Source organism: Mus caroli, unplaced genomic scaffold, assembly GCF_978045245.1.
Source record: "Mus caroli unplaced genomic scaffold, Mus_caroli_1 scaffold_16, whole genome shotgun sequence".
Taxonomy (NCBI): domain Eukaryota; kingdom Metazoa; phylum Chordata; class Mammalia; order Rodentia; family Muridae; genus Mus; species Mus caroli.
In genome coordinates this window covers 59,505,770-59,567,772 of record NW_028227271.1, presented here as the reverse complement: position 1 = coordinate 59,567,772, position 62,003 = coordinate 59,505,770, and the positions used below count along the sequence as shown (strand labels likewise).

Here is a 62,003-nt window from a genome sequence, read left to right as displayed (position 1 = left end):
TCTGACTTCTGGATTTATGGCTCTGTTGGAATTTAGTGACCAAGATGAGTCTGATGCAGAACAGCAGATGAATTTAAAGTCGTTATCTAGGTGGGGATATAGTGCCAGCATGCTTAATGAGGCACCAGGTTTAATCCTAAGTGAAAATTTTCCATTAATTAATTAATTTGGAAACTCTTTAAAGGAAGAAGACTTAAGCCTGTTATTTTCCTTCTGCTAAGTTTCCCAGTTTCCTTTCCTCACCATTGTCATTTTATAGATATTTCACATACCACTGAGCATCTTTTCCCAAAGAATCAGAGCTTTGTAGCTCAGAATCCATAGACTTTCAATAAAGGGATTTTAAAAAAATCATCTGGAGATTACATGGAGCTTCAGAGGGGTCAATCCATGGTTGCTTTGTCCCTGGTGCTTGGGGAGAACATCATGGTGGAGGCAGTTTGTGCCATCTCCCTGTGGATGTGAAGCCATAGCATGATTTTCGAAAGAAGGCAGACTATTTAATGCATGAAAAATTATCATCAGACAAAGCTTCTGCTTCTAACGTCATGGAGGATGCCCTTCTATAAGCAGACTGCGCCCTACCTTTCTTTTTCTATAGAATGTAAGAAGGCATTTTTATATTGATGAGTAAAATGAAGTCAGTACAAAAACCTGCCAGCTACTCAGTGACTTAACTCATATTTCATTCCAGATACCTCTGGCTGTGAATCTGTCATAAACAGGTCTCAGTCACATATTGGGACCCTTGATATCTCTATGGATATCAGGGACAGACAAGAGGTCAACTTGTGGAGAACAGAAAACAACTTCTCTCTTATCCTATCATATTGTTTTATCTTTAATCTACTCTGTTGCATGGTATGTCGAATTATTGGAACCCCAACAGGAGATTTCATCTCTACTTTGAGATGATATTTACTTAAGAAGAAATTGCTTTATGTGTGAAGACACTGGGTTGTCTTCACAAGGAAAATTTTATGTTTTGGTTGGAATAAGTTTGAAGGTAAGTTATGTTCAGTTATAGTAAGTTATAGTAGCTGCAGTTAGATAGATATTATATATATGCTTTAGTGTGTAAATCTCTGCCTTATTACAATATATATTTCATAGGAACAGTGAAACTACATTATGGTTCAGTCATATATTGTGCCCAATACGTTCTATTGTGAATTTAAGCCTTATATTTTTACTTGCTTTTTCTGTATCTCTGCTGGATTTTTCTCAGTAGAAATTAATGTATAATAAACCCACATATCTATATAGAAAGACAAAGCAAACATTATTCTCAAGGAATTAGCTCATAGATGATGAATATGAAATATATAGGTCTTGGTTAGAAGCTGTTGCTTCATTCTTGAGGCAGAATTCCTTTTTATCTCAGATATACAATTATTCTGTATTTGATGCCTTTATACTGATTGCCTTTATACTTGATGCCTTTAAACTGATTGAAGCCCACTTTATCTGCTGACATAATAATCTCTTTTATGTAATATTATCTGCTCATAAACATTAGCCATATAAAATATCTTCACAACAAATTTAATATTCAGTTAATATTTTTTAGCATGACCGCAGCCAGTTCTGAGGCTGAGGCAGATTTAATTTTTCCTAATCTGCTTTTATACCATCTTAATTACATGCAAGTGTTAAGGGGGGTAGTACAATGAGGAACAAGCAAGACAATAAACACAAATAGTCAAGGAACAAGGAAGAGAATGAACAAAGTCGCATAATCTCTCCTGTGATCACCATTTCTAAGGGCTTATCAGAATGATCAAGATATATGAGCCTACTTCCCTGTCCTAGCCCAAAGTCATATTCATGCCTGAAGCCTACTTTTTTTGTTCCACCCTAAGATTAAGATTCCTGCCTGAGCCCATTTCCTTGTCCTTGGCCAATGTCAGATTCCTGCCAAGCAGCCCTCAACGGCTCTCCACATCTCCCCCATTTTTATTTCATAAGCAAGACTGTGCCTGTCTTAGGGGTTCTGACAAGAATGCCCTCCTTACTTGTCATTGAATATGCATTATCAAAAGCAATGCACTTCTGTCTTAGGTTGGTAAGGCTCTGTACAGAATCTTACCTGTCCTTGGCTGCCAGCCTGTTAAATTAATATCTTCGTCTGGGGTTTCATTTTTAGTTTCAAGCCATGTTGTATTCTGGCCACCAACATGTTGATGTTGTCAAAGGCAAATTTTAACATGATGGCTAGGAATAAAAGTATTCCCAGGACAAGAAGTGATAGTATAATCAAGCCATATGTGCCATCCTTGAAGCTTGACCAAGATGAAAATACTAACCTTAGATCATGAATAATTTTATCAGCAATATCTGCAGTATCAAAGCTCAGCAGCACAGCATTCTTTAGTTTAATAATTTCACTATGCAAAATTAAATTATCCAGAGAGGTGTTAGAATTATGCCAAATACCCTGCAAGTGTCTTTGAATTTTTTCCCAATGATAGTGACTATCATTGTAAATTTTAGAAGTAACACAAATCCATTGGTATTTAGCATGACACTTGAGATGGCGTCCTGTTTTTAAACTCTGAGCCTCCTCTTCAATAATTTGAATACTATCATAAAGAGCGCCAGTCCGTTGTTCCAAATGCCTATCTAAATCCTCCTGAATACTCAGAACATTAGTAACATTTTTTTTGCTAAATAATTAACAAAAGTAGATGTCTTAACTTCTTGTGTCAACGTAATTTCAGAGGTAGGGTGCTAGCTATCAATGTAATTAAAGCTGTTATACCAGCAATAATCAAGCTCACTACCCTCTTGTTTCTGCTTAAAGCCTCCAGTACCTGCAAGCCTTTTTCATGATACCAATGTCTTCTAATACTTGCAGGCAATAAAACAAAAACTGGTTGATAAACCACCATGACATGTCAAATTTCAATGCATTAACACAATTAGAAAGTGTACAATCAAATAACTTACATTGAATACTGTAGAAGAAAAGTAATTTTAACACGACCAATTAATAAAAGATTGGGAGCCTTAACACATGCACTAACATTTGTTTAAAGTCCAGGTCCTGTCCCAATTTTATCTATTGCTAACATATCTTCATAAAAAACTGCAGCTAACTTCCAAATATGTCTCTAAAAATGTCCAGAACCAGCCTTCCAAATGAAGACTGTTATTTCCAATATCGGATTGATTTCCAGACCAATCCATGATTGAGTCAGAATAACTAGTCACATTAAAGGAAATAGAAGAATCATTATAACTTCTCTTTTTGTCTAAGTTTTTGAAGGCCATCTCCAGTCTCCATGCTCTCTGTCCCAGAAGGTCTAAAAGCTTGAAGCAAGGCAGCTTTTTAAATCTGGGATATAGGTAAGCAAAGGTTGGTCAGGAACATATTTCCAAAACAGCTTCCCAGTCACTATTTTCAGGGGCACTCTAAAAGCTCATGTCAGCATCATTCTTTGTCCCAGCATCAGCATGTCTCACCAATCACTCTGGGAGCTAGCATGCTCCTTCAACATCCTGCAGAAAAAACCACAAACATGCCCTCTTCCCTATATTAAATATCTGATCAGGACCATGACATGTGCTAGTATGTGGATCCTTCCATTTCACTTAGGCATAAGTATGCCTGGTTTTAGGGTGCCATAGATACTCAGAGAGTTCATTGGCATCCAAATTTTAAAATAAATAGAACATGATTTAAATAAATTTGTGTTGTATGGTGATATAACTCCCCCTTTTTTATTTTATAAAGATAATTGTTTTAAAGTTCCACAATACCTGTTTCTCAATACTTTGTGCGGATTATAAGGAATCACAGTAATACAGGTAACATTAAATTGTTAACAAGACATCTCAAATGCTTGACTGTAATAGCCAGTTCCATTATCTATTTTAATCTGATTTGGAACAACCAGCATAGAACAAGAATGTAGGCAATGGCTAATTACATTTTTTAGTTGCTTTTCCTGTTAAGGAAGTTGCAACTAAAAAGCCTGAAAAGATGTCAATAGTCACATGTACATGTTTTAATTTTCCAAAATCAAAAATAAGAGTAACACCCATTTGCCATAATTGATTAGGTATAAATCCTTGACGATTAATACCATTATGTGGTACACATAGAAATTGGGGACATTCAGGAAAAGTCTTTACAATTTGACATGAATATTCTCTAGAAATACTAAATTATTGTCTCAAGCTATTACTATTTTGATGATATAAAAAATGAGATTGTTTGGCTAATTTTTCCTATGTAAGGCCTATAACATTCCTGGTGTACAAATTTGTTGTGGCATTGCCCTAAGTTGTCCAGGCAATCCAGTATGAGCTCTTAAATGTCATATAAAATAAGGAACTGTACATTCTCTTAAATTAGCTGTATTTGCATAAATAATTGCAAAATGTGAGGATTAGCAGTAACTGAAAAGGGAACAGTTTCAAGTAATTGTAAACCATGAGCTGTATATTGGCTATCAGTATAGTATATAGCTTAATTATTTGTGCTGAAGCAGGGAGAAACTCAAGAGAATGAGCATGTGATCCAAACACATATGCTGCCTCCTATTAGATGAGCCATCTGTAAATACAGTAAGCACATTTTCTGCGGGATTCATGCGTAAATTTACAGGGAATACAAAAGCATGAATAGAGGCAAATTGTAACAACTTGTCTTTTGGATGATGATTATCAATTTTGCCTAAAAAATTTGCACATGGAATAGGCAATAACCACCTTAGATGTTGTTTGGAATAAGGAATATGTAGTTCATCAGGTTCTTTCCCAAAATATTTCTATGATTCTATCCTACAATTCTGTATTAACAAAGCAACAGCTTCATAATAATGTGTTAAAACTTTATTTGGAGACAAAGAAAGATGAATCCACATCAATGGTCCCTTTTGCCAAAGGGCTGCTTTGGGCACATGCGTTGTAGCAATGATGCAAGCAGCCAACAATTGTTCATAGTTTATATAATGTACCTGTTGTTGGCTAATAGCTTCCTCCAGTTTCTGCAAAGCTATTCATCCCATATCAGTTAATTGTCAAGAGGAATTAGGATTTGCATCCCTGTTGAGGGTATCAAGCAGAGGTTTAAGTTTTCTTGTAGTAAGCTTAAGATGAGGTTTTAGCCAATTAATACCTCTTAACAACCTTCGAAAATCATTTAAAGTAAGTAAATTATCCTTTCTTACTTGAAATTTTCTGGGCTGAAATTTGTTTAGGATATAACGTATATTCTAAATATTATAAAAGATATTGCTTGTGAATTTTTTTCTGGAACAACAACCACTCCCCAAAATTTTAAAGCTCATTGATTCAGAGCAATGGTTTGTAGTAAAATGCCTTCAGAGGTATCAGCTAATAAAATACCCTCCATATATGGATAATATACACTGAAGGATTCAAACTTCTTGTATTGAAGCAGCAACACATTTTTTTTATATAATGAAGGGCTATCAGCCATTCCCTGTGGCCAAAATTTCCAATAATATCGCTTCATGGACTCCTTAAAACTACAAGCTGACTAAAAGCAAACCCTGTACAATTATCAGGATGTAAAGGAATAAAAAACAATACTCCAAACCTATAATAATTCTACATGGAGTAGGGAGGCCAGATTGTAATCCTTCTACAAGTTCTATAGCCTCATTAATCTTTCATAAGTCTTAAGTTTGTACTTTGTTTTGAACAATACTTTGATCTGTAATAATGCTGTTTTGGCCTAAAAATCTGAAAAAAATGCTGTTTTTCCCAGGTGTCCCCCCCCCCCCCCGACCCCAGGCAATGTGAGGGCCCAAAAATTTCCCTAGGCAGGGTTTGCAAAACAAAAGCAGTGCCACACAAACCTCTGAGCTTTGCATTAACTCAAAGGTAAATATTTCTTAATCTGAGCCTATTGCCTGAGGCCTGTCCCAGTAACTAACCCTCCTGCAAGGACGAAAGATTTTAGAGGAGTGATTCTACTTTCTGTCTGTGCCTCTAATTTTTGGACAGTCTTTTCTAAAATGATTTATGCCTACCATACTTAAAACATTCCTTATCATCTCAGAGCTGTGAAAGCATTGCTTGTACTGTAGTTCTCTGCAAGGCAGTAGTCCCTAGCCAGACCCTGACTCTATGAGGGTCCAATTTCTGCACAAAGAAGAATGTATCCAGATAAGTCTGTCTTTGCTTTATATGGCCAGATGGCCCCATGGCAGATTAGCATTCTCATTAAGACAATTGTGTAACAAAAGGAATTCCTGCCTGAGGTTCTTCAAAAATTCTACTGGCTGCTTTTAGCAGCCTATCCACAAATTCCTGAAAAAGTTCATCAGGAGCTTGTTTGATACCAGATAAATTCCCACTGAAATTTCTTTTCCAGTCATGGGGGTTGGGCGAGCATTAAATTTGCTTCTACCACTATATCCAATAAAGCTTGTATAAAAGAAAAGGGGCAGCATTCCCATACTGGCCACAGCTGTTTTTAACTTTTATTACTCTAATAATCATATTAATTACAAATATGGGTGAGTTAAAAATCTTGTGCCTGTGACCAAACTGCAAACTGCAGCCAATGGAACACTGGCAGTTTAACCATAATTTTTAAGTTTCTTTTACAACACCAGAGCACAACTACAACTTTGGAAAGCAAAACTCAACCTCCAACAATCAATCCAGTCTCTGCAAAGACACCAAGTGAGTCACCTCCATGCTACAAAGTTTGGCTGCCCATTCCTGCACATGAACGCAAGACAGTGCAGCATCCAATACCTCAAAGAGACACTGCCCTAAATCCTATCTTTTATAAGTCTGGTTTCTAGGATAAGAGTTATGTGGACTATTTTCCCAATTTAGAAGTATCTTTAGAGACCTGTTTCCCTGTGTTGGCTTATGCCTCATGTATTTCTGAATTACTCCAACCATGAGTTACCAATTTTAACCCAAATTTCTGTTACCAATGTTAAAATTTTTTAATCATACCCAATAATTTATAAGCCAATAATCTATAACCAAGACATGAAGAACATATTTTTACTTTTAAAACCAGTCAGAGACAAAAATGAAGTGGCTGCTTACATTTACTTAGTTAAATCAGAAAAAATTCTTAATTTTTCTAGCTGTAATTTCAAGAAAGGGACACTTTGTCATCTGCTGAACCCAATAATCACAGTCTCAGAGATTTTTATAGGAAGCACAGCCATCAGTTCCCTTAACATAGAGAAGCTGCTGGTTCCTTTAAGAGCAGCTTTTGCAGACAATCATCTCCTGGCAGGTTTTCTCCAGCTGTGCTAGACTCTTAACTATAGGTGCAGGGCTCCAAAAGCCAATTGAGACTGTTTTTTACTTACTTATTTCTTTTCTCTTATTTTTTGAAATGAGTTAAAACTAAATCAAGGGCTGAGCAACCAGCAGATAAGGTTTTAACTATTTTTTTCTTTTGAATATGAATCAGAACAACAATCAGTCAAACCATAAAACAAAAACCACAGATGTAAAACAGTCAGTTTTGATGGACCTGCACAGATTGGCATCCCAAGAACAGACAACAGAGAGAGAGGGAAGAGAATCAGACATCCCAAAGGGACCTAGATATCCTATCTAAGAGACCCAGAACCAAGCATTCCTCCAGTAGTAGCCAGAGAGGAGGCAGGATGTCTTCCAACCTCCTCCTCCTGTCCTAGGAACACTCTGAAACAGCTTACATTCATTTTCCTTCTCCTTCACCAAAGCATCCCCAGATAGTTGGGAAGTACTGCTTTTCTCAAATCCACTCTCCCATGTCTTGAGTGTAAACTATCAGGGTCCAAAGACTAAAAGCACCTATGAGAATTACCTTTGCTTCTCTAGATTTTACCATAGCTCTAAACAACATACACAAAACACATTTTACCATTACCTTGTCTTTTTACAAGGTTTATTCAGTGTTGGCCCAAATATTCTTTACATTCCTTTGCACGTGTTTCCAAATCCTGTGGAGTATTTCACTGTACCCTGCTTACTGGTGCCCTGATGTTGAGGTGCCATCTGACCAAGCCTGCTCAGTCAGTCAACAGGTTTTCCAGCGCAGGAGTGAGGATTAAAAAGAAAAAAGACATGCAACATTGTAGCATGACCCCAGCCAGTTCTGAGGCTGAGGCCTATTTTTTTTTTTTAACTGTAGCCCAACTATCTTTAAAAAATTTTTTTTATTAGATATTTTCTTCATTTACATTTCAAATGCTATCCTGAAAGTCCCCTATACTCTCCCCCAACCCTACTCCCCTACCCACCCACTCTCACTTCTTGGCCCTGGCGTTCCCCTGTACTGGGGCATATAAAGTTTGCACGACCAATGGGCCTCTCTTTCCACTGATGGCCGACTAGGCTATCTTCTGGTACATATGCAGCTAGAGACATGAGCTCTGGGGGTACTGGTTAGTTCATATTGTTGTTCTATCTATAGGGTTGCAGACCCCTTCAGCTCCTTGGGTACTTTCTCTAGCTCCTCCATTGTGGAACCTATGTTCCATCCTATAGATGACTGTGAGCATTCACTTTTGTATTTGCCAGGCACTGGCATAGCCTCACAAGAGACAGCTATATCAGGGTCCTTTTAGCATAATCTTGTTGGCATATGCAATAGTGTCTGCGTTTGGTGGCTGATTATGGGATGGATCCCTGGGTAGGGAAGTCTCTGGATGGTCCATCCTTTCGTCTTAGCTCCAAACTTTGTCTCTGTAACTCCTTCCATGGGTATTTTGTTCCCTATTCTAAGGAGGAATGAAGTATCCACACATTGGTCTTCTTTCTTCTTGATTTTCTTGTGTTTTGCAAATTGTATCTTGGGTATTCTAAGTTTCTAGGTAGCCCAACTATCTTAATATTCAAAAGTAAGCATTATACAAAAATATCTGAGTTCGAGGCTAGCCTGGTTTACAGAGTAAGTTCCAGGACAGCCAGGGCTACACAGAAAAACCCTGTCTCGAAAAACCAAAAACAAAACAAAACAAAACAAAACAAAACAAAACAAAACTATCTTGATGTTTGGAGTATATAAGAAAATAATTATAATAACATACAGATGGTTTTAAAAATTTCAGTTCCATATATTATGTGGAAATGGGTTTGTGAAAAAAAAAATCCCAGTTCTCCAAGTATATGCTGATATACTCAAATACACCAAATGCATTGATATAAACAAAGTACTGTAGAATGGAGAGGAGATAGTGTCAATTCCTGTAGTGCAACCTGGAAGGAATATTTTTGTCCAAAGTTCCTCTGAGTGATTCCTTCAGTCCGTTTTCCCTCTAATCCACGTCCTCCTCTGCACAAGTTGACAAATTGCTACATCTGTCCAACTGATCTCTTTGCCTGCCCTCCATCTGGTCTATCTCCATTTTGCTTTCTTCATCATTGTTTCTCTTTTGCTCCTCATTGTTGCCCTTCTCAGTTAACAGGCAAAAATGGCTAGGTGTGAACACACACTACATTCATATTTATTATGTAAACAGTTCAGGGATGGATGGCTGTAGTGAATTTTCTAGCTCTAACCATCATTTATTCTCCTTCTAATATAAACTCTCTTTTCTAGCCATACTCAATAGCTCCACTGATCTATACTCTTATCTACATTTTTTTTTCTTTTTATATCCAAGCATTTTCACTGAACATTGGATCGAGAGACACAGGCTGCAATGTGGGTTTTGGAAAACTAAACCTGGGTTTTCTTTTCTTTTCTTTTTTTTTTTTTTGTTCTGATTATTTTTATTTTTATTTTTTTTAATATATTTTTTATTACGTATTTTCCTCAATTACATTTCCAATGCTATCCCAAAAGTCCCCCATACCCTCCCCCCTACTTCCCTACCCACTCATTCCCATTTTTGGCCCTGGCAGTGCCCTGTACTGGGACATATAAGTTTGCATGTCCAATGGGCCTCTCTTTCTAGTGATGGCCTGCTAGGCCATCTTTTGATACATATGCAGCTAGAGTCAAGAGCTCTGGGGTACTGGCTAGTTCATAATGTTGTTGCATCTAGAGGGTTGCAGATCTCTTTAGCTCCTTGGATACTTTCTCTAGCTCCTCCATTGGGGGCCCTGTGATCCATCCAATAGCTGACTGTGAGCATCCACTTCTGTGTTTGCTAGGCCCCGGCGTAGTCTCACAAGAGACAGCTATATTTGGGTCCTTTCAGCAAACACTTGCTAGTGTATGCAATGGTGTCATCGTTTGGAGACTAATTATGGGATGGATCCCTGGATATGGCAGTCTCTAGATGGTCCATCCTTTTGTCTCAGCTCCAAACTTTGTCTCTGTAACTCCTTCCATGGGTGATTGTTTCCAATTCTGAGAAGGGGCAAAGTGTCCACACTTTGTTCTTTATTCTTCTTCAGTTTCATGTGTTTTACAAATTGTCTCTTATATCTTGGGTATACTAAGTTTCTGGACTAATATCGACTTATAGAGAGTACATATCATTTGAGTTCTTTTGTGATTGTGTTACCTCACTCAGGATGATGCCCTCCAGGTCCAACCATTTGCCTAGGAATTTCATAAATTCATTCTTTTTAATAGCTGAGTAGTACTCCATTGTGTTAATGTACCACATTTTTTATATCCATGCCTCTGTTGAGGGGCATCTGGGTTCTTTCCAGCTTCTGGCTATTATAAATAAGGCTGCTATGAGCATAGTGTAGCATGTGTCCTTCTTACCGGTTGGGACATCTTCTGGATATATGCCCAGGAGAGGTATTGCTGGATCCTCCAGTAGTTCTATGTCCATTTTTCTAAGGAACCGCCAGACTGATTTCCAGAGTGGTTGTACAAGCTTGCAATCCCACCAACAATGGAGGAGTGTTCCTCTTTCTCCACATCCTCGCCAGCAACTGCTGTCACCTGAATTTTTGATCTTAGCCATTCTGACTGGTATGAGATGGAATCTCAGGGTTGTTTTGATTTGCATTTCTCTGATGATTAAGGATGCTGAACATTTTTTCAGGTGTTTCTCAGCCATTCGGTATTCCTCAGGTGAGAATTCTTTGTTTAGTTCTGAGCCCCATTTTTTAATGGGGTTATTTGATTTTCTGGAGTCCACCCTCTTCAGTTCTTTATATATATTAGATATTAGTCCCCTATCTGATTTAAGATAGGTAAAGATCCTTTCCCAATCTGTTGGTGGCTTTTTTGTCTTATTGACAGTGTCTTTTGCCTTGCAGAAACTTTGCAGTTTCATGAGGTCCCATTTGTCAATTCTCAATCTTATAGCACAAGCCATTGCTGTTCTATTCAGGAATTTTTCCCCTGTGCCCATATCTTCGAGGCTTTCCCCCACTTTCTCCTCTATAAGTTTCAGTGTCTCTGGTTTTATGTGAAGTTCCTTGATCCACTTAGATTTGACCTTAGTACAAGGAGATAGGAATGGATCAATTCACTTTCTTCTACATGATAACAACCAGTTGTGCCAGCACCATTTGTAGAAAATGCTGTTTTTCTTCCACTGGATGGTTTTAGCTCCCTTTTCGAAGATCAAGTGACCATAGGTGTGTGGGTTCATTTCTGGGTCTTCAATTCTATTCCATTGGTCTACTTGTCTCTCACTATACCAGTAACATGCAGTTTTTATCACAATTGCTCTGTAGTAACGCTTTAGGTCCCACATGGTGATTCCACCAGAGGTACTTTTATCCTTGAGAAGAGTTTTTGCTATCCTAGGTATTTTGTTATTCCAGATGAATTTGCAGATTGCACTTTCTAATTCGTTGAAGAATTGAGTTGGAGTTTTGATGGAGATTGCATTGAAACTGTCGATTGCTTTTAGCAAGATAGCCATTTTTACAATGTTGATCCTGCCAATCCATGAGCATGGGAGATCTTTCCATCTTCTGAGATCTTCTTTAATTTCTTTCTTCAGAGACTTGAAGTTTTTATCATACAGATCGCTCACTTCCTTAGTTAGATTCACGCCAAGATATTTTATATTATTTGTGACTATTGAGAATGGTGTTGTTTTCCTAATTTCTTTCTCAGCCTGTTTATTCTTTGTGTAGAGAAAGGCCATTGATTTGTTTGAGTTAAATTTATATCCAGCTACTTCACCGAAGCTGTTTATCAGGTTTAGGAGTTCTCTGGTGGAATTTTTAGGGTCACTTATATATAATATCATATCATCTGCAAAAAGTGATATTTTGACTTCATCTTTTCCAATTTGTATCCCTTTGATCTCCTTTTGTTGTCGAATTGCTCTGGCTAGGACTTCAAGTACTATGTTGAATAGGTAGGGAGAAAGTGGGCAGCCTTGTCTAGTCTCTGATTTTAGTGGGATTGCTTCAAGCTTCTCACCCTTTACTTTGATGTTGGCTACTGGTTTGCTGTAGATTGCTTTTATCATGTTTAGGTATGGGCATTGAATTCCTGATCTTTCCAAGACTTTTATCATGTATGGGTGTTGGATCTTGTGGAATGCCTTTTCCGCATCTAATGAGATGTCTTTGAGTTTGTTTATATAATGGATTACATTGATGGATTTCCGTATATTAAACCATCCCTGCATCCCTGGAATAAAACCTACTTGGTCAGGATGGATGATTGCTTTAATGTGTTCTTGGATTCAGTTAGCGAGAATTTTATTGAGTATTTTTGCATCTATATTATAAAGGAAATTGGTCTGAAGTTCTCTATCTTTCTTGGATCTTTCTGTGGTTTAGGTATCAGAGTAATTGTGACTTCATAGAATGAGTTGGATAGAGTTCCCTCTACTTCTATTTTGTGGAATAGTTTGTGAAGAACTGGAATTAGATCTTCTTTGAAGGTCTGGTAGAACTCTGCACTAAACCCATCTGGTCCTGGGTTTTTTTTTGGCTGGGAGACTATTAATGACTGCTTCTATTTCTTTAGGGGACATGGGACTGTTTAGATCGTTAACTCGATCCTGATTTAACTTTGGTACCTGGTATCTGTCTAGAAATTTGTCCATTTTGTCCAGGTTTTCCAGTTTTGTTGAGTATAGCCTTTTATTGAAGGATCTGATTGTGTTTAGGATTTCTTCAGGATCTGTTGTTATGTCTCCCTTTACATTTCTGATTTTGTTAATTAGGATGTTGTCCCTGTGCCCTCTAGTGAGTCTAGCTAAGGGTTTATTTATCTTGTTGATTTTCTTAAAGAACCAACTCTGCTTTTGGTTAATTCTTTGAATAGTTCTTTTTGTTTCCACTTGGTTGATTTCACCCCTGAGTTTGATTATTTCCTGCCTTCTATTCCTCTTGGGTGAATTTGCTTCCTTTGTTTCTAGAGCTTTTAGATGTGTTGTCAAGCTGCTAGTGTTTGCTCTCTCCAGTTTCTTTTTGGAGGCACTCAGAGCTATGAGTTTCTCTCTTAGAAATGCTTTCATTGTGTCCCATAGGTTTGGGTATGTTGTGGCTTCATTTTCATTAAACTCTAAAAAGTCTTTAATTTCTTTCTTATTCCTTCCTTGACCAAGGTATTATTGAGAAGAGTGTTGTTCAGTTTCCACGTGAATGTTGGCTTTCCATTATTTATGTTGTTATTGATGATCAGCATTAGTCCATGCTGTTCTGATAAGATGCATGGGACAATTTAATATTTTTGTATCTGTTGAGGCCTGTTTTGTGACCAATTATATGGTCAATTTTGGAGAAGGTCCCGTGGGTTGCTGAGAAGAAGGTATATCTTTTTGTTTTAGGATAAAATGTTCTGTAGATATCTGTTAAGTCCATTTGTTTCATAACTTCTGTTAGTTTCACTGTGTCCCTGTTTAGTTTCTGTTTCCACGATCTGTCCATTGATGAAAGTGGTTTGTTGAAGTCTCCCACTATTATTGTGTGAGGTGCAATGTGTGCTTTGAGCTTTACTAAAGTGTCTTTAATGAATGTGGCTGCCCTTGCATTTGGAGCATAGATATTCAGATTTGAGAGTTCCTCTTGGAGGATTTTACCTTTGATGAGTATGAAGTGTCCCTCCTTGTCTTTTTTGATAACTTTGGGTTGGAAGTCGATTTTATTCGATATTAGAATGGTTACTCCAGCTTGTTTCTTCATACCATTTGCTTGGAAAATTGTTTTCCAGCCTTTCACTCTGAGATAGTGTCTGTCTTTTTCCCTGAGATGGGTTTCCTGTAAGCAGCAGAATGTTGGGTCCTGTTTGTGTAGCCAGTCTGTTATTCTATGTCTTTTTATTGGGGAATTGAGTCCATTGATATTAAGAGACATTAAGGAAAATTAATTGTTGCTTCCTTTTCTTTTTGTTATTAGAGTTGGCATTCTGTTCTTGTGGCTGTCTTCTTTTTGGTTTGTTGAAGGATTACTTTCTTGCTTTTTCTAGGGCGTGATTTCCGTCCTTGTTTTGTTTTTTTTTTTCTGTTATTATCCTCTGAAGGGCAGGATTCGTGGAAAGATAATGTGTGAATTTGGTTTTGTCGTGGAATACTTTGGTTTCTCCATCTATGGTAATTGAGAGTTTGGCCGGGTATAGTAGCCTGGGATGGCATTTGTGTTCTCTTAGTGTCTGTAGAACATCTGTCCAGGCTCTTCTGGCTTTCATAGTCTCTGGTGAAAAGTCTTGTGTAATTCTGATAGGCCTGCCTTAATATGTTATTTGACCTTTCTCCCTTGCTGCTTTTAATATTCTATCTTTATTTAGTGCATTTGTTGTTCTGATTATTATGTGTTGGGAGGAATTTCTTTTCTGGTCCAGTCTATTTGGAGTTCTGTAGGCTTCGTGTATGTTCATGGTCATGTCTTTCTTTAGTTTTGGGAAGTTTTCTTCTAAAATTTTGTTGAAGATATTTGCTGGCCCTTTAAGTTGAAAATCTTCATTCTCATCAACTCCTGTTATCTGTAGGTTTGGTCTTCTCATTGTGTCCTGGATTTCCTGGATGTTTTGAGTTAGGATCCTTGCGTTCTGTATTTACTTTAATTGTTGTGCTGATGTTCTCTATGGAATATTCTGCACCTGAAATTCTCTCTTCCATCTCTTGTATTCTCTTGTTGATGCTCTCATCTATGGTTCCAGATTTCTTTCCTAGGGTTTCTATATCCAGCGTTGCCTCATTTTGGGTTTTCTTTATGGTGTCTACTTCCCATTTTAGGTCTAGTATGGTTATGTTCATTTCCATCACCTGTTTGGATGTGTTTTCCTGTTTTTCTTTAAGGACTTCTCCCTGTTTGGTTGTGTTTTCCTGTTTTGCTTTAAGGACTTGTAATTCTTTAGCAGTGTTCTCCTGTATTTCTTTTCTTTTTTTTTTCTTTTTTTTAATTTTTAATATTTTTTATTACATATTTTCCTCAATTACATTTCCAATGCTATCCCAAAAGTCCCCCATACTGCCCCCCACTTCCCTACCCACCCATTCCCATTCTTTTGGCCCTGGCATTCCCCTGTATTGGGGCATATAAAGTTTGCAAGTCCAATGGCCCTGTCTTTCCAGTGATGGCCCACTAGGCCATCTTTTGATACATATGCAGCTAGAGACAAGAGCTCCGGGGTACTGGTTATTTCATCATGTTTTTCCAACTATAGGGTTGCAGATCCCTTTAGCTCCTTGGGTACTTTCTCTCATTTCTCCATTGGGAGCCCTGTGATACATCCAATAGCTGACTGTGAGCATCCACTTCTGTGTTTGCTAGGCCCCGGCATAGTTTCACAAGAGACAGCTATATTTGGGTCCTTTCAGCAAACACTTGCTAGTGTATGCAATGTTGTCAGCGTTTGGAAGCTGATTATGGGATGGATCCCTGGATATGGCAGTCTCTAGATGGTCCATCCTTTCATCACAGCTTGAAACTTTGTCTCTGTAACTCCTTCCATGGGTGTTTTGTTCCCAATTCTAAGAAGGGGCATATTGTCCACACTTTGGTCTTCATTCTTCTTGAGTTTCATGCGTTTAGCAAATTGTATCTTATATCTTGGGTATCCTAAGTTTTGGGCTAATATCCACTTATCAGTGAATACATATTGTGTGAGTTCCTTTGTGATTGTGTTACCTCACTCAAGATGATGCCCTCCAGGTCCATCCATTTGGCTAGGAATTTCATAAATTCATTCTTTTTAATAGCTGAGTAGTACTCCATTGTGTAAATGTACTATAATTTCTGTATCCATTCCTCTGTTGAGGGGCATCTGGGTTCTTTCCAGCTTCTGGCTATTATAAACAGGGCTGCTATGAACATAGTGGAGCATGTGTCCTTTTTACCGGTTGGGACATCTTCTGGATATATGCCCAGGAGAGGTATTGCTGGATCCTCCGGTAGTACTATGTCCAATTTTCTGAGGAACCGCCAGACTGATTTCCACAGTGGTTGTACAAGCTTGCAATCCCACCAACAATGGAGGAGTGTTCCTCTTTCTCCACATCCTCGCCAGCATCTGCTGTCACCTGAATTTTTGATCTTAGCCATTCTGACTGGTGTGAGGTGGAATCTCAGGGTTGTTTTGATTTGCATTTCCCTGATGATTAAGGATGCTGAACATTTTTTCAGGTGTTTCTCTGCCATTCGGTATTCCTCAGGTGAGAATTCTTTGTTCATTTCTGAGCCCCATTTTTTAATGGGTTATTTGACTTTCTGGAGTCCACCTTCTTGAGTTCTTTATATATATTGGATATTAGTCCCTTATCTGATTTAGGATAGGTAAAGATCCTTTCCCAATCTGTTGGTGGTTTTTTGTCTTATTGATGGTTTCTTTTGCCTTGTAGAAGCTTTGCAGTTTCATGAGGTCCCACTTGTCAATTCTTGATCTTACAGCACAAGCCATTGCTGTTCTATTCAAGAATTTTCCCCCTGTGCCCATATCTTCAAGGCTTTTCCCCACTTTCTCCTCTATAAGTTTCAGTGTGTCTGGTTTTATGTGAAGTTCCTTGATCCACTTAGACTTGACCTTAGTACAAGGAGATAGGAATGGATCGATTCGCATTCTTCTACATGTTAACAACCAGTTGTGCCAGCACCATTTGTTGAAAACGCTGTCTTTCTTCCACTGGATGTTTTTAGCTTCCTTGTCGAAGATCAAGTGACCGTAGGTGTGTGGGTTCATTTCTGGGTCTTCAATTCTATTCCATTGTTCTATTTGTCTGTCACTATACCTGTACCACACATTTTTTATCACAATTGCTCTGTAGTAATGCTTTAGGTCCGGCATGGTGATTCCACCAGAGGTTCTTTTATCCTTGAGAAGAGTTTTTGCTATCCTAGGTTTTTTGTTATTCCAGATGAATTTGCAGATTGCACTTTCTAATTCGTTGAAGAATTGAGTTGGAATTTTGATGGGGATTGCATTGAATCTGTAGATTGCTTTTGGCAAGATAGCCATTTTTACAATGTTGATCCTGCCAATCCATGAGCATGGGAGATCTTTCCATCTTCTGAGATCTTCTATAATTTCTTTTTTCAGAGACTTGAAGTTTTTATTATACAGATCTTTCACTTCCTTAGTTAGAGTCACGCCAAGATATTTTATATTATTTGTGACTATTGAGAAGGGTGTTGTTTCCCTAATTTCTTTCTCAGCCTGTGTACTGGCTATTTTTGTGTCAACTTGACACAGCTGAGCTATCACAGAGAAAGGAGCTTCAGTTGAGGAAATGCCTCCATGAGATCCTACTGTAAGGCATTTTCTCAATTAGTAATCAAGGGGGAAAGGCCCCTTGTGGGTGGGACCATCCCTGGGCTGGTAGTCTTGGGTTCTATAAGAGAGTAGGCTGAGCAAGCCAGGGGAGGCAAGCCAGTAAAGAACATCCCTCCATGGCCTCTGCATCGGCTCCTGCTTTCTGACCTGCTTGAGTTCCAGTCCTGACTTCCTTTGGTGATGAACAGCAGTATGGAAGTGTAAGCCGAATAAACCCTTTCCTCCCCAACTTGCTTCTTGGTCATGATGTTTGTGCAGGAATAGAAACCCTGACTAAGACAGCCTGTTTATTCTTTGTGTAGAGAAAGGCCATTGATTTGTTTGAGTTAAATTTATATCCAGCTACTTCACCGAAGCTGTTTATCAGGTTTAGGAGTTCTCTGGTGGAACTTTTAGGGTCACTTATATATACTATCATATCATCTGCAAAAAGTGATATTTTGACTTCATCTTTTCCAATTTGTATCCCTTTGATCTCCTTTTGTTGTCGAATTGCTCTGGCTAGGACTTCAAGTACAATGTTGAATAGGTATGGCAAAAGTGGACAGCCTTGTCTAGTCCCTGATTTTAGAGGGATTGCTTCAAGCTTCTCACCATTTACTTTGATGTTGGCTACTGGTTTGCTGTAGATTGCTTTTATCATGTTTAGGTATGGGCCTTGAATTCCTGATCTTTCCAAGACTTTTATCATGAATGGGTGTTGGATCTTGTCAAATGCTTTTTCCGCATCTGATGAGATGACCATATGGTTTTTGTCTTTGAGTTTGTTTATATACTGGATTACGTTGATGGATTTTAAAAATATGGAATGCTTCACGAATTTGCATGTCATCCTTGCGCAGGGGCCATGCTAATCTTCTCTGTATCGTTCCAATTTTAGTATATGTGCTGCCGATTCGAGCACTCTCCTGTATTTCTTTAAGTGAGTTATTAAAGTCCTTCTTGATGTCGTCTACCATCATCATGAGATATGCTTTTAAATCTGGGTCTAGCTTTTCGGTTGTGTTGGGATGCCCATGACTAGGTGCGGTGGGAGTGCTGCATTCTGATGATGGTGAGTGGTCTTGATTTCTTTTAGTAGGATTCTTATATTTGCCTTTTGCCATCTGGTAATCTCTGGAGTTGGTTCTTATAGTTGTGTCTGGTTAGAGCTTGTTCCTCAGATGATTATATTAGCCTCTATCAGCAGACCTGGGAGACTAGCTCTATCCTTAGTTTCAGTGGTCACTGTACTCTCTTCAGGCAAGCTCTCCTCTTGCAGGGAAGGTTCCCAAATATCTGGTGTTCGAACCTGCCTCCTGGGAGAAGTTTTGTTCCACTCACCAGAGGTCTTAAGATCCCGTGGAGGGTCCTGTGAGGAACATGGAGGTGTCCAGAAACTCAGTGCACAAGGAACCCTGGTGCTGGAGTGGACCGGAAGGGACTTGTGCCCCTAATCAGGCCAGGTTATCTGCTTCCGTAGTTAATGCAGACTCATGTCCAGTGCAATTGGATTGGAGCAGATGCTGTGTTGCACTCACCAGAGGTGTTAGGATCTAGTGGGGGATCCTGTGTGGGTCCTTGTGGGTTTTCAGAGACTCCCCGGGCCAGGAACCCCGGTGCTGCAGTGGACCGGAAGGTGGTCGGATGTCTGGAGCCCCAAAAGGGCGCTGCCTCGGAAGCTCTGTGGCTCCCGCCTTTCCCAGAAGCTGTCCGCTTTTGTGTGCACACTCTCACCTGTACAGACTACTTTTCGGTGGAGTCCCAGAACCAAGATGGCTCCCGCCGTTCCTGAGGCAAAAGGCTTCCGGGCTGGGTGGACACCTGTCCTGTGGCCGGGGAGGTGGTCGGATGTCTGGAGTCTGAAAAGTGCGCTGCCTCAGAAGCTCTGTGGCTCCTGCCTGTCCCAGAAGCTATCCGGTTCTGTGTGCACACTCTCACCTGTGCAGACTCAAACCTGGGTTTTCTACAAGAGTAGTCAGTGCTCTTAACACTGAACCATCTCACCAGCCAGTTTGCTGAGTAATCATAATTTAGTTCATCTCCTTTAGATATTATCATCTCCTTTAGATATTATTTCCTCCTTTTATCCTCAGATATTATTTGTTTCAAAGAATAAAGTAATTCAAATATAATAATATTCAAGCTTTAAGAAAGGAATGCAAATATCACTGTTAATTCTGAACCTGCTTCCTACATGTGTGCCTTATGGACCCTTTGTCCAAGGAAGGTATGACTCATTCTATTATGAAATCATATCTATATGATTTTGTGATTTTTTTATTTTCTTTCTGATCTATGAGTAAAAACAAATACTTCTTTGTTCACAGTCTAAAGAAAAATATATATTCCTTTCTTGTTTAATTTGTTGATATTTAAGATATATGAAGAGAAAATATGATAGTCCCAAACAGCTGATAAAGAAATGTTGTTGCACTGAAATAGTGTTGACAAATTCTATAGATCCCATTTCTTTAGATCACATTGTATCTACTTTCAGGAAACAAAGTAAGTGAATACTAGGATTCTTCCCAGTTTCTCTTTTCATTCAGCCAGGGACCACAGCCCAGGAAATAGTATTGCCTGCATTTAGAGTAGCTCTTTCCTTCTCCTTTAATTCAATCTATAAGCTCCTCCACTATTTCCTCCAGAGGATCAGCTCCTAAATAATTCTAGAGATGTAAAGGTAACAATCAAGATTAATTATCACAATGGTGGTTGGCCTTTTCTACTCAGCTTGTCCTTCCATTATTCTCAAAAGTACAAAATAACTAGAACTAGTTATTGATTTCAAACTCACAGAAATTGTACATGTTTGAAGGTGATAAGGGTATTGATTGCCCTGATTCAATCATGTTATAAATTGTGTGTGTACACACACACACACACATATATATACACACACATATATAGCATGTTATTCTCTGTCACATAAATGTGTATTATGTTTTATGTCATACAAACAAGCAGAAATATATAAAGGGATCATAAATATAAAGAGATTTTTTTCCAAATTAAAGTGGAATACCACAGGTAATCCATTTTATTTTTTAACAAAATGAGGCTACATGAGAAGGAATGTACTTATTTGTAAGCAGCTATCTTTGATTCATCTTCATGTTACCCTATTTAAACACTCCCACTCTCTGCTCTCTGAAAACTCAGTGTCAGGAAGGAAAGCTGGCATTGTAGTGGGAACAGATGTGCAGTCACTTCCTTCCCTCTAGCTTGGCTAGGCTGTCGATAAAATTAGCAGTCTATACTAACACTGAGGGTTTGGAACACTGCCTCAAAAAAGCAACATTTAGAATGAGTTTGTGGCTCAAAAATCTTATCTCAAGTGGAACTACCTTCTTGCCTCTGGTTGAGTAGAAGTATTGGGAGAAGACAAACTGTGTGGTTGCATTATAGTAGAATTTCTTTTTATGATGTGAGAGTGCAGGCTTTATTTGCTCATCAATGGTAAATACTGTGTACATATTACTTATTCCGTGTATCTATCCCTCTTTTCATTCTCTTCTCTGCTTTAGAATCTCCAAACTTTGTTGATGCTTTACTGCATACTCATATGAGTTAATTCTAAGTCTTCTAGGCAAGGTGAAAGTAACAGCAAGTATTCAGATGGAATTCTCTGAAGTTCAAACCACTTGATGGTGGAATATTTTGTTACCCAAGCAGATACTGTGGCATTTAGTTTATATATTTTGGTGTGGTCTCTGAAGTTACTTGGATTATCTGTTCTGGTTTATTATGCTTTGGAAGAAGGAGGAAACCAGTCTGTGCACAAAATTCAATAATAAATCATTTGAATTATATTCCCCAGGAATTACAGCAAGACATTTAAAAAACCAAAAAACCAAAAAACCAAAAAACCAAAAACCAAACCAAACCAAAACAAACAAACTAAAAAAAAAAAACAAAAAACAAAAACCCCCAGGATGTTAGCAACCTGAGTAAGTTTGTTTTAAGTAGTGCCAAGTTAAAAGCATGATTTAACTATTTTTATTCATCAAATACAATCTTGTCATGTTAACATTAGAAGCTAGTTGAAATTCTCTATAATCAATGAAAGGATTGTTCACTTGAACAATGGGGCCACATGTCATATTTTTTTTTTTTTTAAGGGAAATTAGTCTCTGGTCTTCTCCTGTAGCAGAAACACCGGCTCTGAAATGAGATCAGATTTTTAAGTTGCCACTAAATGAACATCATTTAGCATTTTCCTTCTTCTAAAAGAGCTCATCAAGTAATTGCTCTCTAATAGCAGCCAAGCAGGATGAGAAGCAGGATGAGGCATAATGAAGCTAATGAAAATTTAAAGTCACCTCCATCCTCTGTTGGCTTGGAAAAAGCCTATCAGAGCAATGACTCTTTCCACAGATAATGACATACCTCCTAAGCTAACTGAAAGCAACACTTGCAGGAAGCAAAGTGAATCTTCCTGCTTCCCTATATACAGCCCATTGAAATTATTATAGTTCCTGGAAGGCTTTGTGATTTTTCCTGTGGTAAATAGTACTGAAATTTGACAATTTCAAAGGTGAAAAGAGACTGAGATTCCTGTATTTAACTATAACTGATCTTGTAAATGTTTTATATAATGTCTACATAGTCTATGAGACTTTCACTTAAAGTATCTACTTTTAGATCCTGAACTGGTTCCACATATTTCTGAATTTGTTCCAGGAAACTTGCCTTAAAAAATTGGGACATCTTCTAAATTACACAATACAGGAAGGAAGGATCTTTTAAATTTAGTTTTACCTAACAACAGATACTGAGACAATGCCATTGTTACACATGTTTTTATCTAGGAAGTGGTCCCACCAATTTCTACAGAAGCTATGGAAGTTGAGAAAGGAGAAATGCCAAAAGGAGAGTAAATAATGGATTAATGGTGATGTGTAGATGATTAAGGTATAATTCTTTGGGAAGTCATCTAAGAAACCATGAAGACTTTGTCTCAGTACCACCCTACTGATGGAAGAGGAAGAAGAAAAGGAAACAGGGTTATCTATGACCCTGGGAGTTTAGGGCATCCTGGAGGTGGGAGTTCTTGTGGTACTGGAGGAACCCTTAGAACAGAAAGAATCAGCATTTGAATGAGGACAGCTGTCTATCCCAGAATCTGGAGGTGATGACAGAATGAACTGAGAGGTTATGGGACTGAGTATAACATCTCTACAGTAAATCACACCATCAAATTCTCATATGCCCTTTTAAAATGAATATCCTATTCCTCATTTCATATGTATAATAAATGTGTAATTATATATGCATAATTCACTCCTGGGTAAAGATTGGGAAGATAGCTATGTGACAGGATTGAGAAACAGCTCAGACTTGGCTTCTGGCAAGGAATAATAACAGTATTATAGTACCAATATCCTTGAGGAGCTTTGATTTTTGTTGTTGGTTTTAAGAAGTGCTCTTATTGTCGCCTTACTTACATATCTTGTATCAACAATCACCATGGTATATCAGCCACTATCACCACTCTTGTGGATCAAATCCTCTTGGCTGTCACTGTGGTCTTTCTCTTTATTTTTATGACAGTTAAATACTGTCTTGGCATCCTGTTTTGCAAATGGACACTGGGGAGTCTGTTTCCAGGAAATACCTTCTACTGTTCTGTTGTTCTATGGAAAACCATGAAACTTCTTATTGATATTCCCAACACCAGTGTGTTCCTTACTATTTTAGAGAAAAGGAATACCACTTCAGTCTTCCAAAATCATAGCTTATTGGCAGATATCTGGCTTCATGGTTATTTTGTCCCTTTTTAATATATAAATATATATTTTTTTTAATTAAATTTTTGAATTAGTATATAGTTATAGCACTTCCTCCTTTCTCTCTCCTCTCTCTAGATCCTGCCAAGTCCTCTCATTCCTGCTAAATTGATGGCCTCTTTTGACCATTATTGTTATATTTTATATATGTATAAATATATAAATACAACTTCTTGAGTCAATGCAGTATGGCTCATGTTTATATGATTTCCTGGATGGCCACTTTGTATTGGATTACCAATTAGGGAGCTCATGCCTAGGAGAGCCTAATTCTCTTTCTGAGTTGCTTATAGTATTTTGTCTAGGGTGGGACTTTGTGAGATTTTTTTTCTCTTCTGTGTTAGCATGACCACTGATTTTTTAATTTTTCAGGTCTTGTTTCTGTAGTCATATTGATAGGGTACCAGAGCTGTAGCCTTATTTTTTTCCCCCAGGAGATACACTATTATAGCAGAATTTCTGATCCCCTGGTTCCTAAAATCTTTCATTCTCTTCATGTTCTATGATGAGATTTGGGGAACATCACAGATATTTCTTAATTCCTAATCCTTTGTTCATCATTTTGTAAAGGCGATTATGTACCTCAGTTTTGACTACAGAGGAGCATCAGTGTGTTCAGTCCAGAAGAATACCATAAGGTTTACAGGAAACTGCCAAGTTAAGAATTCATATTCTTTATCCTGCCCTATACTGTATGTAAGTACACTTACCAATTTTTTTGTTGTTGTTATGTGTTAGTTAGACACTAGGTTTTTGTTTAGAAAATAAACTATTTTATTATGTAATGAGCTATGCTGTGCTGATATGACCCTACCAATCTAAACTATGTATTCTAAACTGAAATTCAAGTAATCATTGAGAGAACAAATAGTTCACGTTATAATGGTGTGTACCTTTCCAGTGGGCCCCAAAACATAAAAATATATCTGTGATAATATCTGTATGTATAACATGTTTATAGACAAAAGCTAATAAATACGATATATAATAATATATATGAGAAAGATGAATGATATGCCAAGTATCTAAGGTTTCTTAGATTGCTGATAATTAAGCTGGTTCTTTGGTCAACTTGACACAAATCAGAGTCATATAGCAAGAGGAAATCTCAGTCAAGGAATTTTCTCCATCAGATTGATCTGTGGGCACATTTGTGGAGTATTTTATAGATTAATGATTGAAGTGGGAGGAGCCATCCACTATAGTCAGTGCCACCCCTGGACAGATGGTTCTGTCTTATAAAAGAAAACAAGCTGATCCAGCCATAGTGAGCAAGACAGGAAATAGCCTTCCTCCACGGTATCACTTTAGTTCCCATGTTTAGCTGCCTTCCTTTGAGGATGAATTGTAACCTATATACTGAAATAAACTTTCTCCTTTCTCAAGCTGATTTAGTTATCATATTCATCACAGAAGTTTGTTTGAACAAACAAACAAACAACCCAAAGTCAATAATTAACTCAAATATAAACAAACACTTCTGTTGAACTTGAATAGGCCTTTTTTATAGGTTATTTTATTTACATTTCAAATGCTAGCCCCTTTCCAAGTTTCCCCTCCACAAGTCCCCTATCCCCTCCTTCTTCCCTCCTGGCTTTATGAGGGTGCTCCCCAACCTGCCCACCAACTCCTGCCTCAGCAGTGAATAGGCCTTCTTAAACGCAATGTTATTGAAATTCTGTGCTATATAATCTATGCTGTGAAGGATGATCTATAGCATATGGTGTTTGTCAGAATCTGTGATCCTTGCCTACCAGACACCCCTTCGTCGACTCTGTTGTGTCAGTCCATAATGCCTCCAGGCATTTGAGCAGTTTCCAAACTAGCACATATCAGAATCACTTACAGACTTTGTTAAAGCACATGTTCCTGGGTCTTCCAATGAAATCTGAGGATTAGCATGTGCTCTCAATGGAAACAGATTACAGACCAAGACTTTATCTGCTGTCTCTCCTGTGATGACCAGTAGATGAGTAGTTGTCCTCCTGTATTTATGATGCCTCAAACTTAAAATGAACAAAATAAATTAAAATCTTTTTTTTTTTTTTTGGTTTTTAAGACAGTGTTTCTCTGTATATAGCCCAGGATCTCCTGGAACTCACTCTGTAGACCAAGCTGGCCTCAAACCCAGAGATCCTCCTGCCTCTGCCTCCCAAGTGCTGGGATTATAGCTGTGCACCACCACTGCCTGGCAAAATTAAACTCAATATTTCCTGAACGTCCCTCTTCCTTATTTTTCTCTGACTCAGCAAGCACCTGCTCTACTTCAGATCACAATCTTTAAAACAAATATTTTCATATAATACATCATATGAAATACTACTAAGTAAGCCAACTTTTACTTGACTGCATTCCTTTAACTTGACTACTTCAGCACTAATCCAAAACCCCAGGTATGTTTTCTTGAATTATAAAAACCTCTTACTAGTCATTTCATCATGCTTACATTCAGTCTATACACACATGGTTGACATGACAACCATGGTTGACCATGGTTGTAATCTAGCCCATGTTATTCATTAATTTAAATCATTCTAGAAGCTCTCCAATAGGACAATCAATAATTTCTCCATAATCTAGTTCCTTACCCCTACTCTTAATCCAATCTTCTAGTCATTACCTTTTCCAATAATCTACTCATGGGCTTCTATCTCCTTCACTGGACAGACCAAGCACCTTTGCATCTCTTATATTAACCATTATTGCTATGTTTTATTTAAATAGCAAAAATAATCCCCAGGGATACATACTACAGTAACCCATTAGGACTCTGTCTGATCCTTTGTTTGATAATTTGCCTTAATATATGTATATCCTTTAGGATGTTTCTAATGTATTAGGCTTATAGACTATCCGAAATTTCCACTTAATTTTAGCTGCTCTCCCTGTATTTTCCTCCCAACCTATGTCCCTTCCTCCTCCCAACTTGATCTTCCCATTCCAGACCTCCATCTATTCATAACTGTCTATTCTATTTTCATTTCTGGGTACATACATATACTCATGCTGTTAAGGGCTATCAGAAAAGTATAACTAATGTTATATAATATTGAGGCATCTCACTGGAGAACAATCTAATAGATGTAACACATTCCTGACACTGAATTTTCATTTGTTAGCTTGTGGCATCTATAAGAGGTATTGTTGTTCCATTATATTAAAACTTCATTGAAACTCTCATCATATATGCATATGTTTTTTATTTAGGGAGCTTCATAAGTACTACTTTTTTATATGACCATCTTCTATCCAGTCCTCTCATTCTCCTCCACATTGAACACTTGCTGTTCTGTTATTTTTCTCTCTCTCTGTATCATGCTCTTTCTTTCTTCCCTTAAAAGTTCCTTTACCAACATCCTGCCCTCTATGGGTATTCCAAACAAAATAGAAATACCTAAAGATACAAAGCCAACATCTAAAGGTGAGAGAAAGTATGGGACATCTGTCTTTCTGGGTTTGTTTACTCAAAATGGTATTTTTAGCTCAACGAATTTACCTAAGAATTTAATAATTTAATTTTTCTTAAAAGCTGAATATTAGATTATATAAGTTTATCACATTTTATGATCCATTCATCTGCTATGAACTGTTGTGGAAATTATATTAAATTCCATCCCAGGTATCTACCCTGAATTTAACCAATTAGTTCCTGAATGAAAGACACACACAACTTTTATATTTATAATAAGCCTTAAGCAGGACAAGAGCTGGGCATCTTCCTACCCTGCATGCTATTAGAACCTATTTTCCTATTGATAAACCTGAGTTACTACTTACTATATTTCATCTGGGCTGCTCTTTGCTCCAGTTGATCATCCCTCAGGGCCACACTCTTCTGATTCTTGATCCATGCCCACTTCTCCTACTGCACTCTCTTTTCATTTTGGTATTCCTCTCTCTCTGCAAGTCTCTGAAACCTAAACCCCAGCTATTGGCTGCTGGCATCTTTATTCACTGATCTGAAATACTTGGGGGCAGGATTACAAGGACGATATGATATGCAGACTTCAGGTCATTTAACATTTAACATTACAATAGACAGTGTACCGGCTATTTTTGTGTCAACTTGACACAGCTGAGTTATCACAGAGAAAGGAGCTTCAGTTGAGGAAATGCCTCCATGAGATCCAACTGTAAGGCATTTTCTCAATTAGTGATCAAGGGGGAAAGGCCCCTTGTGGGTGGGACCATCCCTGGGCTGGTAGTCTTGGGTTCTATAAGAGAGTAGGCTGAGCAAGCCAGGGGAGGCAAACCAGTAAAGAACATTCCTCCATGGCCTCTGCATCAGCTCCTGCTTTCTGACCTGCTTGAGTTCCAGTCCTGACTTCCTTTGGTGATGAACAGCAGTATGGAAGTGTAAGCCGAATAAACCCTTTCCTCCCCAACTTGCTTCTTGGTCATGATGTTTGTGCAGGAATAGAAACCCTGACTAAAACAAATTGGTACCAGCAGAGTGGGGTATTCCTGTGACAACCTGACCATGTTTTGGGGAGGACTGTGGAAGGACTTTGGAACTTTGGGCTTGAAGATCCATTCGTTGTTAAGAGCTCTGTCAGATGTTGTGTAGGAGCTTGGAAGATAATGTTGAAAACAGTGCAGAAGATGGAGGTCTGGTTTGTGAAATTTCAGAGGGAAAATTAAAGACTCTTTTCAGGGCCGTTGCTGTTTTGATTGTGAAGATTTTGTAGTTCTGGTTAGCTGGGGCTGAAGAATCAGCTGTGATTAACAAGATACCAGAACTACTAAAGCAAAAACTTTGCATTACTGGGACTATTGATGCTGGTTAGCTGGAGCTAAGAAATTAGCGGTGATTAAGAAGAGACCAGCATCGTTGAGGTGACATCTTCTGGGAAGTGTTTTCTGAAAGCACAAAGAGGCTGTGTTCCAGAGATAGGCAAGGTTGTACTCCTTCTGCAGCGGGACTTGGTAATGTGTAAGGGTCACCCAGGTGGTACTGGTTTTGAAGGCATGAAAGGGTCATGCAGAGCAGCTGAGGCTCAGCACTGTGAGAGGCCATGGAAGGCCATTGGTGAAAGTGCAGCCTCAGTTGTAATTGAAGGCCCAGGACTGAAGGGGTCATGCAGTGTTTTGGAGATGCCAGTACCATGAGATGACCACCAAGAGCAGCAGCAGCAGTGGAGTACAGGCATCTGGAGCCCAGAGGATGATGTGTGTGCTACAAAGGGCATGGCTGGAGAAGTGACCCAAGCCCTTGGAGGAGCCCAGAAGATCGTGAGTTGGATCCCAGACGTTGGACAGTTGGAGATTGATTTTTGCTTTGATTGTGACTGTGCCCTGATATTTTCCCTCTTGAAGGAAGAAACTGTTTTAGTGGAGCCCACAGTTAAGAGACTTTTAATTGTAAAAAGACTTTGGATTTTAAAAGAGATGGATATTTTAAAGAGATTGAAATTTTAAGAATATGTAAAGACTGTGGGACTTTTAAAGTTATTTAGATCTTGGGGATGAATAAGAATGTAAGGGTTGAGGCTTACTAGTGATGTGTTTGTGTGTCAAGTTGACAAGGGGTCAATTGTACCGGCTATTTTTGTGTCAACTTGACACAGCTGAGTTATCACAGAGAAAGGAGCTTCAGTTGAGGAAATGCCTCCATGAGATCCAACTGTAAGGCATTTTCTCAATTAGTGATCAAGGGGGAAAGGCCCCTTGTGGGTGGGACCATCCCTGGGCTGGTAGTCTTGGGTTCTATAAGAGAGTAGGCTGAGCAAGCCAGGGGAGGCAAACCAGTAAAGAACATTCCTCCATGGCCTCTGCATCGGCTCCTGCTTTCTGACCTGCTTGAGTTCCAGTCCTGACTTCCTTTGGTGATGAACAGCAGTATGGAAGTGTAAGCCGAATAAACCCTTTCCTCCCCAACTTGCTTCTTGGTCATGATGTTTGTGCAGGAATAGAAACCCTGACTAAAACAGACAGTAAAAGACAAAACTTCAGCATTAAGCTGTTTTCATTTCCTGGTTATTATGAATAGTCATAGGTCTGAGGGAAAACTACTATTACTCTAGTATTACCTATTATTACTTGGCACATTGGTCAAATTGTTAAAGTGACTCCTAGGAACCTCTCATTATGTCCGTAAACTAGTACATCTCTCAAACCTTATCATAAAACTACTATTTTGCAGTAGATGGCAATTAACACGGAAATCCACAACTTGTCAAGGGACCTAAAAACAAATGATTGTGAAGCACTGAGCCATAAATGAGACATCTATATTATGTCTTTTCTTCCAGGTTCAGGGATCACTGTGGAAAGAGGAGAAAAAAGAGTGGTTGCATGTATCATCTCACAGTGGCTATGACAATAGAAACAAGATCTGTGTAAACTCAAGACAGAAAAAAATCCTGATATGGAGGGGTGAAGTATGTACTATAAGGTATTTCTAGCTGAAGGAATGACACATTGTTACTTGATAGCTTCTGGATGAGGGAGAGTTAGATTTCCTTAAAGGTATGGCCATGGCAGGTCGAACTTGCTCCAGGAGATGGCTACACACTCACAAGTATAAACCTAACACCAATTGGACTCAACAGTTCAAAAACTGAATAAGGTTAAAAAGTTATGAGGGAATGAAATGGGAGGGGGTAGATATATGAAGTTTAGGAGAAGGATGGGTAAGATCAAAATGCAATGTTTGAAATTCTCAAAGATCTAACAAAACACTTTTACAAAGAACTGTTTACCAAATTTTCCCAAGTAAAATGATTGAAAAATGCGCCATTTAAGTGTCTGTTATTGGGATAGTTACGGAAAGGCTGACAAATTGTTCCTCTTCTCTTTGGAATTAAAAAGACTGGTTCAATAGATTTATTAAAAAATTACTTGGCATATAAATATTCATGGGATATAACAACTACCTTCTGAAGATCATTACAGGAATTAGTAAAAGTCTAAAACTCTTACTATTGTATTTGAAGGGGAGTTTTGAAATTTGTTTTATCCTGCACAAAGAACTTGTTTGATGTATATTTCATGAACTCTGGGTGGGAGAGAACATTTCATATTGCAATATAAGAAAGCTTCTAATCAAACATTTATATCAGCAAGAATTTTCTTTTGTAGAAGAAAGATAATATGATTAAAAAGCTTAAATAGCATAATCATGCCCTAAAGTCATGAATTCTATTTGGGCAGGACAGAGACTGGCAGGAACCCCAGCAATGGACAGTTGCTGACAACAGCATTGAGTCAAGAGCATGACACATGGATATGGCTTTTGATCTTGAGTTCACTGGGAAGTCCCTTAACCTGCTCTTGTAACTGAGCCCTTTTTGTTATACCTACTAAGTAACAAAGCATTTGAAAATGTTAATTTTAAATCTCTTGTCTCATTTTTTACATTTAAACAAGACAAAACAAAGTCCCAGTAAATAATTGAATGTTTTTTGTGAATAATTCCTGAAGGGGACAAAGTGCTTTAATGCTACATCCACAAACCTAGAGAACACTGTCTTGGTAGAGCTCTACAAGATTAAGAAGAAGATGTATCTGGCACAGTACGCAACACTTTGTAATCATGCTAGCTCTGGCTTTAAACTTCATCTTTTCGAAATTGCTGCTCTAGGTGCAAAGGGATACAGGCTAGACTGAGTCAGAATTGTCCCAGTGCTGATATCAGCTAGGGGTTGACAGTGGAAAATGGGAGTGAAAAAGAAAACAGGCATTTGTCCGCAGTCAAGAACTGTATCAGGCAAGAGGAGTAGAGCTTAAGATAATAAAATAAAATAAGAAGAGTAAAAATTTTAAAAATAGGGAGATATACAAATGACATGAGAGAGAGAGAGAGAGAGAGAGAGAGAGAGAGAGAGAGAGAGAGAGCGAGCTTCTCTGTATTGTCTGTTTGGTGCACCAATATGTCCACGTGTCAATACATGTCTGTCTTTGTTTCGTTGTTTGAATGACTGTTGTTGTATGTTTCATGTTGAAAAGAAAAAAAAAATGGTTAAAACTTTATCTGCTGGCTATCCATATCTTGATTTAGCCAGTTTACACAGCGGACGCTGATTTAATTTGCCCTGCACCATAGCCAGGAGTTATGCATAGTAGAATAGCTCCTGCTGAAAAAGGAGTCTGCGACCTCTTAGTTCTAAGGCAAATAAGCTGATAGTTATTCTTTCCTAGAAAATTCTCAGCAATTGTTATTATGGTGTTTAGCAAATGACAAAGTGCTTTTTATCATAAATTATAGCTAGAAAAAGTAAAATTCTTTGATTGGTATAAATTTATAAGATTCGTGTTGCCGCTTCCTTTGGTTTTTGACTGGTATTAAAGGCATAAATATGCTTTGTATGTCTTGGTCATAGAATATTGGCTTATAAGTTATTGGGTATGATCAAAAAGCTGTAATATTGGTAACAAGAAAGTTAGCTTTAAATTGGAAACTCAGGGTTGGAGTCGTTTTAAATAACGACACGTGGCATAAATCAGCCCAAAAAACTAGGCCTCTAAGGATACTTCTAACTGAGATAATATTTAATGTGATTCTTATCCTAGATAGTAGACATAGAGATAAGATTCAAAACAATGTTTCTTTAATAAAACATTAAAATTTACAATGTCAATGCATTCATGAATTGGCAGCCAAACTTTATAACTTAAAGTGATGTTTCTAATATTGATTTTTTAATAATTATTCTGATTTATTGCCAGTTATTCTTTTTTATGATTTTTTTTAATTAGGTATTTTCCTCATTTACATTTCCAATGCTATCACAAAAGTCCCCCATACCCTCCCCCCCAACCCCCTCCTCACCCACTCCCACTTTTTGGCCCTGGTGTTTCCCTGTACTGGGGCATATAAAGTTTGCAAGTCCAATGGGCTTCTCTTTCCAGTGATGACCAACTAGGCCATCTTTTGATACATATGTAGCTAGAGTCAAGAGCTCCAGGGTATTGATTAGTTCATAATGTTGTTCCACCTATAGGGTTGCAGATCCCTTTAGCTCCTTGGGTATTTTCTCTAGCTCCTCCATTAGGGGCCCTGTGATCCATCCAATAGATGATGTGAGCATCTAATATTGATTTTAAAGATGATAAATTGTTTAAAATTGGGTTTTGCTTTCCAAAGGTGTAAATATATTCTCATATTGCAAAAGAAACTTAAAAATTCTAAAATCTGTCCTCACTGCAAGAGGGCCAAGACTCAGACAATATGCTTAGATTAAAAAATATTTACATTTGAGTTAATACAAAACTCCGAGCAGCCTTGGTTTAGGCTTGTGTGGCATTTCCTTTGTTTTGCAAACCGTGACCAAGGAAGTTCTTGAAATCTCGCCTCTCCCTGCCTTCAAGGGAATCTCTTTTTAGCTAAAGGACATTATTTCAGATCTATGTTGTTCATAATAAAGTATAAAGTATGTTGTTCATAATAAAGTATAAAGTTTAAACTTAAGATTTATAAAAGGTCAATCACGCTGCAGAACTTATAAAGGCATTACAAGCTGGCTTGCCTACTCCATATAAAGTTGTTATAGATTTGAAAGTTTGTTTTTTTCCTTTGCATCCTGATAATTATAAAGGATTTGCTTCTAGTGAGCTTGTGATCACTGGAAAATTTTGCCCCTAGGTAATAAAGCTAATAGCCTTACATTATGTAAGAAATTTTTATTGTCTCTGCTTCAATACAAGAAGCTAAGAGTTTGAATCTTTCAGTGTATATTGTTTCTTAAGTGGAAAGTATTTTATTAGCTAATGCCTCTAAAGGGAAATTTACTTCAAATCTTTGTTCTCACACAATGAGCTTTAAAGTTCTGGGGAGTAGCTGTTGCTCCATAAAAGAGATTCAGAGGTAATATCTTTTTTAATATTTAGGGTCTTAATTATCCTAGAAAAATTATGGTCCAGAAAATTTAAGAAAGAAATGATGATTTGCTTACTTCAAATTATTTTTGGAAGCTTCCAGGAGATGTTAATTGGCTAAAACCTCACCTTAAACTCACCACAGGAGAACTTAAGCCTTGTTAGGTTCTATCAAGTGAGATTCAAATTAACTGGTGAGAAATAAACAGGCTTTGCAGAAAATAGAGAAAGATTCTGTGATCAATTGTTATCAATTATAATCAATGGTAATCAAATATTAGCTGCTTATTCTAGTTATTGTTATGAGTCCACAGCAATTCTTTGACAAAAAAACATTAATGTAGAATCATCTTTCTTCATCTCCAAGTAAAGTTTTAACATCCTATTATGACGCTGAAGTTTAGATGCCAAAAAAATCCTTGCTGAGTGAGTGTCTTATGGTATTCTACAACCAGGCATATTTATGCCTAGGTGAAGTGGAAAGATCTACTTTCTGGCACATGGCAAGATCCTATTCAAGTACTTAATATGGGGAAGAGAACATGTTTGTGTTTTTTTTTTTTTTTTCCACAGAATGCTGCAGGAGCATGCTAGCTTTCAGAATGATTCCTGTGATAGGCTGACCTGTGAGTTCCTGAGTGCCCTGACAGTGGTGACAGGAAAGCTGTATTGAGCGTATAGAGAAGGAGGAAGCAGGGAGAGCAGACACTTGCAAGCAAAATGAAGAGACTGTCCCAATCCCCACCATGGGCTACAGCAATGAGAACCAACCTGGTGCCGACTTAAAAGCAACTAAAGAAGCTGACTTATGAGGCAGAGGGACTGGTACAGAGTATGGACAAGATGCTTTCATCAGAGACAATGTTTTTGGCCACTCAGGCCAACTCCCCTATAGCTGTGAAAGCTTGTGTACCTTACCTTACCCGTATGTTAGATATTTTTTACAGAATTAAGATCACCAATTTTGGCAAGTGTTTTCATATATATTGTAATTCTTGTCAATTAACTAATTGTGTAGATCCTAATTTAGATAAGGAATCTGCTGTTATGATTTTGTTAAAGAAACCTGCTTATGTTTTGCTGCTTATAGAGTTAAGAAATGATCCTTGGTTTGAGAATTCGGGAATGCAAACTTTAAAGAGATTGAATGAGCTTATTTAGACCAAAGAGATTTGTTGCAGCTCCGAATTTAGGAATTTTAATTGCAATTTTAACTTCTTTTGCATTATCCACCACAGCTTTAGTTCAGTAGCTACATACCACTCATTTTGTTAATGAGATACATAGAAATATTTCTGTAGCTTTGTCAGAGCTGTATGTTATAGAAAAAAATAGAGGCAAAGGTTAATGCTTTTGAAGAAGTAGTTTTAGCAATGGGACAAGACATTGCTAATATTAAGTGACCCGTCCAGCAGGTCCAGTTATTTGAGGGTCTTGAGGGGACCTTCTCCTAAGAACCAAATGGGGGGGGGGGGAGGTAGAGACGAGAACCAAGTGCAATGAATGACACATAGAAGCAGTCTGATTAGGATCAAGGTGTCACTGTATATAGCAAGGCTCAAGGCTTAAATGCACAAGCAAAAGGGGAAGTACTTCTCAGCAGGAGGGATGGGGCAGCGGAATTTTTTTTTTTTTTTTGCGACTACATGGGGAAGCAGGAACTTGGTAGTATTAGGGTACATCTTGTGGTTAGGACATCCGGCGCTGACTTAGGGCTGGAACACTCTGTGGTTGTTCTCAGAGCAGTGTGTTTGTGGCCCGCTTTTGACCCCATTTTCTTCTCAGGGGGAGACGCCCAATTCAGAGATCAGGACAATTGTGTTGTTTTAATAGCTACCAACAATTAAGGTTAGGTTAGCTATTAATGTCATGCTTCATTCCAATATATTTGTGTCATGCCATTACCTTATAATACAACCATTGATTGGGAAAAGACTAAGGCTCATTTGAAGTGAGTGTGGAGAGATACTAATATTTCTCATGACATGGAACAGTTAAAGGCAGAAATTTCAGATATTATCAGAAGTCATTTGGATACTTTGAACACTGATAAATTGGCCAGAGATCTAAAAATAACCTAAGTGCATTGAATCCCTTGGATTGGGTTCAATATATAATCCTGCTTGCTATTATTATTGGCATTATCCTATTAGTAATTGTTGTGTTTCCACTCATCTTTAGAGTTCTTCTGAGACTTGTAGCTATGACAAGGTGAGACATTCTGGAACTTTGTCTAAAAAATAAATGAAAGGGGGGGGAATGCTATATCCACTCCAGTAGTGATGTGCTTGGCAGGCCTAAAAGCCTGGAAGCAGTCATGAGGCAAGGAGTTTCACAGAAACTTATCCTGGAACCTTGGCATTTCCATAGCTAGAATGCCCCAGATTTGTCCCTGCAATATTGTGGAGGGTCTTGCATGCTTTCTTACAGTATTTTACTAGATAAGAGAAACCTCAGGGCAAGCTTAGCAAATTATACTTAGAATCTTCAGTACAGTCAGGTCTTGCAAACTACATTGCATATTAGAAGAAAGTTGGTGAATTCTTCTGACAAATGGAGATTCCCTACAGATACTTAAGAACAGCCAAGTTACTCTCATATACAAGAATTTACCAAGGCCTAGGAAAAAGGGGGGTTGTGGTATTGCATTATTCATGATAAGGTCTGCTAGAGTAGAACTCCTGGTGCTAGCTTTCACAAGGCTCAAGGAGTAGCATAAATTGTGACTAGGGTGTGAAATCCTTACCTGTCATTAGCTGACTCTAGGCAGGGCTGTTTTATCTTTACTGCAAACATTGCCTGGTTACTGTCAGTCCTTTGAAGGCATTCCTCTGTTTTGTGTCAGATACTTCAATGTACCTTGACTGCTGTGACACCTTACTCTTTTGTTTTCTGTATTATATAAGACTGGTGTTCGCTTTGTGAAAAGACATCCAGATACAGTACTCCCCTGTGTTTGTATTTGTTTGTCATTCATTTCTCGCCAACTCTATGTCTGCCTGTAACGGGAACCCCGAAATTTCTTCCATGGATTGAGGGGGGCTGACTGAGTCTGGTAGGTGGCACTTTAAAATGCATTCATTTCAGCTGGTTTTGGTATAGCAATCATTGGTTTCTATCTGTTCCAGCTGCTACGGAAGGTAAGACCCTGTACAAGTTGTTATGAAGAAATGTTCTCAAAGACCCTGAAATGTTTTTTTAAGAAATGTACATAAACTGATAGCCTGTATCAGATCTTTTACTTTCTCCCATCTCTTCCATATTATGTGTGGATTTTGAGAAACTGTAATAAATCTAATATGTGAGTATCAATTACTGGGTTATTCTCTCTCTTCTGCTTTTCTCTCTGAAGGGATCATGGTTATCCAGCTGATATTTTGCGTTTTATGTTATATTAATGATTTAAAAAGCATTTGCCTATTGCAGATATTCAGTGTTGCTTATTGTGGGTTAGCCATGCTGGAATTATATTTTGAATGAGGAAATTTTGTTCAAATGATCAGTGTCCTTGAGATACTAGGTCCAGTTGAAGACTTGTTTAGTCAAGAACAGAAAATGAGAGACATTTTACTGTTTTCAAGACATGCCTATAAAATACTCACTATATCCCATGTAGTGTGATACGAGTCAACAATTCATTAATCTTTTTTTCTATTATTAAGCAGTTTTATTTATTTATTTATTATTTATTTATTTATTTATTTTTATTAGATATTTTCTTTATTTACATTTCAAATGTTATCCTCTCTCCTAATTTCCCCTCCGAAAATACCCTCTCCCCTCCCCCTGCTCCCTAACCCACCCACTCCCATTCCTGGTCCTGGCATTCTATACTCCTATACTGTGGCATAGAGCCTTCACAGGGCCAAGTGCCACTCTTCCCATTGATGACCGACTAGTTCATCTTCTGTTACATATATAGCTAGAGCCACAAGTTCTACCATGTTTTTTCTTTGGTTATATAGTTCCAAGGAGCTCTGGGGGTACTGGTTAGCTCATATTGATGTTCCTTCTATGGGGCTTCAGTCCCCTTCAGCTCCCTGGGTATTCTTCTGGCTCCTTCATTGGGGACCTTGTGCTCTGTCCAATGGATGACTGCGAGCATCCACTTCTGTATTTGCCAGGCAGTGGCAGAACCTTGCAGGAGACAGCTATATCAGTCTCCTGTCAGCAGGCTCTTGTTCCTTCATAGAATGGGGAACAAAATACTCATGGAAGGAGTTACAGAGACAAAGTTCGAAGCAAAGCCTGAAGGAACGACCATCCAGAGACTGCTCCACTTGGAGATCCACCCCATAAGCAACCACTAAACCCAGATACTAGACAATTCATTAAATTGTAGCTTTCATGATCCTAATGCTAGAAAAACCAACATTACTATAGTACTTAACATATTATAACTTTCCAATAATCTACTCTTTATTAGAATAAAATCTGATTATTGCAGTAAAAATTAAATGTACTAACATTTATTATGAAATTGCTGTTGATCAATAGCTTCTAAATATGAATGCAATATAATTTTGAGCTTTTATAAGAGACTTAAATTTACTTTCATTGATGTCATGTGAATTTTCTGAGGTTTTCCAAAGCCAAAATTCCTTTTATGTATGTAATATAGTAAAATAATGGTATTCAATGGATCCTCAGTTTTGATTAATGAGCCTTCTTCTAGATTATCTTCTAATTAAAGAAAGTAATATTTTATTTTATTTTTCATAATTCAGCTTAGTTTAAAAACTACTTTATACTGGGAAATTTAATTTTATATAAGCTCAGTACTATTACTGGCCTTGATCTGATTACTTTTAACAGAGAACTGATGTTTTGCTAATGGCAGCCTTGTGTGAGTACCAAAATTTATATAGCATGATGTGATCATTAAATGATAACATTTAAAGACAGAAATAAAATTTCTTCATACCCTGCTCTGGAGGGAAATGGAGAAGGAGTGGATTTAGGGGATACAGAAGGTAAAGGGAAGCTTGGGAGGAGGAATGAGGGATCTGTGGTTGGGCTGTGTTGTACGAAAGAAGAATCTATGTTTAATTTTGTTTTTTAAAAAGAATATGATTTAGGATCACAGCTCAGGAGAGCACCAAGTTCCCTTCATTGTTTCCTGGTGCACCAAGTCCTGCACCCCCTTGCACTCTTGCCCTCTCCTACAGAGCTGTGCTGCCTGTCCACCATGATATTCTGAAATCCCTTTACACAAGTGGTTCTCATCCTTCCTAATGCTGTAGCCCTTCATATAGTTCTTCATGTTGTGGTGATTCCCCAACCATAAAATTATTTTTGTTACTAATTCATAACTGTAATTTTTGCTACTGTTATGAATTATTATGTATATATCAGTGTTTTCTGATGGGCTTAAACACCCATGTGAAATGGTCAATCAATGCCCAAGGAGGTCACGATTTACAAACTGAGAGCCTCAGCCTTACACCATGGGCCTAAATGAATCTTTCTTTACATTAACTTTTTTTCTGTCAATTATCTGCCATAGCGATACAAAGTTACCTAAGAGGCAATTGATTGAGAATTGTGTCAAAGGATTTAAAAGTAAGCAGAATGAGCTGGGGAAAGATGCACAGTGCATCTATCTTCATTCTTCTCATTTATAGTACTTTACAGTAAGAAAGATTACTAGATCACGGACCTTGATTAGAAAAAGAGGCACCAACTTTTGTTGAAGCTTCTTTCTTCATTGAGGCCTGTAGATATGTCACTTTGCCTTACCTGATTGATTAAGTGATTAGATTTGATCATCAGTCTGATTTATTCCTAACAACACTGGGTCTCTAGTGACTTAATGGCAGATGGTCATGGGAGGTGGATTAGAGAAATAAAGAGCATCTTATTCTCTGTTTCCTGCAGTATTGACCATAAATCTAGCAAACATAAAAGTCCCATTGAAAGAGTTGCATTTACTTACAACTTCCTTAATTGTTCTCCACTTTGGTTTTTGAGATAGAGTTTGTCAATGAAAATGGATCTTGATAATTCAGATGGATTGCCTGATCTGCTTGGAATTACCATCTCAGATGCTTACTTGGGTTCCAGGGGATCAAACCAAGGACTATATGTTTTCAAGGCAGAACATCAATAGTTAAGCCATGTCCTTTCTCTGTTACCTTTATTTGTTGCTCTCTTCACTTGAGAGGATTGGGTAGTTTGCAAATATTTGTCCAATTCCATGCTAGTACATAGCACTCACTGAAGTTTCCTATTTCTTATGTGAGCTTGTCTCCTACAATAGTAATATTTCAAGGTCAAACATGTTTCCCAGGGTTTAATTCTCTGTCTTAACAACAACAATAACAACAACAACACGACACAAAACAAAACAAAAAAAAAACAAAACAAAGTAGACAATAAAAATCCATGTAAAAGAGGCCAAATAGGTGGAACAACATTATGAACTAACCAGTACCCCGGAGCTCTTGACTCCAGCTGCATATGTATCAAAAGATGGCCTACTCGGCTATCACTGGAAAGAGAGGCCCCTTAGTCTTGCAAACTTTATATGCCCCAGTACAGGGGAATGCCAGGGCCAAAAAGTGGGAGTTGGTGGGTAGGGGAGTTGGGGGAGGGTACGGGGGACTTTTGGGATAGCATTGGAAATGTAAATGAGGAAAATACCTAATTAAAAAATATTAAAACAAAACAAAACAAAAATTAAAACAGGTGCTGGAGACATGGCTCAGTGGATAAGAGCAGTAGAAGACTGACTGCTCTTCCACAGGTTCTGAGTTCAATTCCCAATAACTACATGGTGGCTTACAACCAGCTGTCATGGGATCTGATACCCTCTTCTGGTGTGTCTGAAGACAGCGGCTATATTAGGCAAATTTATAGTTCTAAGGTTTTACATGCAAAATAAGAAAGAATACAAATACATGACTTGATGATGTGATTTATGAATTTGGATAATGAAGAAAAAAAGCCCAAATCTAGTAGAAAGCAAGAAAGAATGAAAATCAAAACACAAATTAATGAGGTCGAAACAAAGAAAACAATGCAAACAATCAATGAATCTAGAATCTGGTCCTTAGAAAAGATAAACAAGGTCAACACACACTGGGCCCAATTAACCAAAAGAAAGAAACCAGATGAGCCGAATGAACAGAATCTGAAATGAACAGGGAACTATTTCAACAAACAAAGAAATTCAGAATATTGTAAAGGAATATTTGGAAAACATACAGTTCATTAAGTTGGGAAATCCAAAAGAAGTGAATACATTTCTAAATTCAAATTCTGCAAAAGAACAAAGCCTAGGCGACTGTCACTTGCCTTGTTTTCCTTGTAATACAAGTATTTCCACCAAGGAGCTGAGGAGCTATGCAGTGATGCTCAGGCTCTGGGTCCTCAGGAGCAACAGAAGGAAAAACATTCATTTTTAGGTTATCATAGAAGCACAATCTGCGTTTTGATTGAGCAGTGGTAGCATATGCCACAACATTATCTGGCAACCAAAATGATTTGCGAGAAGAAAATGAGCCAAATGTATTTCCTATAAGCTCTTCTTTATATTCTCAAACACTGGAATAAAAATATTAAATTTGTTATTGTATAACGAGTTGGGTTATCCTTGAAAACATACAAAAAAGTAAAATTATGCACACTGAACATTTGTATGTTTGCATTTAGGAATAAATAACAACAGTTAATGAAAAAGAGGCCATGTGCTTGAAAGATAGCATGGAGTAGTGAATGGGAGGCCTTGGAGGTGGAAGAAAGGACAAAGTATGTAATTATAATCTCAAAAATAAATAATAAAACAGATTTCTGTTATTGCTAAACACTTTTGAATTTCTCATCAAGGCAATCAAAGTATTCTTTAATTGTGTAATGGCTTATCAATGAATGTGGAATAAAGCAGGAGGAGATAACAGGAAGAGAATTCAATGAAACTTTTTTCTGATTAGAACCTCATCTCCAGGAAGTATTCATGGTATGGTCATGAATACTGTGAAACATGTCCAGAAAACATTAGTTAAAATTGGCTAATCTTTGGTCTGCATGAACTCTCTGAGGGTGATCATATTGAATTCTTGGTTAAAGATGAGATGCTGGGATCAAAATATTAGGCTCAAATGAAATGTTTTCTATATTCATCCTGTGGTCATATCCAGGGCTATGTTAGATACTAAAATGTAAAAAAGCCAATTTTCATGCTGAGCAGCTCAGTTTAAGTAACTTGAATTTCACACTATCAACTCTTATTCCTACATTAAATTCCTACAGGGAGCACAGAAACTTAATTTTGACAAGCTAAATATTTGCATCTTTTGGAAACTAGAACATTCCATCATTAAAAAAAACAGTACATATATTCCTTAAAATGAAAAATTTTTTGCACTTAGTTGTGGGTTGCTTTTAAAAATAGCAGTGTAGAATTATGAAACGGGAATAGAAATTTAATCTTTTTGAGGTCAGAACATAGCTTATTTGACCCTTCCCCTCTTTAATTTTGCCCTTCTTTGCCATTTCTCCTTTTATGTGTATGAAATACCACCTTACAAATTGGTGAGCTTTGTTTAGGTTATGATATTCTTTCATGCAAGCATAATTTCCATGTGATGTGAGTAAATTAGTAAGAAGCCATGACAAATTAAGGTTGTTTTGTGTAAGACATTTTTTTTTAAGAGCACACATGATGAAAATTTAGTCTCTTATATATCTGCAGTTCTTGCAAAGGGTATACTTGATTACCATTTCATTTGCATAAACAATTTGCTTTGCTTTACCGAGACAGATTTCTTTAGGGAACTAGAAACTATCATGTATAAATCCTTTGAGAAATACAAAGTACTGTAAATAAAAAGCATTATTGTTAGTTTCATAATGATTAGGTGACCTGTATTTTAACAATTACGTTTGGTAAAGTGTCCAAGCTACTAGCTCATAGGAAAATTGCTTGGTCAGCACTTTTCAATTTGATTTTGAGAACATCAAAACATGGCTGTGTGAAACAGTGTTTAAGCATGAGAATGATGGAAGATAGAACATGTTCTCTGATACTCAGTGCATTTCATGGCTGTGTTGTGGAAGGGTTACTGAATCGACAGAGAACAAAGTTCCAACCTCTTTTCCCATCTACACAATACTGGGAAATCACTGAGATTATTAAAGCTCCCCAGTGTTTGAAATGAGGATGGATATATTTCCTTGACCTAGCTTTGGTAGTAAGACCATTCATGGATTAAAAAATGTTACAAAGTTAGTTAATACTAGAATTTATTTACATGTGCATTGTTTCTCAAGCATGGGCCAAGGGCCACAAACAAACATATAATTACTACTTTAAACGAATTTTACTATACTGTATTTTGATATTATTCTATTAGCCTAATTTAAAGAACAACATAAGATAATGAAATTATTTTTGTTGACCTTACTATAGAAAAATAATTGAAAGAATTGCTTATAAGTAATATAGAATCTTTTCTATGAATATTTAGAAATGGTACATTTTTATTTTTAGGATACCAGGATTTCTTCTAAATAGTTTTCTACATTTGTTTCTAACTACATTCTCTCCTTTTCACGAATGTGGGAGATGACATATTTTTATTTTCTAGGATATCAGTATTTTTTTTTTAAGAGGAATTTTCTACAGTTGTTTCTAAGTAATAACTAACCCCATTTTCACATTAGCCTTTATGTAGATCTGATTGAAATCCATGGGTTAAATGAATGAATATGTGTAGTTTAATGGACTACATTTGACTTTACAATGCTGTGTTAAGATACATTTGTAACTGCATCATCAGATGACTGTCTTCTTTTTCTTAACTATTTCTTCACTTTTCCCTTCTTGAGTGCTTCATGTATTTGAAAATGGTTATTCATCTCATAATTCTTTACTAATAAAATAGGTGTACTGAATTCCACTACAGATTTTTATGACTCTAAACATCCAAGCTGATTACTACAATATTACATTTTAATACAATTTATAGTATAATAGTGACAGTTCTGATGTTATAAAAATACCAAATGAGTAAGACATGCAACTTTTATGAGGAATATATACAATTAAAATAAGATGTTTCAATCATTTATTACTTAAATCTTTCCTTGACAACTTGTTATAGTGAGTTTTGCTATATCTAGCTTTTACTGCCAAGAATTATTTCAAAGGCTGTTTCCATATGTAACTTGGTGTAATACCAGAGAAATGTGTATGCTTCTTAATGACATATGGAGAAGCATACCCATCTATCCTGTTTTAGAATACAGCAAATCCTTTCTGATGCTTTCTAGTAAGGATTTGCTCCTTCCAGTTGTAAGTCAGTTGCTTTTTCTAAGCCTGTCTGTGCTTTTCAAATGTTATCACTCACTGGTGTATATTTCTGTTTGAATGGAAATATTCTATTTTCACTACTTTTGGTACATGGAGGCCACCCTTAAAGGATCTGTTTCCTTTTAACATCATAGGCACTGTTAAAAGAAGGAAGGTTGAAGGGGATGGATATATGTCTTAGTTAATTGCTTGCCGAACAAGCATGACAGCCTCAGTCTGACACCCAGGAATCAGGTAAAAGCTGGGCTAACAGTGACTCCAATGAAGAGAGAGTGGAAGATCTGGGGTGATTGCTTGATTGAGGAAATGTGGACCCTATAGAGTTGAGCCAGGTAAGATCCTGGCTGGAGTACTTGGAAGCCAACGAGTGACTCATATCATAACAAAGAAAACTATCATAAAGTTATCAACCTTGAACAACATTTAGTTCTACACTAAAGGTGGTACTTGGGACCATCACGGGTCTTGTTTCCCAGAAATATCACAAAAACTTCCTGCTAGCAAGGAAGTTCTCAGAAAACCGAAGTAATGTTCAAGGTTCTGCAAGGATACAGTTTGGTCAGATATGTCATTTCCAGGAAAAATGACAGCCCAGACAGCTATTTCTCAGAGAATGGAAGGATAGGCAATATCTAGCATTCCAGCTTTTTAACAGATCTGGTGAAACAAAAACTAGGAATATAAGATCATTAGGACTCTAAGCAGAAGACTCGAATAAAGTCAGACAATAAGGACAATTTTCTCTCAATCCAATTTTGCTAAATATGTTACCCAACCTCCATAGAAATGGGAAATAACTTCTCAAGGGAGAACGTCACTGTGTCTCACAGCTCTCTCCTGATGTGATGCTCCAGCCTCAGCTCCTGAGTGCTATAATTACAGTTGCACAATACACATTTTTATGGCATAATTTCTGAATTATGACTTTAGACCCGAGAAGGAGGTGTCTTGGTCCCTTGTCCAGAGTCTAAAGATGAGGAAATCAATATATTTCTGGGGTTGTTAGCTTGCCTGGAGATCTATTTCAAATAATTAGAGAAATATTATGGGTGTGATATCCCATCCCTTTTGTCATTTAATCTAATTCCATCAAGAGAATAACATCCTGCCAGCTTTACTATATTCCACAGACCTGTCTACACCAACGAAAGGAAAGTTACATAAGTGGAGAGGACTACATATGCAAAATGGACTAATTTGGGGTCATTATAGTGTGTATCTGCCTTTAAAATTTTTCACCTAAGATTTTGTTGTCTAGTACATGCTTACTTATTATTTCTTTGGTTACATTTATAAGATTTTGAGATGAGTCTCTTTCATACTGAACTGGAATATTTGAGCAGTTTGGCAAAAAATAGGTGCAGAATTAATGAACTCCAGAGAAGGTTCTTTTGTCATGAGAAGACAAAAGCTATACATAAGAGGCAATTTAGAAGAAAATTTGATTGACTTGTGAGTAATTTTTTTGAGTTCTTACTTTCCTTGTTCCACATATTGTGTGTGTGTCCTCAGTAAACTTTTGTTAGAAACTGTTCCTAAGGCTATTTGACAGGTTCAAAGAATTGGAACAGCAGACAATTAAATTAAAAGTGATTGGCTCTTAGTATACTCCAGTAACTCTTTTGGTCACAGGATCAATAATTTTGCTTTTATTTGCTTCTGTATTTTTGCTTCTATTATTTTCTCAGTTCTCCATCTCTTCCACTTTTGTCTTGTTTATTTCATAACTTTTCTTTAGTTTGACTTTTATTTCGTTTTATAATTTCAACTTCCTTTTATTATTTGCTTCTCATACATGATTGTACCTTCTTTCTATTATTGTTACTTTCATATATGTATATATGTATGTATGTATGTATGTACACACACACACACACACACGGTATACTTATGTATGTCTGTGTAAATTCATGCCCACATGTCTATGTACAAGTCAGTATAGTAAAATTTGGTAGCCTTGCCCTTGTGTAATTGGGGTAAATGTGTTCTTTCACTCTGAGATGGACAAGTCAGATCAAATGGATCCTGGCTAGAATAAATGTTGCAGATGCCAATGACATATGTGTCATTGGAAAGTGTTATAAGTAAATGCAACAAGATTTGTTGAAGAACTTGGCTTGCAGTTAAAACTGTAGTATAGACAACCCTCTTCCGGTCAGAAAAGCACCGGGGCAGCTGGGGCGCAGGGTCTGCTGACACTCGCCAACCGCCCACAACACCCGCCACAGGATCTTAAGACTTCTGGTGAGTGGAGCACAGCTTCTGCTCCAATCCAATTGCGCGGGACCTGAGACTGCATTAGTTAGGGAAGCAGAAACCGGCCTGAGTAGGACCACAGGCCTCATCCGGCTGGATCAGCGCCAGGGTAGCGGGAGCGCAGGGTTGCCTGACACCCGCCAGCTACCCACGACCCCCGCCGCAGGATTTTGGGACTGCTGGTGAGTGGAACACAGCTTCTGCTCCAATCCAATTGCGCGGGACCTGAGACTGCATTAGTAAGGGAAGCAGAAACTGGCCTGAGTAGGGCCACAGGCCTCACCCGGCCGGATCAGCGCCAGGGTAGCAGGAGCCCAGGGTTGCCTGACACCCGCCAGCTACCCACGACCCCCGCCGCAGGATTTTGGGACTGCTGGTGAGTGGAACACAGCTTCTGCTCCAGTCCAATCACGCGGGACCTGAGACTGCTCTGGTTGGGGAGAGAGAAATCCGGCCTACATAGGGCCACAACCCTCTTCCGGTCAGAAAAGCACCTGAGCAGCTGGGGCGCAGGGTCTGCTGACACTCGCCAACTGCCCACAACACCCGCCACAGGATCTTAAGACTTCTGGTGAGTGGAGCACAGCTTCTGCTCCAATCCAATTGCGCGGGACCTGAGACTGCATTAGTTAGGGAAGCAGAAACCGGCCTGAGTAGGACCACAGGCCTCATCCGGCTGGATCAGCGCCGGGGTAGCGGGAGCGCAGGGTTGCCTGACACCCGCCAGCTACCCACGACCCCCGCCGAAGGATTTTGGGACTGCTGGTGAGTGGAACACAGCTTCTGCTTTAATCCAATTGCGCGGGACCTGAGACTGCATTAGTTAGGGAAGCAGAAACTGGCCTGAGTAGGGCCACAGGCCTCACCCAGCCGGATCAGCGCCAGGGTAGCGGGAGCGCAGGGTTGCCTGACACCCGCCAGCTACCCACGACCCCCGCCACAGGATTTTGGGACTGCTGGTGAGTGGAACACAGCTTCTGCTCCAGTCCAATCACACGGGACCTGAGACTGCTCTGGTTGGGGAGAGAGAAATCCGGCCTACATAGGGCCACAACCCTCTTCCGGTCAGAAAAGCACCGGGGCAGCTGGGGCGCAGGGTCGGCTGACACTCACCAGCTACCCACAACACCCACCACAGGATCTTAAGACTTCTGGAGAGTGGAACACAGCTTCTGCTCCAATCCAATTGCACGCGGGACCAGAGACTGCATTAGTTAGGGAAGCAGAAAAACGGCCTGAGTAGGACCACAGGCCTCTTCCGGCTGGACCAGCACCGGGGTACCGTCAGCTACCCACGACCCCCGCCGCAGGATTTAGAGACTGCTGGTGAGTGGAACACAGCTTCTGCTCCAATCTTTAAATAGTGACAACGATAACAACTAACCCCAGAGATTACCAGATGGCGAAAGGTAAACGTAATCATCTTACTAACAGAAACCAAGACCACTCACCATCATCAGAATCCAGCACCCCCACTTCGCCCAGTCCAGGGCACCCCAACACACCGGAAAAGCTAGACACGGATTTAAAAGCATATCTCCTGATGATGATAGAGGACTTCAAGAAGGACGTTAATAACACACTTAAAGAAATGCAGGAGAACACTGCTAAAAAGGAAGAAGACAATAAAGAGGAAGCACAAAAATCCCTTAAAGAATTGCAGGAGAACACTGCTAAAGAGTTACAAATCCTTAAAGAAAAACATGATAACATAATCAAACAGGTAGAAGTCCTTACAGAAAAACAGGAAAACACATCCAAACAGATGATGGAAATGAACAAAACCATACTAGACCTAAAAAGGGAAGTAGACACAATAAAGAAAACCCAAAATGAGGCAACACTGGAGATAGAAACCCTAGGAAAGAAATCTGGAACCATAGATACGAGCATCAGCAACAGAATACAAGAGATGGAAGAGAGAATCTCAGGTGCAGAAGATTCCATAGAGAACATCGGCACAACAATCAAGGAAAATGGAAAATGCAAAAAGATCCTAACTCAAAACATCCAAGAAATACAGGACATAATGAGAAGACCAAACCTGCGGATAATAGGAGTGGATGAGAATGAAGATTTTCAACTCAAAGGACCAGCAAACATCTTCAACAAAATTATAGAAGAAAACTTCCCAAATCTAAAGAAAGAGATGCCCATGAACATACAAGAAGCCTACAGAACTCCAAATAGACTGGATCAGAAAAGAAATACCTCCCGACACATAATAATCAGAGCAACAAATGCTCTAAATAAAGATAGAATACTAAAAGCAGTAAGAGAAAAAGGCCAAGTAACATATAAAGGCAAGCCTATCAGAATTACACCAGACTTTTCACCAGAGACTATGAAAGCCAGAAGATCCTGGACAGATGTTATACAGACACTAAAAGAACACAAATTCCAGCCCAGGCTACTATACCCAGCCAAACTCTCAATTAACATAGATGGAGAAACCAAAGTATTCCACGACAAAACCAAATTCACACATTATCTCTCCACGAATCCAGCCCTTCAAAGGATAATAACAGAAAAAAACCATTACAAGGACAGGAACCACGCCCTAGAAACAACAAGAAGGTAATCCCTCAACAAACCTAAAAGAAGACAGCCACAAGAACAAAATGCCAACTTTAACATCAAAAATAACAGGAAACACCAATTTCTTTTCCTTAATATCTCTTAATATCAATGGACTCAACTCCCCGATAAAAAGACATAGACTAACAAACTGGCTACACAAACAAGACCCAACATTTTGCTGCTTACAGGAAACTCATCTCAGAGAAAAGGATAGACACTACCTCAGAATGAAAGGCTGGAAAACAATTCTCCAAGCAAATGGCATGAAGAAACAAGCTGGAGTAGCCATTCTAATATCTGATAAGATTGACTTCCAACCCAAAGTCATTAAAAAAGACAGGGAGGGACACTTCATACTCATCAAAGGTAAAATCCTCCAAGAGGAACTATCAATCCTGAATATCTATGCTCCAAATACAAAGGCAGCCACATTCATTAAAGAAACTTTAGTAAATCTCAAAGCACACATTGCACCTCATACAATAATAGTGGGAGACTTCAACACACCACTTTCACCAATGGACAGATCATGGAAACAGAAACTAAACAGGGACACAGTGAAACTAAGAGAAATTATGAATCAAATGGATCTGGCAGATATCTACAGAACATTCTATCCTAAAACAAAAGGATATACCTTCTTCTCAGCACCTCATGGTACCTTCTCCAAAATTGACCACATAATTGGTCACAAAACAGGCCTCAACAGATATAAAAATATTGAAATTGTCCCATGCATCCTATCAGATCACCATGGACTAAGACTGATCTTCAATAACAAAATAAATAATAGAAAGCCAACCTTCACGTGGAAACTGAACAACACTCTTCTCAATGATACCTTGGTCAAGGAAGGAATAAAGAAAGAAATTAAGGACTTTTTAGAGTTCAATGAAAATGAAGCCACAACATACCCAAACTTATGGGACGCAATGAAAGCATTTTTAAGAGGAAAACTCATAGCTCTGAGTGCCTCCAAAAGGAAACTAGAGAGAGCACACATTAGCAGCTTGACAACACACCTAAAAGCACTAGAACAAAAGGAAGCAAATTCACCCAAGAGGAGTAGACGGCAGGAAATAATCAAACTCAGGGGTGAAATCAACCAAGTGGAAACAAGAAAAACTATTCAAAGAATCAACCAATCAAGGAGCTGGTTCTTTGAGAAAATCAACAAGATAGATAAACCCTTAGCCAGACTCACTAGAGGGCACAGGGAAAGCATCCTAATTAACAAAATCAGAAATGAAAAAGGAGACATAACAACAGATCCTGAAGACATCCAAAACACCATCAGATCCTTCTACCAAAGGCTATACTCAACAAAACTGGAGAACCTGGATGAAATGGAGAAGTTCCTAGACAGATACCAGGTACCAAAGTTGAATCAAGATCAGGTTAATGATCTAAACAGCCCTATATCCCCCAAAGAAATTGAAGCAGTCATTAATAGTCTCCCAACTAAAAAAAGCCCAGGACCAGATGGGTTTACTGCAGAGTTCTATCAGACCTTCAAAGAAGATCTAATCCCAGTTCTTCACAAACTATTCCACAAAATAGAAACAGAAGGTACTCTACCCAACTCATTCTATGAAGCCACAATTACTCTGATACCTAAACCACAAAAAGACCCAACAAAGATAGAAAACTTCAGACCAATATCCCTTATGAATATTGATGCAAAAATCCTCAATAAAGTTCTTGCTAACCGAATCCAAGAACACATCAAAACAATCATCCATCCTGACCAAGTAGGTTTCATCCCAGGGATGCAGGGATGGTTCAATATACGGAAATCCATCAACGTAATCCAGTATATAAACAAACTCAAAGACAAAAACCACATGGTCATCTCCTTAGATGCGGAAAAAGCATTTGACAAGATCCAACACCCATTCATGATAAAAGTCTAGGAAAGATCAGGAATTCAAGGCCCATACCTAAACATGATAAAAGCAATCTACAGCAAACCAGTAGCCAACATCAAAGTAAATGGTGAGAAGCTTGAAGCAATCCCTCTAAAATCAGGGACTAGACAAGGCTGTCCACTTTCTCCATACCTATTCAACATTGTACTTGAAGTCCTAGCCAGAGCAATTCGACAACAAAAGGAGATCAAAGGGATACAAATTGGAAAAGATGAAGTCAAAATATCACTTTTTGCAGATGATATGATAGTATATATAAGTGACCCTAAAAATTCCACCAGAGAACTCCTAAGCCTGATAAACAGCTTCGGTGAAGTAGCTGGATATAAAATTAACTCAAACAAATCAATGGCCTTTCTCTACACAAAGAATAAACAGGCTGAGAAAGAAATTAGGGAAACAACACCCTTCTCAATAGTCACAAATAATATAAAATATCTTGGCGTGACTCTAACTAAGGAAGTGAAAGATCTGTATAATAAAAACTTCAAGTCTCTGAAGAAAGAAATTATAGAAGATCTCAGAAGATGGAAAGATCTCCCATGCTCATGGATTGGCAGGATCAACATTGTAAAAATGGCTATCTTGCCAAAAGCAATCTACAGATTCAATGCAATCCCCATCAAAATTCCAAATCAATTCTTCAACGAATTAGAAAGTGCAATCTGCAAATTCATCTGGAATAACAAAAAACCTAGGATAGCAAAAACTCTTCTCAAGGATAAAAGAACCTCTGGTGGAATCACCATGCCGGACCTAAAGCTCTACTACAGAGCAATTGTGATAAAAACTGCATGGTACTGGTATAGTGACAGACAAATAGACCAATGGAATAGAATTGAAGACCCAGAAATGAACCCACACACCTATGGTCACTTGATCTTCGACAAGGGAGCTAAAAACATCCAGTGGAAGAAAGACAGCATTTTCAACAAATGGTGCTGGCACAACTGGTTGTTAACATGTAGAAGAATGCGAATCGATCCATTCCTATCTCCTTGTACTAAGGTCAAGTCTAAGTGGATCAAGGAACTTCACATAAAACCAGAGACACTGAAACTTATAGAGGAGAAAGTGGGGAAAAGCCTTGAAGATATGGGCACAGGGGAAAAATTCCTGAATAGAACAGTAATGGCTTGTGCTGTAAGATCGAGAATTGACAAGTGGGACCTCATGAAACTACAAAGCTTCTGCAAGGCTAAAGACACCATCAATAAGACAAAAAAACCACCAACAGATTGGGAAAGGATCTTCACCTATCCTAAATCAGATAAGGGACTAATATCCAATATATATAAAGAACTCAAGAAGGTGGACTCCAGAAAGTCAAATAACCCCATTAAAAAATGGGGCTCAGAACTGGACAAAGAATTCTCACCTGAGGAATACCGAATGGCAGAGAAGCACCTGAAAAAATGTTCAACATCCTTAATCATCAGGGAAATGCAAATCAAAACAACCCTGAGATTCCACCTCACACCAGTCAGAATGGCTAAGATCAAAAATTCAGGTGACAGCAGATGCTGGCGAGGATGTGGAGAAAGAGGAACACTCCTCCATTGTTGGTGGGATTGCAAGCTTGTACAACCACTCTGGAAATCAGTCTGGCGGTTCCTCAGAAAATTGGACATAGTACTACCGGAGGATCCAGCAATACCTCTCCTGGGCATATATCCAGAAGATGTCCCAACCGGTAAAAAAGACACATGCTCCACTATGTTCATAGCAGCCTTATTTATAATAGCCAGAAGCTGGAAAGAACCCAGATGTCCCTCAACAGAGGAATGGATACAGAAATTATGGTACATTTACACAATGGAGTACTACTCAGCTATTAAAAAGAATGAATTTATGAAATTCCTAGCCAAATGGATGGACCTGGAGGGCATCATCTTGAGTGAAGTAACACAATCACAAATGAACTCACACAATATGTATTCATTGATAAGTGGATATTAGCCCAAAACTTAGGATACCCAAGATATAAGATACAATTTGCTAAACGCATGAAACACAAGAAGAATGAAGACCAAAGTGTGGACACTGTGCCCCTTCTTAGAATTGGGAACAAAACACCCAGGGAAGGAGCTACAGAGACAAAGTTCGTAGCTGTGATGAAAGGATGGACCATTTAGAGACTGCTGTATCCAGGGATCCGTCCCATAATCAGCTTCTAAACGCTGACACCATTGCATACACTAGCAAGATCTTGCTGAAAGGACCCAAATATAGCTGTCTCTTGTGAGACGATGCCGGGGCCTAGCAAACACAGGAGTGGATGTTCACAGTCAGCTATTGGATGTATCACAGGGCTCCCAATGGAGAAGCTAGAGAAAGTACCCAAGGAGCTAAAGGGTTCTGCAACCCTATTGTTGGAACAACAAGATGTACTAACCAGAACCCTGGAGCTCTTGTCTCTAGCTGCATATGTATCGAAAGATGGCCTAGTCGGCCATCAATGGAAAGAGAGGCCCATTGGACTTGCAAACTTTATATGCCCCAATATAGGGGAATGCCAGGGCCAAAAGAATGGGAATGGGTGGGTAGGGAAGTGGGGGGCGCTATGGGGGACTTTTGGGATAGTATTGGAAATGTAATTGAGGAAATTATGTAATAAAAATATAAAAAAAAAATTCTAAAAAAAAAAAAAAAAAAAAAAAAAAACTGTAGTATAGTAGAACTCTGAGGATCAAGTAAAATGGGGTAAGCATCATGAGAGAGATTTTGAATCTTTCGAGAGGAGCAGATACTTATCCACTAGTTGTTGCACATTTTCCAGTAGAGGTGAGAGAAATTAGAGGGGAGGGAGTATTGATAATGCTTTAGTTTTAAACCTATCACTTTAGGAGTCATGCTACAAAGTAATCCTGCTCTATGGACACTGCTAGTGGGCAGTAAAATTAACTAAGATGGTCTCATAAATTTGTGATAATTATCTAAAATTTTTATTCTGAAAAAACAAGCTACATGTATTTAGAATGTATTTATGTCTCTGCTTTATGGTACAAACATTAGTTGAACTTCCAGATTCAGTATATATACTGAATCTGTATACTGCCGGGGTCCAGCTTAGTTTTGAATGTTGATCTTTCTGCAGAGTTCTGATTACCTTTAGAGTCTTCAATTCTTCCCCTAATTCCTCCAAAGAGTCCTAGACCAATGTTTAGCTGTGGGCATGTGCATCTATTTCAGTCAGCTGCTGGGTAGAGTCTCTCAGAGGGCTAGGCTCCAGATTCAGTATATTTTGGTGTGAGAGCATTATCAAGTTATTTTCCACGAATGAAAAATTTTATCTTTCCCTATTTAATTTTTCTTTTTGCCCCTTAGTGAGTGCTGATGCTTGAGATGGAGTCAGAGCATGAACACAATGTGCTCATATAATTTTTGCCATCTGTCTTTAAAATACAACACAGCAGACAGAATCTGTCTGTAAATGATGTAACAAGAAAAACTACCAAATAGAGACTAAACAAATTTGAAGTACTTATCACTGACCATGGAGATTAAAAATAAATGTAGGATTAAAGGGAAGAAAATAATTGATCTGAGGTTAAAAGTCTATATGGAATTTATGAGGGTGGCCCTAGTGAGGACCCCTAGTAATGGAGATATGGAGTCTGAAGTAGCCATATTTTGTAGTAGGCTGGGGTTGTATTCAGTGGACTTGTTAGCTGATGGGGTACCTTGGATATCCCCAAATCACTCAGACTGATGCTAGGACAGAAGGTCATTCAGAAACCTGACAACAGGACTCCATTGCCCAGCCCAACAGCCACAGATTTCATTGAATGTAGAGAGGTCCAGTTAGTGTTTTCATGAAACTTCATCCTTACGTTCTAGTATGTTTGATGCTTGAAGGCACTCTGCAGGCTACTGAAAGAGAACTGGGAACAGCAACTGAGCCACAAAACCTTTGACCTATAATATGTCTCACCTGCAAGATGTGCTAGAGCAATGGTGGGGCAGAACTTGTGGGAGTGACCAACCAATATCTGGTTTAACTTGAGGACCATGCCACGAGATACACTGCCTAGATGGTCAGGAACCAGAAACTGTATAGCCCAAATAGGACTGGCCAGAGATGAGAAAAAGACAGAGACAGAGACAGAGAGGGGAGAGAGAGAGAGAGAGAGAGAGAGAGAGAGAGAGAGAGAGAGAGAGAGAGAGAGAGAGAGAGAGACAGAGAGAGAGAGAGAGACAGAGAGAGAGAGAGACAGAGACAGAGAGACAGAGATAGACAGAGAGAGACAGAGAGAGACAGAGAGAGACAGAGAGAGACAGAGAGAGACAGAGAGAGACAGAGAGACAGAGAGACAGAGAGAAAGAAGAAGGAGGAGGAGGAGGAGGAGGAGGGAGAAGAAGAAGAAGAAGAGGAAGAAGAAGAAGAAGAAGAAGAAGAAGAAGAAGAAGAAGAAGAAGAAGAAGAAGAAGAAGAAGAAGAAGAAGAAGAAGGAATAGGAGGAGGAGGAGAAGGAGGAGGAGGAGGACAGGAGGAGGAGGAGGAGGAGAGAGAGAAGGAATCATTAAAATAATTACTAATGCTATTTTGCCATACTTATAGATCAGTGTCTTGTCCAGTCATCATCATCCTGACAGTGGCAGATGGGAGCAGAGACCCATAGCCAGACATTATGTGGTGAGAGTCTCCAATAAGTGATACCCATCAGGTCCCTTCTCTTAGAGCTTGGGGAAGCCCTGGGAGAAGGGCTAGAAATATTGTATGAGTCAGAAGGGATGGTGGACATGAGGAGAACATGGCCTATTGATTCAATGTAACAAGAGTGATATGGACATACAGAAACTGAAGCATCCAGCACTGGGCCTTCATGGGTCTGCACCAGGTTTTCTGTGTATACTTTATGACTGTTAGCTTAGTGTTTTGTTGGACTCTTGAAAGTTGGACTGAGAGTTTCTCTGACTCTTTTGCTTGCTTTTCTGATTCTCTGTTTTTTGTTTGTTTGTTTGTTTGTTTTTTGGACTACATTTTTCAGCTTAGATATGAGGGCAGTTGCCTTATCTTATAGTATCTTCTTTGTCCTGTTTGGTTGTTGTCTCTTATAGACCTGCTCCTTTCTGAAGGAAAACGGAAATAGAGTAGGGGAGACGGGATTTGAGGGGTGGAAGGTGGAAGGTATGTAGGGAGGGAAATACATTGTATGAGACAAGAATTTATTTTCAATTAAAAATTAAAATAGGAAATCAGGTAGAGAATTGATTGTGTAATGAGAAGAAGATGGTTAAGTTCCAGAACAGCATATTTCTCCCATTCTGTCTCTGGGGTTCTCAGACAGCTCTCTGAAAATTCCTGGCTGATGCTCCCTAGGGCTAATAAACATCATTAATTTCAGCTAGAGAACTCATCATTCTGGAACAACAGAAACCTGAATAGAGTTGCTTTAAATCTATTAGAAATTCCCTATTCTTAAATATTATAAATAAAACCTAAAATGGTTGAAGTATCTCTACTTTTGTTGATAAGTTTAGTGTAAAAAAGTGTTAGTATCTACTAAAATCAACTTTATAAGCATATAAAAAAATCACCTTTTATGTATGTTCAAAAATAAGCTTCTGTGATTATTGTTGTGGCTTGGACAGACATGCCTCAACGGTTCATGTGTAAAACAGCTTGATATCCAGCCTTGTATCATTGGGAGGTAGTTTAGCCTGAGGTGAGTAGGAGATATTTAGGCCATTGGCGTCCTCCTGAAGTGGACTGTAGGGCTCCAGTCTTTTCTGGTTCTTTGCTTCTGAGCTGTAAGATAAGTTTGTCCCACCATGTTTCTCTCTCTCTCTCTTTCTTTCTTTCTTTCTTTCTTTCTTTCTTTCTTTCTTTCTTTCTTTCTTTCTTTCTTTCTTTCTTCCTTCCTTCCTTCCTTCCTTCCTTCCTTCCTTCCTTCCTTCCTTCCTTCCTTCCTTCCTTCCTTCCTTCCTTTCTTTCTTTCTTTCTTTCTTTCTTTCTTTCTTTCTTTCTTTCTTTCTTTCTTTCTTTCTTTCTTTCTTTCTGTTGTTTTATTTTGTTTGTTTGTCTTTTAATTTTTCTTTTTCTCTTTAATTTTTCTCTTCTTTATTAGACATTTTCTTCATTTATATTTCAAATGCTATCTCCAAAGCCCCCTAAACCCTCCCCCTGCCCTGTTCCTGAACCCACCCACTCCCAATTCCTGGCCCTGGCATTCCCCTGTACTGGGGTATATAATTTTTGCAATACCAAGGGCCTCTCCTCCCGCTGATGGCCAAGTAGGCTAACCTCTGCTACATATGCAACTAAAGACACAACTCTGGGGGGTACTGGTTAGTTCATATTATTGTTCCTCCTATAGAGTTGCAGACCCCTTTAGCTTCTTGGGTACTTTCTCTAGCTCCTTCCTTAGGGGCCCTGTGTTCCTTCTAATAGATGACTGGGAACATCCATTTCTGTATTTGCCAGGCATTGGCATAAACTCAGAAGAGAAAGCTATGTCAGGGTCCTGTCAGGAAAATCTTTCTGGCATATGAAATAGTGTCTGGGTTTGGTGGTTTTAAATTCGATGGATCCCCGGGTGGTTGCCCACCATGTTTTTCTTGCATTATATGCAATAGGCCTTAAGCAAAGCCTCTAACCTAGCATTTCTCAACCTGTGGGTCACAACTTCTTTGGAGATTGAATCCCAGATACCTTGTATATCAGATATTTACATTATAATCCCAAACAGTAGTTATGAAGTAGCAAAGAAATAATTTTATGGTTGGGGGTTACCATAACATGAGGAAATGTATTAAAGAGTCATAGTATTAGGAAGACAGAACCAAGGTAATTCAAATGGAAATTTATGTAGCCATGAGTCAAAATAAAACTTTTCATAAATTGTGTATTTGCAATTGTGAATTAAATCTAATGCTGTCACAGGCAAACTAAATAAGACTATATGAGCTGCTATAAGAAAAGCAGGTTTACCCCAAAATGTCATAAAAGAGCACAGTTCAGAAATGTTAGGTTCTATTTTTACTACATTTCATTTAGTTAGAAAATTTCTAAGTAGGAATGTCTTCTTGATGAGTATAATATTGGATCATCAAACATAAGTTCTTTGTTCATATTCCTTGGCTATAGAACTTCAATTATGGAAGATCATATCCTGAATCTCCACTTAAGAGAGCAGATTTGTACTGACTGTCAACTAAGTGAGATTTTGGAAAGTCCCCAATACATTTCAGTTCCTGAGGGAACATTAAAATAAGCAGTATGGAGACTTGATAATTCTTTTAAAGTGGAAAGTACGTTCTTTATACTAATGCCTGATTTTTTTTTCTAAAAATCACTAGAGGTTAGAAGCTGAAGTTGGTAATTATGTAGAGAACAAAGATATTTTCTTATTTGAATTCTGTTCACATTTTGAGACATTTTGTCCACAACGGGGAGTAAATATGTGTGCTTGGCTTGAATGAGAAGTTTTAATGGAGGGGGCATTACATAAAACCAGATTTAATTAAGGTGCTCTGCTTTCCATTGAAAGAAGAAAAATAATACCTAATATCTTGAAAGGAACAGAGAAAATAATCTCAATGTTAAAATTTTACATTATGAGAAAATTGTTTTCAAAGCTCTGTGATGAAAGTTTGGTTAATTTGACTAAATGAATAAATTTCAGGGAAAATAGTTACCCAAGGCTTAACTAAAGCAATATTCAAAGTATGAGGCATAAAACTAAGCAGAGAATTGAAGAAAATGAAAAATACCTCCATTCTCACAGTCTGAAGATAAAACATTTCCAAATTCTGTTACATCAAGGAAAATTTTTATGCTACTTAACTGTTCCAGTGTGCAGAGAATGTAAAAAATTATAATTCTGTTTAAAATCTGCATAACAACTGTATCCAAATTTGAAACTTGCACATAAAGGAAAACAAAGCCTTATCAAATGAAAAGAATATAATTGCAAAAGCCTAAGAAATACCAGAAATATTGCTATAAAATATTGTATAACAGAAGAATATAGCATATTCTTGCTAAGTAATTGCAAGAATACAAGTACGAATTGATTAATAGCATCATTTTCCAGTGTGGCTTATCATGACATTTGAAACTATTTCATAACTCATCTTTCCCTGAATCTGATCCATTTGGTCTTTCATCTCAGCAGGATCCTTTTTCTTTCTTATCCCCTTTTTAAAAAGTTATAACAAGACTCCCCATGTTCTCCTGAGAATACCACATGTACTCCTGAAAAGTCTCTCTAATCTTGAAATCATTTTTAGAAGCATTCTTTACCTTGAAATCTGCTTTTACAGCAGGAAACAGAGTATTATTGAGAGATTAAGGAAATGTTTTTCCTTCCATTTTTCAACTCCTGACCGAACTGGTATTTCTCAGAACCATATTTGTCAACAGTCAGGGCAAGTGGATAACCCTGGCCACTTGCATGAGAGCAAGCTGCTCGACACTCTATTCTTAGTTCATCTTTTCTCTGTTCTTGGTTCCTTTCCATGAAAGATTCTATAAGCAAATACAGTGCTCAGGAGTTTGCTACTTTGCTTTATTCTCGGGTAAATCCAACTGAACTTTTCTGTATCTAGGTCTTCAACTTGCACTGTCTATTTTTTCTCTGTATAAATTTTAGACTTTATTTTGAAAATAATGATGAAATGGAAAGATGAAGGGCAGTGGGGACTTGAATAAGGAGGCTTAGAAATTACTGCTTTGCTTATGGCCCAATGTAAGACTAAGGGGATCATCCTTGGTTTAGAATTACTTTTTTGATACTAGTGTGAGACTTCAAGGCAGATGCAAAACAGCAGATAAAATAGTTCTTGTCATAACCTTTAAGACAGATGAGCTGAGCCAAAATTGGCCCTGAATGATAAACTGTAATTGGAAACATCCAATTACACAAGGAAAATTCCAGTGCCAGGCATAGGCTACTTTATTATGAGTCAGTGGTAATGGGGGGAGGGGCTATGGACTTCCAAACAACACAGTGCAACTTGTACTCTTGGTTGCCTAGCAGAATTGAATTGCTGAAGGCAATATACTGTGGTTGCAGGAAACTGGAACTGAGCTTCAATCCTCCCTGATGACTGACTAGCTCTCATAGTGCTAGAGTCTGTGACACAAGGTGCTAGGGAAGAAAAACAATCAATGTTCTTATCAGTTGTGGGCCTTCCACAATAACATACCAAATGTTCAGCCAAGATATACCTCCTGATAGAAGAGAGGTATGACTATTATAATCAAGTAAGCAATCCTATTTAGTCTCATTGGCTTACCAAATTAACCAAAATAAATAAATAAAGTGAAAGATTTTTAGCTGGACCCAAGAAAGAGACCAATGGGAGTGCGAAGGAGGCAAAAGATAGCAGCAGAGGGAGAATCTCGTTCTCCTCTGTCTCTGTCTCTCTCTCTCTCTCTCTCTCTCTCTGTATGCATATATGCTTATATACATAAATGAGATTTCATAGTGGACTCATTTTATGCATAATTAGTTTATTCTGCTTGAAAAATAAGAAAAGGATGGCATCTAAAGAGTTTACCCATTGTGTGAACAAATTGAAATTATAACTTCTGGTGGGTAGAAAAATAAATGATAGGTAAAGTGTCCCAGACAGGAGATGTTTAGCCTAGTGATCATACCAAATCAGAAAACTAACAATGAACAATACAAATTTAGAAAATGTAGGAAGAAGCCTGAGTTGAGCTGCACATGTAGATATAATGTCTAATGTGATAGGTGCACTAGATATCATTAAATAGTTGATTAAATACTTGGGAAAATGAATAATACATGTAAAGACAGTGGGAAGATATTGAAATAGCTGGATATCCGTGTAGAGAAGAAGTGATCTAGAACATTAATCACAGACTTAAGCATAAAATGAAAACCACAAAGCTTCTTGGAAAAACAGGGTAGATTCAAAGATCTATATAAATACCAGGTTTCTTGAATTATGTCTATTAAATCTATATACCATACTGTATGCTATGTTGGTTAGACTCTTTGTCACTTTGACAAATACCAAAGGGAAACTGTGGTTCTGTGTTCATTTGGCTGTAGGTGTTCGGGAACATCCGCTGACAAATTGAGGAACTCTAGACTACATTTACCTTATGCCACCATCAGGTGATGGGCTTAAGGAAAGCACTAATGCAGCCTAGGATGGGTTCCTCAGCCTGAGTGACAAATGGCACAGGCTGAGACCAACGCTGGGGTTCTTTAATTCCCAGGAGTCTAGTCACTGCAGGACTGGAGTGGGCCTGCAGGCTAAGGAAGATAAGCACAGGGCAGAGGGAGGGGGAACTCGGACTTATTTTGTCATCAATTGTCCAAGAGTGGAGAGGAGCCTTCTATGGGAGACTTAGATGGTGCAGCTCTGTATGGTGACGGCTTCTCCATGCTCCCCACGGTGGTTCTTTTTCTTTATTTTGTATTTTGGTTTTTTGAGACAGGGTTTCTCTGTATAACCCTGGCTATCCTGGAACTCACTTTGTAGACCAGGCTGGCCGAGAACTCAGAAATCTGCCTGCCTCTGCCTCCCGAGTGCTGGGATTAAAGGCGTGCACCACCACACCGGGCTCCCACAGTGATTCTTAATGAGAGAGACAGTCCTATTTGTCCATCTTGCTTATTTATTGTTCATTGTAGAAAATGGATGCATACCACTTCTTCAGGGTGGAGTAGAGATTAAATACTTTTTGCAGGAAGGAATGTCTGAGAAAGGAAGCTCACTCTCTAAACCCTCAGGGCCCATCTAGATATCTCATTAGCATGGAGAACTCTTTGCTTCTGTGCTGTAGTGACCACTAGTCACATTCTTTATGTGGAGAGCTATGGTCATGTGTACCAGGCTGGGAATCTGGTTGGGAGTAGGGAAACTCCTACAGTCCTTAGGTGGGTGCCTGGGTTTCTGAACTCATTCAGCCTTACCAAGTTTCCTGGTATGGTCCACTGCCCCACAGGAAATGATTTAAAAAGAGGGAGGATTTATTTTGTTTCAAGACTTCAGCTTTCTTAGCCTATGGCCAGTAGACCTTAATGTTCTGGGAAGTGGAGAGAAAGTGTCATAGTGGAAAGATGTGGTTGAGCTAAAATTTTCACCTCATGGTGTGCAGAAGCAAAGCAACAGGGAAGATCTGGGTATAAACTGTCTCTTCAGGATCCCTAGTAATTTCCCTTACTAGGTCCTACCTCCCACTCCCAACTGTCTCTCAGTAATGCTAACATATTATGAATCCATCAAGATTTTGATCCATAGATGAAGGCACAGACCCCATGATCCACTTCTTTCCTGCCGCATACCCTCTGGGCCCCTTTGTCTGCGTGGAACAGGTCTCTGGGGCAGGTGGGCAAAGTGTCGGATGGGTGACAGACAGATGCACACAGGAGAGGTTGTGTGGTATCTGAATGTATTTTGTCAAGTCGAGCATCAGACTTTTTATGCAGAAGACAATAAGAAAGTTGGGTGACATACCCACAAGTTACAAATGAGGTAACTGGAATCTTACATAGAACAGAAGAATGCAAACACAAAAGGTCTAACGGGAACTACCTAGGATAGAATTAATTGTTAACAACTGGGATAAACAAGGGCTCTACCTAAGATTCACTAATCTTAGAAGTCATGGTCAAGGGCTTCGAGCCCCTTGCCATAGTTCCTATTTTAGTCTATTGTATAGTCCACCTTCCCCTTAGGCCATTGTAAATATGTGTGTATGGGTGTAACTCCGCTATAGTTCTAAGTATCTATTCTGGCTTCTACAGTCAGAAACTTCCTTCTTCCTTAGT

The 62,003-nt window shown here is 38.4% G+C and overlaps 1 non-coding gene across 1 annotated transcript; it reads right to left on the bottom strand.

Moving 5' to 3' along the window:
- Positions 1–18,381: 18,381 nt before the first annotated feature.
- Positions 18,382–18,488, bottom strand: LOC115029517 (U6 spliceosomal RNA). Its single transcript, XR_003835078.1, has one exon. It is a non-coding gene; the product is annotated as a U6 spliceosomal RNA (small nuclear RNA).
- Positions 18,489–62,003: the final 43,515 nt, after the last annotated feature.